The sequence below is a fragment of the Ruditapes philippinarum genome, unplaced genomic scaffold, assembly GCF_026571515.1.
Source record: "Ruditapes philippinarum isolate M1 unplaced genomic scaffold, ASM2657151v2 ctg5169_1_1_1_1, whole genome shotgun sequence".
In the NCBI taxonomy this organism is placed as follows: Eukaryota; Metazoa; Mollusca; class Bivalvia; order Venerida; family Veneridae; genus Ruditapes; species Ruditapes philippinarum.
This window is the reverse complement of record NW_026866764.1, coordinates 215849-279300: the sequence shown is the minus strand read 5'-3', so window position 1 is coordinate 279300 and position 63452 is coordinate 215849. Positions and strand designations below refer to the sequence as shown.

The 63452-nt window shown below is 33.1% G+C and overlaps 3 protein-coding genes, 2 long non-coding RNA genes and 2 pseudogenes across 5 annotated transcripts; 1 reads left to right on the top strand and 6 right to left on the bottom strand.

Moving 5' to 3' along the window:
- Positions 1 to 9626: 9626 nt before the first annotated feature.
- Positions 9627 to 17403, bottom strand: LOC132733595 (alpha-tocopherol transfer protein-like). Its single transcript, XM_060720255.1, has 5 exons — positions 17058 to 17403; positions 11819 to 11968; positions 10957 to 11116; positions 10430 to 10491; positions 9627 to 9853 (listed from the first exon to the last, which is right to left on the bottom strand). Exons 1-5 carry the CDS (start codon positions 17071 to 17073, stop codon positions 9627 to 9629), a joined length of 615 nt encoding a protein of 204 aa, XP_060576238.1. The 5' UTR covers positions 17074 to 17403.
- Positions 17404 to 21074: 3671 nt separating this feature from the next.
- On the bottom strand, positions 21075 to 22232 carry LOC132733594 (actin, clone 302-like). Its single transcript, XM_060720254.1, has one exon. It carries the CDS (start codon positions 22230 to 22232, stop codon positions 21075 to 21077), a length of 1158 nt encoding a protein of 385 aa, XP_060576237.1.
- Positions 22233 to 29628: 7396 nt separating this feature from the next.
- LOC132733597 (actin, cytoplasmic-like) lies at positions 29629 to 33185 on the bottom strand. Its single transcript, XM_060720258.1, has 2 exons — positions 33103 to 33185; positions 29629 to 31755 (listed from the first exon to the last, which is right to left on the bottom strand). The coding sequence occupies exon 2, from the start codon at positions 31749 to 31751 to the stop codon at positions 30591 to 30593; it is 1161 nt and encodes a 386-aa protein (XP_060576241.1). The 5' UTR covers positions 31752 to 31755; positions 33103 to 33185; the 3' UTR covers positions 29629 to 30590.
- A 1418-nt stretch (positions 33186 to 34603) lies between these two features.
- LOC132733598 (actin, cytoplasmic-like) lies at positions 34604 to 40663 on the bottom strand (annotated as a pseudogene).
- Positions 37416 to 39563, top strand: LOC132733606 (uncharacterized). Its single transcript, XR_009626185.1, has 3 exons — positions 37416 to 37668; positions 38697 to 38799; positions 39060 to 39563. It is a non-coding gene; the product is annotated as an uncharacterized LOC132733606 (long non-coding RNA).
- Positions 40664 to 42100: 1437 nt separating the features above from the next.
- On the bottom strand, positions 42101 to 44626 carry LOC132733600 (actin, cytoplasmic-like; annotated as a pseudogene).
- Positions 44627 to 55231: 10605 nt separating this feature from the next.
- On the bottom strand, positions 55232 to 61641 carry LOC132733607 (uncharacterized). The gene is made up of 3 exons (XR_009626186.1): positions 59829 to 61641; positions 56919 to 56994; positions 55232 to 56693 (listed from the first exon to the last, which is right to left on the bottom strand). It is a non-coding gene; the product is annotated as an uncharacterized LOC132733607 (long non-coding RNA).
- Between the last annotated feature and the right edge of the window lie 1811 nt (positions 61642 to 63452).

Here is a 63452-nt window from a genome sequence, read left to right as displayed (position 1 = left end):
GGTTTTATATTGTTGTATTTCATCAATTTCGTTTTCATTGGATTTTCTTATTTTAATATATAATGTACGCGATAAAATTAATAAGTTCTTCATCAAGATATATTTCAGTTGTACCAGCGTGTACACCTACACCGGAAGTGGGTATAACACGTCACAATCTCGGTCTCGTCTGTCTCGCGAGAATGACAGAACGCCAAAATGGCGGCGCCCATGAACTTATTTCTCAAGTAAAAAATAGTGTCTTAAAACACGAATTTCTCTCTTATAGGGTTAATGTCAATAGGAAAACTGTCATGGTTCCTCTTTTTAAATGATGAATATTTATATTAGACAGACATCAGTCCATCCATTCCTATTCCTTTAATATTGTAACATATTAATACGCATATATTACTTAAATCATTGATCTATCTCCAAAAACAAATGCAGCCGGTTGTTTAAAAAAGGTTATTTCTTAAAGGAACTCCAATGAGGTCCAAAACCCTTAAACTACAAAATTTGAATTTCTTACATGGATCAGTTGGGTGTGAGCGAGTGATCTGAAATTTTGCAGACAAGTTATTTGTCTAGAACTACATCAAATGGAACATTAATCTCAAAACATTATAATTACCAGTCCCATCATGTCAAAAATCTTCAGTGGAGTCCCTTTAAAGTTAAAATTACATTTTTCATGCAAAGAAAACTTAATTAAGCTAACCGTTTACCTGCCGGACGAGAGACCGTCTACATTGTGCCAAGATATTGTAAATCAATTTAAATGTTTATTTCAATTGCAAAAATACTTTGCATTTTATTTAGAAAGAAAGGTAGCTTTTCACATAGGTTCATTGGAAATTCAAATATCAATAACAGCTACATATATTTAGAAGGGTTATATGTCGCCGCTTCCTTAAAGGCACATTATGCCTCAGAAATCCATATAAAATTCTTTGAAAATATTAAACATGTGTTACATAATGTTTTAATACTGGATTAAGAGCTTACTACATGTAAAAATGTGTTGTAAAGTTAGAAAAATGTAAATAAAGTAGTATTTTGACTTCCAAACAAAATATTAATTTATAGTAATCGTAGCAATTGCCAGCAAAGCAAAAGAAGCAAAGATAGTTTATCTATCTGGCAAATGAGTAATTTTTGGAAACTGTAACAGGATACCAAGTAAAAAAGTTTTTAAAAGCATTTCTGATGTACAATGGGCCTTTAACTTATAAATGGCGGATTGGGCCGAAACGTTACAATTATTAAATAATAGTTAACTGGAAAGTCAGGCGAAGGCGTTGAAACTATAGCTTGGATTTGACAAACAATTTTTATTTTTCAACGAAGAATAACGCAATCTGTCCATATATGACTACTTGAGATGAGAAAAAAATTACTGCTTTGACGACAAATTTTCTCATTAAACTGTTTATTACACCATAAAACAAAATGGCAATAACAACATAAAACATACATGTATAACATGTATACATATATAATTCATAGAAATAAATCTCTATTTAAAATGACATATAGATCTGGGAATTCTTTTCAGTATAAATTTTAGAACAAAAAAATAGAATACATGGTAAATGTTAAATACACAAACATGTACTCAATTAAATAATATCTGGGACAGGACACTCATAAGCTTTCCTAGCTTTCTGACCAATCCCAAATGTATTGTGTAAATATTGTTCATCATCATGTAAAATATATCGAATAAAATATGTTTTAATCAAATAATATATCCAATAAAAGCACGTTTTTGTCATGAATGTTATGTTTCTTGTTTGTTTGTTTGTTTGTTTGTTTCATTTTACGCCTTTTTCAACAGTATTTCAGTCATAAAGGCGGGAAGTCCTGGAAAGTTACACCAGTACTAGACTACCTTCCTCCGCGCTAAACTACCAAAGCATCTCCCGGGGATCGAACCCACGCCAGAGAGGTAACTGGATTAGAAGTCATCGACTCTAACCCCTCAGTAACGGATACATCCAGTACATATAAACAAGAGGGCCATGATGGCCCTGAGGTCGCTCACCTGTATATAGCCCCCCCCCACCCCCCCAACGATGCAGGGCCAATTTTAACCCAAGGGCTTTTATTTGCACAAACTAGGTAGACACCCATAAGAAGATGTTTCATGCTAAACATCTATAAGCTCTAGCTCACTGGGCTTTTTAAAAGAAGTTTTTTTAAGTTTTCACTATACACATATAGTTAAAAACAATGACAACCCTGGGGCCGGGCCAGTTTTTTTAAGTTTTTACTATATGCATATAGGGAAAATCAATGACCCCCTGGGGCGGGGCCAATTTTTACCCCAGGGCTTTCATTTGAACAAACTTGGTAGACACTCACTAGAAGATGTTTCATGCCAAATATCTAAGCTCTGGTTTTTTTTAAAGAAGATTTTTAAAGTTTCTTTCTTTCGGTTGCCATGGCAACCAGAGTTCTGCATGGAATTAAATTCTTTGAATAATTTTAAAGGTGACCACCAAAGGAACATTCCTGTGAAGTTGGGATGAAATTGGCTTAGTGGTTTATGAGGAGATGTCATTTAAAGTAAAAGTTTACGGATGGACGACGGACGGACGACGGACGGACGGACGCCGGACGAAAAGCGATCGAAAAAGCTCACCCTGTCACTTTGTGACAGGTGAGCTAAAAATGCACGACTCCGAAGCAAATATTTAATAATAGCATTTTTTTTTTTTGAAGCATTAAGCATTAGTAATAACAAAATGTATTTGTAAATCTGCATATTTTAAAATTGTAAAATTGTAAATGAGACACATTAACTTGAAAATATCAATGTAAAAACAATAAGCTCAAATGTGTAATGTAATCTGTAATGGACTTGTCTAGCCCGCATTTCTGGAACTGTCCATTACAGATTTTGGGGATATCAAGATGAAAGTTCAAGTTAGTTCGTAGAGCCTGCATGGTTTAAAAATAAAACACAATTGTGAAATGACATTTTGTGTTAATTTGAATCGTCCATGAACCGGCTCAATCAAACCGAGCCTGCAACATTTTCAATTTTGTCTTGTTGGGCTTTCATTAGGTATTCATTATTTCTCTCTATTGACAGTTTCATTTCAAAGTAGACAAAATGAGTCAAACTTCAGTTCTTAAGAAGTGTCAATATTTGATTAATTATATTTATCACACACCCAAGCCGATTTTGCGACTCCATAAATATGGTATTGCACGGCCATGCATATATTTTGACGTGACGTCATTAGCGTTATACAAACATAGTGTAAAGACGCGCTATATGTTATCGTTATACTATAGGCGCGTCAATGAAAAATGACTCTTATTGGCGACGCCGGTGAGCGGCGTCGTCTATTATGGAACGCTTTTTATTTTTGCCTATGGAAGGAGCTGTTATTATTAGCAGTTAATTTCATGTTGTGTTAATTAGTTTTATTTTGATTCGTAAAATTCAAGTAAACAAATGTGTTATTATATTTGTATTTAATAACTTTTTATAAAAAGCATGTGCATTGTGATATTATTTTCACGAAATTTCAGGTTAAGTTTAACAGCTTTTCCCTTAGTTTTAATGACAATACTAAAACCCGGATTTCGAATATCGTTGTGGTCTAGATTGAGGCCGTATCGGTTCATTCATTCATTTATACATTTTCAAAAATTTTCTACAAGAAGAAAGTTCACCTGCAATTGAGTATAAGGATAGGTAATGGAACTGTTGTAAACGATTATCCTATTGATTTTATCCTTATTACATTTATGCTGTTGCGCAGAATGGTTGTTTTTACAAAGTGTACCAGTATCCGGATGTTGAAAGCTATCCGATTTTCTGCAATTACTGCTGACACATGGCCATCTATTTTTTTATGAATACATTACCATTAATTTGCATGGCTTGATAAAACTGAACCTGCAGCATTTCATAATTTTGCTGTTTAGGGTGTTCTTTTGGGTTTCAGGTTTTCTTTATTTTAAGGGAAGTAACTCATGTTTACTAAATTATTTGTTCTTTTCTGTCTATCTTAGGTATTTACTTATAATATATTTTTTGTTGTATATAATTCACCAAGTTGTACAGGTCATCAAAAGCATGTTAATGTTAGGATTCATATTTATTTAATATAAACTGGGAATTATTAATGTTATGTGCATACATGTATATCTTAGACAGTAGTATATTGATATGTTGAGACTTATATTTTCTGCATTTAAAGAGATACAGTTATGTCATTATTATTAAAGGGATGAGACTTTCATTTAAAGTTTATAAATGAATAAAACATGTATTGATTGAAAATGTCCTTAAACTTGGACTAAGCAATGTAATTAATAAAGTCTCAAAAATCATATTCTGAATAGTTTATCTATTTTTTTTTCTAACATGTGCATAGTTTTTGAAAAAAACAGCTTCGGTCTTATCTATTTGTAATGAAGAGACACCGGTCTCAACCTCCAGGTCTCCTGAGTCAACCCGACAACAGACTGTACATAGAGTAGATTGTTACTTGCCCTTGAATAAATTTGTGCACTAAATTATAGTGGGTGATTTGTGCCACATGAAAACCAACATAGTATAAAAAGTAACTGGGCGCCAGATGAAAACATGAAAATACAATCTACCAAAAGTGGTTTGTTTGTTGCATTTTCATGTTTTTGCCCGGTGCCCTTGATGCAAAAAATACAAATCAGCCTTCGTAAAATTTCTTATGTTGGTCACAGGTTTTGAGTTCTGGTCAAGCTCAAAGTTTTTCTCATCCTGTGACTGCATATAAGCATGAGTTCAATTTCCTATGCTCTGTAACATAAGAAATTCACGAACACAAATCGATATAGTGGGGAAATATGTTGTGGTTTAGAACTGTTTCATTATTAAAGAGAAAATGTGTAGCAGGCCGGATAGCTCAGTTGGTCTTCTGAAAGTCATGGGTTTGAGTCATGGTCAGGCAGTTTAGTCAGGGTTTAGAAGTGGTTTTTTCAACTGACTCATGTTTGATTCATTTAACAGATTGCATTATTTGAAATGGACAAAGGCAGTACTGCATTATACTTTTAGATCTACAAAAGGGCATTTGATACAGTTGAACACACACACTATACTGCACATCTGGGATGAAGAAAGTTGTTTTTCTTCTTCTTCATGAAACTTCAAGCATCTGCCATATATAATGACATTCTTACATGGTTTAAGTCTTATCTCTGATAGTAGCTGGTTGATGTGGCTGGTTACTCATTCTACTACTGCTCTGGGAGTACCTATCTGTCCCCCTGATGTTCATTTTAGGGTCCTCTTTTATGTCTAATATATGTCAATTACATGTCTTCAACCCTAAGCAATAAGCTTTTATTATAATCATCACAGGCACGAGTATCAGACCTTGGAAGAAAAAATATGGCCAGATTGATAAAAAAACCTGTGTTCATCTTAAAAGTGTCAACAACCAAAATAAAATGTAAATAATGACCCCCTTTAAAAATATACTTCAAGTTGATAGTATATTTTTAAGGGGATCATTATTTACATTTTTTGTTTTGGTTTTTATAAACACAGTTTTTTTATCAAATCTGGTCATCGCTGGTCATATTTTTTCTTCCCAGGTCCGAAACTCGTGCCAGTGATTATATGCTGATGACTCAGGAATCCTTGTGTCTCAAAATATAAATCTGAAGAAATTCTTTCTTATAGCATAAGTCTTATAAGATTGCTTAATTGACTATAAATTGTCTTTGCATCTTGGCAAGACAGAGTCTATTCTTCTTTGGTTTAAGTTTCAACTTAAACTGGCCCTAGCCTCCAGGTCACATGTAATGGTACTGCTATAAAGTACACATCTTTTGTTAAGTATTTAGGTGCAAATCTGGATCAAATTCTTTTGGCGTCGCCCTTTGATGCTTTGCATCAATGATTTTCTTGTTTTACTTTAAAAGGTCTTTATTTTGGGTATGTGATAAATAGAATATTAAATTCGTGTAAGTTCATTACTGAATTTATTGCACTCGTTGAATAATATAATGTCAAGCTCGCCAGAGGCTCGCATAATATAATTTTATTCAACTCGTGCAATAAATTCAGTATTGAACTTACACTCATACAATATCCTCTATATATATTCCGAATTAGATTTCCTTAAAATGTACACGATTTCATATTTAGTTAATTCCCAAAGAAAAGTGACACGCATTTTCTTTGTATGACATTCAAATATAATTAATCTCTTTTTATACTGAAATATGAAAATACTTACCACTTTATTTCGAAATAAACCCAAAATTCTCAATACATAATTATAATTCAAAAATGATAAGCAAATAATTTAAGACACGAAAATTCAGTCCACATTTAGTTTTCTGAAGGAAGCCTCGGGAGGTTTCTCCGCGGATTTTCTTTTTTCAATGTCTACGAAATATTTACCACTAGACAGTTCCAACATGTATTTCCTGAACTCTTCCTTCTTGAATTCCTGAATATTTTGTTCTGTAAATGAAAAGCAATTATTTGAACTTTGTTTTCTTAGGCTGAAGAATACATTTTTGTTTTCAAGAGCTGTAAATGAGTGCACGTTAAATGTTTGGAATTTATTTTGAAATTGAAAGCATAGATATGATTGGAAGGATATCATTAGTATGAGGCTAATATACGTGTGTATTGTGGAGTACAATACTGATTTTTAACAATTACATAGCTACAAAACCTATATTAGGCGAGGCGCACAATATAGAAAATATGGGGTTTTTTGAACTCGGAAAATGAAAACAAGGCTTGATTGAGTACAATATGCATTTGAAAAGCATTTTCGGTAGGTGGAACTGAAAATCATGCTAAAATCCAAATATGATTCACATTGGAACATCATGTGGTGCAAATGCTTGATGTTTATTGGTTGTGAAACGCACTGTGATATCTAGATTCAAAATGATTGTTGTTATATTTTCCTCAAGCAGACGACTCCTTAAGTTCCTAAGAATAAACTGAATTTTCTTGCATGTCAGGCAGGATAATCTATTGTTAACACGGGTGCTAGAAAAACCTTTCTCGGCATAGCCTCGTTTCTACCGTTAACTGATACCCTCTGGCTAGATATTCCGGTCTGTACCCGCGCCGGTGTAAGATTCTTAATAGCATATACAATTTTATATGTTAGTATGAAAATATTGAGAAACATTTTACCAATGATTTCTTTGACAGTTCCGGCCGAAGGACCTTCATAATCGTCGGGTAAATATTCCGTCGGGAACACTTCCATACCAAGTTCCTCGTATATCTTTACCAAACTTTTACCTTGTGAGTGCATCTTGAACAGCAAAAATAAGTGATCTACGAGTATTTTAACACTTTTGTCTTTTTTTGAGGAAAAACATGAGTTCAATATAAGATGAAAAAATAACATATTTGAAGGATTTGACCCTGGCAAGTTATATTTATTCAATAAACGATATGAAATTCAAAGAAAGCAGGGAAATTGTTCACATAAAATTAAAACAGAAATCTTAAAAAACGCTTGACAACATATGATTGGTCCGGTTCAAGTGACGTACTAGTAAAATGCAACGCACAATCCCCCTGTTTGCTTCTTTCTTTTATTATAATTATCATTATTATTATAAATATTTTAACACCATCATAACACATATTTAGTAAAGATCTCGGCGGTTGCTCAACATAACCGACTTTCGTGGATAACTAACCAATAATTACCAATTTCTCTGCATAACCGGCTTTCGTGGATAACTAACTAGTAATTACCAATTTCTCTGCATAACCGGCTTTCGTGGATAGCTAACCAGTAATTTCCAATTTTTCTGCATAACCGGCTTTCGTAGATAACTAACCAGTAATTACCAATTTCTCTGCATAACCGGCTTTCGTGGATAACTAACCAGTAATTACCAATTTCTCTGCATAACCGGCTTTCGTGGATAACTAACCAGTAATTACCAATTTCTCTGCATAACCGGCTTTCGTGGATAACTAACCAGTAATAACCATTCTCTGCATAACCGGCTTTCGTGGATAACTAACCAGTAATTACCAATTTCTCTGCATAACCGCTTTCGTTGATAACTAACCAGTAATTTACCAATTTCTCTGCATAACCGGCTTTCGTAGATAACTAACCTGTTATTACCAATTTCTCTGCATAACCGGCTTTCGTGGATAACTAACCAGTAATTACCAATTTCTCTGCATAACCGGCTTCCGTTGATAACTAACCAATAATTACCAATTTCTCTGCATAACCAGCTTTCGTAGATAACTAACCAGTAATTACCAATTTCTCTGCATAACAGCCTTTCGTAGATAACTAACCTGTAATTACTATTCTCTGCATAACCGGCTTTTGTGGATAACTTACAAGTAATTACTAATTTCTCTGCATAACTGGCTTTCGTGAATAATTAACCAGTAGCTACCAATTTCTCTGCATAACCGGCTTTCGTGGATAACTAACAAGTAATTACTGATTTCTCCGCAAGTGACCAACTACTTATACCACATGATTTCTGAATAAGCGGTATGACATAAATGACAGTAGGACTCCGAGATCAACTATCACCAGAGATCGAACCAGAGAGCCCTTAAAAATCCGATGCTTTCCTATTGAGCTAAGCGGGACAATTAATTGAACCTTTTTTTTGGGTTAAATTTTTTAACAGAAATTTACTCTTCGCTTTCCCTGTCTTTAAATTTTGACTCATAAGGGTGTAATGAGGGTTTGCATCAAAGAGCCGCCTTGTAAGTAAAACCCCTTTAAACCGCGGAAAGACCTCTCAAAAAAAAAACAAAATAACCCCTCAGTTTTCATCTTGACACTGATTTAAAATTGAAAATTGTTGTTTTTTTTTTTTTTCTTTTACCCTTTTTTCCGTTTCGTTTTGGGGGGAAATTTCTAACCCGTTCCTGGGAGTTACACATACTAACCCCTCCCCCGCGCTAAACACCAAAGCATTCCGGGGATCGAACCACCCCGAGGGGAAACGGATTAGAAGTCATCGACTCAAACCCCCAATTAAAAAAATAAATTGAAAAAAGGGTTTAATGCAAAGTTTTTTAAAAAGATTTTTAAAAGTTTTATGTTATTAATTATTTTTTAAAAAATCAAAACCCTAGCAAAAACAGAAAATAAAATTTTTGTTGGGGGAACTTTTTATTCGTTTATTTACATTTTTAGTGTTAAAAAACGGTCTTGCAAAACCTTTTTTTTGGGGAATAAACCAAATAAAAAATGGAACCCAAATATAATTACTTTAAAAAAAATATATTAAAATTTTTTTAAAAATATAGTTTTATCCCCTTTAAGATAACATGGCCGTGTTGAAAAATATCTGCTTTAAAATCTTTTGAAATTAAATAAAAAAGGAAACCCCATTTTTTTTGAAGGCGTAGATTTTTGCGAAAGAGTTGAAAAACACTACTATTTAACATTTGACAATATACAATGACACTTGCAATGGCCGAATGACAAGTTTTCTAGCTGTTTATTGGTTAGTAATGGGACAAATTTATGCGGATTAGAATATGGGGATTTTATTCATGCGACAGAAGACTCTACCAAAAAAGGCAGTAGCCAAACCCTAAATGGAATCAACCTACATAGGGCAACCAGTGTGTTGACAGTCAAACATTTCTAAGCGATCAACAAAAGCTAAGGAAAACCAACATTTACCTGTAAATAAGCCAACAGTTTCTTTTCCAGCTCTGCATTCCAATACTTTATAAAATCCAGGGAGGCCCCGGTGTAGTCGGAGACGAACACTACCCCGTTAACTTGCGCCTTTTCGTCTAGTGTTAACCAATCACAGACTAGACAGAATGTTTTGTAGATCAAATCTTGACCTTCTTTCGATTTCATATAGGTCATATCAAAACCGTCTGGAATATAAACAAGTGATTGGTTAAGTAAATAAGTGAATGAATTTGAGTAAATGAGGCGGTTCGACATGAGAGGGGTTTCGACATAATGAGGTGGTTCGACGTAATAAGGTGGTTCGACATAATGAGGCGGTTCGGTATAACCAGGTGTACGACCCTATATAAAAGTAATTTTCAGTATACAGTCGCCACCAGCAGGCTACGGGTTAATCAACTTAAGATGCTTCAAAAACTGTTTCAAAATTAGAAAAAAACATATGCTTAAAGATGCTGCACTAAGGTTAGACAGCCTTAATATATACGATTTGAAATTCTTGCGTAGATCAAATGAAGCGCTTAAATCACTGGTATCCAAAGCGAACACACAATGTCATTTCTGCAATCAAAAAATGAATCAGATGATGAAAAAATATGCTCAAAATTAAATTAAAAATCGATTTTTGCACTATTTTAAGCCAAATTTGAGGAAAAAGCATTTCATGATCAGAGAGCGAGCATACTGGACCACCAGCCAGGAAGTTTAAGTATTTAGCTATTACATAGTAATGTAATGAAGATTCACACAAATTTACTTACCCATGCCTGAAAATATAACCTTACGTCCCTGTTTGTCGTAGCCCTTTGGAATGTACACCATCCTGCACGTGAAATAAACAACTGTCATGATTTCTTGTGTGTAGAATAGAGCAGAGCAGAACAGAATAGAAAAGAACCGAATAGATTAGAATGAAATAAAATAGAATATAATTTTTTTTTATTTCCGATCAAGGGTCATGTTAAATGACATACTAGTATATGCGTGTTAAATTAATAAGTTTCATTTCTAAAATCTAAATCGGTTCCATACACAATAAAGGGGTTTTGTTATTTCTAAAGTCGATACAGGTTGTTATTCAATACTAAAGTTCCAGTTAAAAGACCACCACCATAACAACAATAACAATAATAACAACAACAAAAACACAAAAGAAAAACAACAAACAAACAAAAAACAGTCATATACTTCTACATATACATGTAATAAAAAACAAATCTTGAAAGTATTTATGTGAAACTCATAACTCACTAAGAAACGAGTAAAATTTCAAAAAATTAAAGTTTACCCTAAACGCAAAATTTTGTGTATATTTTCGTCTGCTGGGTCGACATTTTTGAACCACTCGGGAACATTAGTCCTGTTCGTCCAGAAGTTTTCCAGAGTTTCTCTGGCCCCAAGTTGACTGTACTTTCTTACCCGAATAAATCGTAAAAGGAATTCGAAGTCTGTAAAAGATTGCGCTGTCTTATTTTTGATTTTTGATATTCTTGTAACATTATTAGGTTTATATACATGTACAAATGATAATGCTCTTTTATCATATATGCATGTCACTCTTACAATCTGACTAAAGTTCAGATGTTGTATTTAACCTAAAGTGAAGCGTAATTTACGGGGTTGCACTGTAAGCATAGAGCTAATTTCTTTTTTAAAACTTTGCTTTTAATCGGTGGTTTTTTTAGAAAATTATCAAAAAGTGATTATAAAAGGGAAATTTACTTTTAAAACATGAAAAACCCCTTGGGAAATTAATTTCCACTTTTTGATTTAAAAGACCCTTCCGGTTTTAAAATTAAATAGCTTCGGGAGGCTGTTTAAGAAGACTTAATAGTGATTTAATGCATTTCTCCATGGTGAAATTATTGAAATAGTTAGTTAAAAACAACATTGAACTGTTTTCCCAAATAAAAATAAAAGCTGAAGGTCGCTTTAAAATCAAATATAATCTCGCGAAATCTAGAACTTTTCCATGCTTGCTCTTATTTTGTAAGAACACACCAGTGACAGTGTGTCAAAATATCATGTAATAAATACCGCTACAAAGTCGTTGAAACATGTCATAAATCTTAATAAAGGGGAAAATAAAACATTCAAGAGTTTAGACTGTCGCATTTGAAAACGTATGAATAAATTTTGACTCTCATTACCTGTCTTAGTTTTCAGCCAATCTTGTTCCAGTGCCCACTTTCTTAACGCCTGTACAGCGCCCTCTCTGTCTTTGTCATTCAGTTCATGAAGCTCTTCTTTTGCTTTCTTCTTTTCTTCCTCGTTAAGTTTACTGACAAAATCAGCATCTCCTAGAAACACATTGAAATATATAAATTTCATTTGAGTAATAATCTAATCCTGTAAACGAGGAATTTCATTCGTTTTTATGTCCTTTTTACCCTTTAATTTGATTGGCTGGTTTAACAAAGCCTAACAGCAGTTTAAATTGTATTACATGTTACAGCATATCCGTATTTCTACCAGCAGTATAGCATTATTCAAGCTTTACAACCCGTAGTTGTCCAGCAATATTACCAGATGTATACCAGTATAACAACCAGCAGTATATTGCATACCAGTATCATAACCAGCAGTATATAAGTATTACAAACAGCAGTACATCAGTACTAATCCCAGCATATCTTATAACTATAAGCAGTTCACAAGTTATAAACAGTACTACAATATTACCAATTGTATAACAATATTATTACAAGTGATATAACTATGTAATTAAAAGTGGTACAACTTTATTATTGCAAGCGGTATATCTTTTTTATTGCAATAGGTATAACTATATTATTACAAGTGGTATAACTGTGTTATTAGCAAGTGATATAACAGTATAATTACAAGTGGTATAGATAAAGTATGAATAAATGAATGCAAGTGATATTACAGTGTTATTACAAGTGGTATAACAATGTTAATACAAGTGGTATAACAATGTTAATACAAGTGGTATAATAATGTTATTACAAGTGGTATAACAATGTTATTACAAGTTGTATAACAGTGTTATTACAAGTGGTATAACAATGTTAATACAAGTGGTATAACAATGTTATTACAGGTGGTATAACAATGTTATTACAAGTGGTATAACAATGTTATTACAAGTGGTATAACAATGTTATTACAAGTGGTATCACTATATTATTACAAATGGTATCACTATATTATTACAAGTGGTATCACTATATTATTACAAGTGGTATAAATAGATGAATACAAGTGATATAACAGTGTTATTGAAAGTCGTATAACAGTGTCATAACTGTATTAATATTACAAGTAGTATAACTGTATCATTACATGTGATATAACAGTGTAAAATTTTTGCAAGTGGTATAACTGTATTATTACAAATGATTTAACTACATTATTGCATATGTTACTATAATTAGTAATAAAAATTCGTTTCTTTTTTCTGAATATGACATGCGAAAATCCCGTATTTGAGCAAGTGTGCCATCTATTGGCGCACTTGCCAAGTGTGCCAAAATCCCATATTGAGGCTATTTCCGGTTATTGGCGTCCGCGCTGAAGCGCGGCGCCTTTTATGTAATGAAATCAGATTTTGTGAAAGGGCGACAGCAACTTCTCGAGCCTTTTATAGTTGTTCATAATAAAAGCCGATCATTCCGATCGGTATGAGGGTGCTTGATTATTAACTAGTCGCGATATGTACAATTAATAGCGAACTGGAGAATTTCGCAATGCAAACATTTTCAAATTAAATAACCTTTTCCGTCAATAAATCGCGCTTTTCGGGATATTTTTATTTATCATTTTGTAGTACACAGTGGGTTATTATGGTATTTTATTCCGAAAGCTGTAAATAGAATGATGAGTTGATGACCTAAATATTCCGAAAATCTATTTATAGAGGGATGTACTCCTGTAGGTAATTCCCGGTCTCTCCTGGTCTATTTTGACGACCGGCGAATAGTACCACACGTTTATTGTCCGGTATCTCCCGGTTGTGGAGTAGATGTTTGATATCGTTACAGAACAGAAAAATGTACATTTTTATGGCATTAATATGACACTATCAACTTTGAAACATTTTATTTAATTTGTTATTCGTGTTTAGTAAAGATGCCGAGGAATTATTCAAAGCTACAAATCAGATTTTATGAATTATTCAATTGATTGATAATTTAAAATATGATAAAGAAAAATACAAATGTGCATGTATATGGTTTAAGAATAAACAATATTATATATTGAAAGATTAACAATATTTTACTGACTTTTTCCAGTTAAGTTTTGACCTATAATCGTCGGTCATTATGACAATTGAATTCTTAAGATTTATTTTACAATTTTAATAAAAAAGAGTAGTAAACGTAAAAACTCAGTATTAAAATAGTGCATCAAACACTAAAAAGAAAAGAAAACAATATTCATAAAATCTGTATTTTTTATTAAAAAAAGATACATGTATTACAATTAGTGTATAATAAACATTTATGCTCAACATGATCAACATGGTAATATAACAAGTGTCATATTGTTACTAAGTGTGAACAGATACCTTAAGAGGGGGTCTTCGCTAATAGCGATAACATAATAAGGGACAATTACACAAGTGTGGTGTTGATCATGCGTTACTCATATGGATTATAAGTGATTGTATACATGTATATCCGTTGCTATTAATAACCACGATCATAAAGAAATAACAAGTAATACTTTAATTTCTAGCATGCCAATCAAAGTTATAGATAATGAACAATGTCTTTCGTTCTTTCATTCAAAAGTGATATACCAATGAACCATTGAACAGTTTAACTGTTTTAAGAATATCTTGTCATCATATATCTACTAGTTCATCTACACCTGCTGCATTTCTTGCTTGGACGCCCTTTGATGCTTTGCATCAATGCTTTTCTTGTCACCACCTGTTATAGAGTAACGGCAGAACGTCCGCGCGTTATACACGTTACGTAATTGACAACCGCATCGCAAAAAATGGCCGTCGAAAGGACGTTGAAATCGTTAGCGAATCGCTTGATGGATTTAGATAATATAATCGGACAACACGGACATCCAATTAATAAATATATTAGAACAATTACGTTATTATTTGAATTTATTCCAGTCTGAAAAATTGCTGCGAAACATGCATTAAACAGGTCATTACATGGGGGAAGTGTGCCATTAGTCCATATTGGCACACTTGGTTCAAATTTGCCCTCGGGCAAATAAATCACTAAGTGTGCCAATATGGACTAAAGGCACACTTGCCTCTACTTATTGCAAGTGGTATAACAGTATTATTACAATGGGTATAACTGTATTATTGCAATTCATATTTAACAGTGTTATTACAAGTGGTATAACAGTGTTATTACAAGTGGTATAACAGTGTTATTACAAGTGGTATAACTGTATTATTGCTATATTTCTGTTATTGTTTAAGTATTAGAACAAAAAATGAAAAATATTAAGCTATTCTTTTTAAACATTTTTAATAAAACACCTCAATATATCCCGTAGATGTATCTTACCGTTTGTCCCACTTTCTTATCCAATCAAATGCTCAAATTTATTTGAAATATATTGCATACACTATACCGGGACTGGTGTATGTGAAAAATAAGTAGACATATTTTAATGGGTATTGACGTGGTATCTGGCAAATATGACGTTATGGATATGGGCGGAGTTTAAAATTAGACAATATATGTGGCATGCGAATAAAGTAAACAAATAAGAAAGCGATTTCATACGGTTATTTATAAATCCAAGCTTTTACATGTATAAAAATTATTGAAACAGTACATTCCCTATACCGTCATGGTTATAATTCAAACATTAGAAAACAGTATAATAGACATGGAGTGAGAGAAATCTCAAAGTTCGAAACTAACACATAATTATCTTAAAATAATCATACAGAATATCCATGTTTCATAATTCCATGACAAACTTTTTTCCACATTTTGTTAAAAAAAACTCCACTTTTTTAACAGTTGACTTCGACCCCTATACCCTCGTATAGTCATCTCGCGCATGCGTCGATCCATTATTCTGCAAAGTTCAGAAAAAAGGATCTTCAGTTTTAACAAAGTTCACGTGCATGGATTTTTCATTTCGAAGATACCGTTGTAGCATTGCAGCAATGTTTAGTAAAGTTGTTGGAGGATAGAATTCTCCATTTTTCCTTTCAATTTCACAGATGAATTGTTGCGACCAAAAAATCCATTGCTGCACATGCACATGAACGGAACTGCTCTATTTGAACGGGAATAGGATAACCAGGCTCTTGCTGAGTCTCCGGTTGTAGGTTGCGGTTTTCCAGACGTGCACTGCCCAGTTGTTGTTTTTCGTTGTATTATAGGGCACTGTATTTCTGTTTCTTCTTAATGTCATCAGAATGATGACAAAAGCTTTTCAAATCGGCCTGCAAAATGCAAATATCAAAGAAATCACTGAAATTTGATTTTCAAAGTTTTTTTTAATAATTGCAACAGCATTTAAGGCAGATTAACCATGTTATGTTTGAATAATTTACCGTCATCTATTTTGAGATTCGGTACTGGTTGGGCGTACAAAAGCTGCGCGCCTAGTCATGTTACAATTTGTATTTTCATTCAGATAACGATGAAGTTAGATATTGCGAGAATTCGAGAATATTTTTTTATAAAATATTTACCTGAGCTTTTGCCTCTTGTTGCTTGTGTCTGCATATAAAACCTGCGTAGCAATATCAAGCACCGTGACCACATGAAATGGTTCAAAAATATGATTCTTGCTATATATATTATGTCAAACACAACCTGATCGCAGAATTGTTACATGATGAAAATACATAAAAAAACCCAAAGCTTTGATTGACAGGTCAAAACACTCAGACCATGTGTTGGCCTGTCAATCTATAGGGCGGGACTCGTATTACATTACAGCTGTACCGACACTTCGTACCTGACTTATTCCACGAAAGTGGGTCAAACGGTAAGCCAGTTATAGTTCATATTTTAAAAAATATAGAACTTATTGCTGCGCTCCGCTACGCTACGCTTGCAATAAATTCCATATTTTTTTAAAATCTGAACTATAACTATTACATAATTTTACATGTTACACGAAACAGGTAAAATTGTGAAGTTTTTTTTTCTTCCTGTATTTACCACTGAATGTTAAGGTCAACTTGTAGCTCACGGCTTTTAATGTACATGCAGATCATACGCAGTCGCCAGAAAGAACTTTTAAGGATTATTATTTTTATACGAATGTTTCTAAATGTTGTATGTGCATTAGCAAGCATTTTTGGTGATACAGTGTTATAACCATTTTATTACGTTTCAACAATATTCCTACAAGTCTTATAGTCGTATTTCACCTGTGTACAACATATATTTATTAATCAATATCTATAAATAAACTCACCTTTCTCAACGGCCATTTTGCACGCTTATAAATATCTCTAAATCCAATATTTTACACGTTGTATGGTCAAAAAGTAGTAAAATGGCTCCCAGATTTCAGTTTTATATTAATCTGAATTATATAGCTGACGCAAACTATGACAATATGTTCAGTCACATGTTAATAAAGAAAATGTAGACTACAAAAAACCTATAGTTTCCGACTGTTCTGCCGGGTATATTTTACTACTTTATTTGAAATGCTTGGATGCGGACAAATAATGATTTCATCTAGTCGATTTTTCGTGCGGTTATAAAATGGCACACACTGTCGCTCAATATTATAGGAACATTTCAGTGACCTTAAAGCTTATCAGTTTTGAACATGTATAATATTGATAAAGCTATAATTTAAACCAAACAAACAAAATGTATTTCAAGTGCTACTTCCCGTTTTGTTGTTGTTGTTGTTGTTTTTAAGTATAACCCATTATCGCTCAAGGCCAAAAACGTTAAACATTATATTATAGCTTTTATATTGCATTGAACAAAGAAACGACGCAAAATAAATAATTTAAAGATATACTATGCTCAAATTTCATATCAGGAAATATTGGTGATTGCTACACAGTCTCTTTGTAAATATAAAATATAAAGATGTTCTGACTTCACAGAAAGTAGATGTGTTATATTTAAAACTCTACACACAATATAAATATATAGTGTCGTTAAAAAACTGGCAGTTTTTTTAAGAAAAAAAAACAACTTTACTTGCCTTATAATAGGGAACGTGGCTTCCAATACATAGTAAATTCATCTGTTTATTCAAATTAGACATATTCAGTAAGGATTTCATAGGTTTTAGCAAATTTCTTTGTTTAAAGTACATTACTCAAATATGAGCATAGTATATCTTTAAATATTATAGTCTGTACTTAATATCAGTAACGTATACATGTATATTATAACACATTCCCTGTCAATATTTATAATTTCACAAGATTTAAAGACCCATTATGCTCTTTTCTAAACAAGTTTTTTTCTTTATCAGCATCAGATAACGAAAGATTATTTTTGCTCAACATGATTAGAACCGTGTAATTTACAACTAGCAGTATTTCAGAAGTTTTTTTTCCCATCTGTTTATATTTAATTTAAGAGATTATGTAAATATAAAAAGGGTCAATCGCTTCTTTTTGGTCATTTCCGTCAAACTCTGGATAAGAATAATAGCCGGATGTTCCAATTGGTGTGGTTTTTGTTCGGGATGTCGGCAGTAAAGCCATAAAGAGAGTACAGTTCAGCCGCCCGGCAACTTATATACTTGTGGCAATGCCATAATAAATATATAATTCGCCGTCGGGGCATGAAATCTTACAGGGGCAAAAAATCTCATCAGTGGGGCTAAAAAAGGGGAAAAATACTAAACAGCGTCACTTACAACTATTTTATTTTACATGAGGTAGAAAAATAAAATAATAAGTATTAAAGTAATGAAACATAATACAGTTACATGTATATTGCATAGTAAATAATATCAGATAAAATGATATATGAAAACATATTTTAAACCATTAAGAATATTTTTAAACAGAATTTGGCAAAGTAAATATGATAGTAAAAAGGCATAGAAAATTTGGTAGTAAAAAGCTTTAGTTGAACCTTATCTTTCACCTGAGATTGTTTCCTACATTTGAAACCTCTTGGTCCAGATTTTTGTATTCTTCAGCCAACAAACTACATGTAGCTTACAAGCTCTGATCTTTATCATAGAAACACATTTACGAAAAAGTAACAAGATAAGCTAACTGAGATAAGCATGCGGACATGCACCTAAAAATAGAGGTGGGAAATAGAAACTTTTATCGAGGATTCGTTGAGCAACAATTGAAATTAAAATATATGGAAACATTTGCTAAATCCTCAATACACATATATATTGTGTTTGTATTTCTAGGAACACTTCATGGTGCATTAATACCAAACTATTCTACACAATTCTAATAATAATATCAAACTTGTATATATGTTTTTATCATGCAACTGCTATGGTAACTGCCTGATAACACTTGCCTGATAATTATTTTTGATATCAGGTCAGTAACCTGATATCAAAACTAAGCCCCGCCCATTTTCACGGACTTTTTTCAATTGCTTATATTCTCATATTACCAGCATGTGAATTCTACAATGTATTCTAATACCCTTACAAGTCTTGAATCAAGATGCGATATCTATTTATTTATTATTTCGATTTCAATTACGAATAAATTAGATAGCGCATCAACTAGATGAAGTGACGTCATAGTTTATATTGCAAATGACATCATAGATGTTCACGTCATACTATACATGTAATCATAACAAACAGGCTGACGATTTTCTTTGAGAACTTGTAAAAGTTTACTTTATTTCGCCGGATTATTATTTAACAAGTGAACAAATTGTTTCTTTTAAAAAATAAGACGCATGTTTGTGTAGCTTGTGTTTGATTGCCGTTTGACTTTTGTTTGATTGAAATTATTGTGAACTTTTGAAATTGACAATTCAAGACAAACCTGCAGTAAAAAAGTCTATGTGATTCTTAGGGATTTTTTTCGATCGATGTTTAAAGGTAAGACTTTTATCGTGTTTCATTCTGTTGTATCTTTTATCACAGGAAATAATCTCGAGTCGAAAGAAAGTATGGCCGCCATTTACAAATTTAAAGTTTGAGGGGCGGAGGAATTTGTTTTCAAGAATTATTTCTTTGAACAGAAATGCCCATTTCTACGAAATTCGCTTTTTAAAAGTAGATTATTTTGTAGTTATGACAGTTTTATGTGTTACATGATAAATAGAAAAACATGCTACTGTCTTTTGATATCAATTTTATCAGGCTCGGCTGATATGGGCAGAAAGGGCTCGGCAAGCCTCGCCCTTTCTAGCCCATATCAGCCTCGCCTGATAAAATTGATATCAAAAGACAGTAGCATGTTATTCTCTATAAAGCAGCATGCCTCCAGATTCCTGTTAGTTTTCGTGAAAATTTTGAAAATGTATAAAAAAGAAAAATAATGTGAAGTGAACAAAAAATGATTTAACGGTACATATTGCAAACAGCGTTTACAATATGCCTACATGTATTTTGCCAAAGTATACAAAAAAGCCCTTACTGCGTTATTAACCCAGGCGAAATATGGTGAAAAATACTGCAAATTCGATCATAAATGGCACATTAATTAGAATTATTACTTTTATCTTGAATCTTTTTACATTTCTTTAAACCTCACTACATTTTTATTAAGTTTGATTTTCTTGAATTATTTTATCTCACCCGGAGGCATGCAGCTTTAACTGTTAGGAATAATTTCATACTTGAAGTAAAAACAGTGCTAATATTAAAGCCATGCGCCTCTAGATTAGAATATAATTAATGCCTTGAAGAAAAAAATATTTAATTCATCCAAACATGTTGTCAAGTGTACAATAATATGGTTTAAGTTAAAGTAACGCACTTACTTTTCACAGAAATCAACTTTTAAATGTTTATATATGTAGAATTGGCCATTACTCCGTAGAAACATGGTAAAAAAGTTAGTTATTTCTAAAATGCAATCGTATAACTCCGTATAACTCCTTACATTGAGAAATATGTAATATTATCATATACGAAAATTACTTCGGCTTTCTCCGCTTGTCACCGATGAATCAACTAATCTCTATTTGTATTTTGTTATAGAACCGACTGATTGAACTTTTCAAGTAACATATAAGTGCAAATGTACTTAATTATGCATTTTCTCCCATAGAAATTGCTAGGATATTACTAGCGAAGGCATTCACCTGTTTCAAATTAAGATTTTATTCATTTGCACTTGACTGAAAATTTCATGTTGGAAACACTCCAATCTGTTGCTTGCCAAAAATAGTGATGAGTAATATATTGTTATATTAAAATTATAGCACGTAAATATCTATTGCTTTTAAAAAAATAATTAAGTATTGCATATTTGAGATACATTGTATATTGACTCCGAATTAGTCGACTAGCGATGAATCAGAAACACTTGGAATGCACAATTCCAGGGCCGTTTTCTTCATATTCCTTTTTCGACACAGCTTTGGTCCCGAAATATGAGAGAGCGGCTAGGATTGAGCCTCCGATCCAAACACTGAACGTCCTTTCGGGAGGGGCAATAACTCTTACTCTTTTATCTTTTGAAATCAGGTCGACCATTTCCTTCTGCATTCTTTCTTTCACACCTGGAAACATCGTGCATCCACCGCATAAGATCATGTTACACATTAAATCTGGTCTTGCATCCACATCACACTTCATTAGGCTTGAATGAAAAAACTTATGAAGTCCAGGAAAATCTTTTTTAAATAAGTGCGGTTGAAAAAGAGCCTCTGGACAATGGAATCTTTCGCTTCCAACTGTTATCTTACTTCCATCTGGCAGTTTATATGTTCGTTCAATGGCGTCGGACTCGGAATTAGAACGCTCCATCTCTTTTTCAAAGTCTATTGCCGTGTAGCATAACTTTTCTTTAATCTCGCGAACTGTCTCTTTTTCAGAATTCGACGTAAAACTGGTACCACTTTTAGAATTCAACATCTCCAGCATATAGTCTGTCAAATCTTTCCCGCCGAAATTTAACTTATCGATTGCGTTTTTAAATGTATAACTCTCATAAATTGCGAGAACATGCGAGACTTCGTGGCCCACATCGAGTATTATAGAAGACACACGCCCTAAAGCGTAAATGCCAAGAACTCCCCCTAAAGAAACAGAAAACATTGGCGTTTTGAAAGTTTCAAACATAACTTCGCACATCTTCTCGCGATGGGTTTTTGGGTTTAAAGGAACGTCAGACAGTAACACGGGATGGTTTTCTGATTCAACATGTAGTTCTTCTTGAAAAACGTGCTGCCAGATTTTCTCCATATCATCCCAGTTGGTAATAATGCCTCTCTCGATGGGACAAGTTATTGACAGAACATCTCTTTTCTTTTGTATTTGTTCTCCAACAAATGTATCCCTTACATCAACTGCTGCTATTGAGTCACTCTCCGTGTCGTTTGGTCTGCCAATCTGAGATGGAAATATGTACTTTGGATAATCATCTCCCGCAAAGCCTGCCTTGCAGCGAAACGAACCATTGTCAATGACAACAGGTGGCGTCCCTTCATCTACGTGGTGGTCGGCACTCATTACACTACAATATTAAAACAAACATGTAAATTCACCATAGAAATATACATCTAACACGTGCAAACGAAACAAATATTAAAAGCACGAGCTCTCGGGTAGAAAAACGCACTTGCAAATGCATAGAATGTATAATGTTCGCAAATGGGAATAATTCAGTGAAAATCCCTGTTCGAGTTATGGGTTTTGGTCAGTAACCTATACACTTGTTCACAATCCATGCTTGAGTTGAAGGTTCCATGATGACCGCCAAATGAATACATCTGCGGATGTTTCAAAATTCAAAATTGTACCAGTTTATAGTAAATGTTGAATTCTGCTTAAGCCGGTGCTAGGGGGCGTGGGCGGTAGTTTGCACTTAACAGTACCGTCCATGAACAGGCTGAATCAAACCGAGCCTGCAACATTTTCAGTTATGCCGTGTTGGGCTTTCTTTTTCTCTATTTTACCGATCCCAAATAGATATGTAAATATTCTGGAATGTGCGATAAGAAATTACACACAAAACATATACGAAGTGCTCTCGCGAACGCCATTTCCGACACGACGGTAGGCTATTATACAAGTATATGATAAAATAACAACACTTGAATAGCCCAGATCATGTGTTAAGTTATTTAATTAGTTATATTTATTATCTGAATGTAACTTTCCGGTCAAGTTCCGTACGTTAGACTTTGGTACAGTATTAGTATAGTATTACAGCGAGACACGCCAATGGTTAACATAATAACTAATAATTCAGATATAAATAATACATAATATAATATTTAACGTTCATCCAAAACACACATCTTAATTCATTCTTCATAAAAGATAAATAAATAAAAATATCGTTTTAAACAAATTTAAAGCGTTACAGTTAGAAATTCTGCTACACTGCCATTAAAAAAAGAAAGCATTAATTAATTAGGTAATCACTAATCAAATCAATCTCATTTATAAATTCGACTCTATGTATATAATCTTTTTGTTTATAACATTATAAAAATCCAAACAACCTTTCATGGTTAAGCCTTAATTACCAGCGTGTCAATAATTAACTCCTGTTTATATAAATAGCATTAATTAAATTATCACCTAATTATCAGTTAACACGAAACAGAATCATAGAATGCATGTAGATACTTACAGATTATCCTCTACTTTATCACTGCGTGTATCCGATGTTTGCGTTTAAAACATTCTCCGCATATACTTAAAACCAAGCACATTTTTTTACAAGTTATGTATAATTATATGTACTTTATAAGTAAACTCTACTTTACACACTAGATCTACATGTCAGATATTTATACGCTGTAAAGATGAATTAGATATATATAGAGTAACCAACAGTATATGTACACCACTGGTTCCCGATTTCGAGCACTCAGCTTTAGAGCATGCAGCTTAATCGACAAAGGCAGTCACGTGACCCATTCAAGGTAACCACTGCCCAGCGTGTTTGTTTCATTTACGCCTTTTCAGTCATATAGGCGGGTAGTTTCCTAACCATCGTTCCTGGAGAGTTACACCAGTACTCGACTACATTCCTCCGCGCTAAACTACCAAAGCATCTCCCGGGGATCGAACCCACGCCAGAGATGTGTCATCGACCCCTCGACCACGGAGGCGGTTTATGTCACTACAAATACCAAAATAATTAGCAAAAATATTGTGTGGTATTGTTGCGTGCCTGGATGTAAATCATCAGGATACACAGAAAATGTTTCCATGCATGGATTCCCTACAGAACAAAAAAAAATGTTAGTTTATGTTGTATTTATCCTTAAAATGTAACCTTACAATGTTTAGTCTCATAAGTCTGATTTTATTGACCTGTCATGAATACAGTATTACAGTCATTTAAATACTCCCACTCCAGAAGAACTATATATAACTAAGGTTTTCGAAAGGTCACACCATCCACAATAGCAGCCGGTTGATTACGTGATAACCAAATAGATATACAAGAGCTATTGTTACTCTTTCTTTGTATCATAGTTTGGAGACCTTTCTGTTGAAAATGTGTCAGGGTTAAATCGTATACATATACATGCACAGTGCGTTAACTGGAATGCGGGTATTAGTTACCCGCACTCCAGAGCATGCCCATTGATTGGCTCATTTTTGCTGGGGTTTACATATTGTGACGGCAGAGAAAGGGAAAGCGACCGAACTGTCATATTCAGATGTTCGTTCATTGGTTCATTTTTGCCGGGGTTTCATATTGTGACAACAGGGAACGTGCTTTTATGTTTGACTATGATACAAAAGAGAAAGAACACCAAAACACTCGGCAATCTGATTTATACTCGGGGGCTACGCCCCCTCGTACAAATCAGATAGCCTCGTGTTTCGGTGCTCTTTCTATTACTTATTGTTGCTTTGTATTTAAATGAAATGACCGGGTGCTTGCAAAATGTCTACACGGATACCACGATTGAGAAACAACAATGACTAAAACACGATACTGTACTACGATGGTGAAAACGAGATGGATACTACAATTATATAAGTAATAGAAAGAGCATCGAAACACGAGGCTATCTGATTTGTACGAGGGGCGAGTGTTTTGATGTTCTTTCTCTTTTGTATCATAGTCAAACATAAAAAAACACGCTCCCTACCGATGAACGAACATCTGAATATGATATTTCTGTCTCTTTCCCTTCCTCTGCCGTCACAATATGTTAACCCCAGCAAAAAATGAGCTAATCAATGGGCATGCTCTGGAATGCGGGTAACTGATTCCTGCACTCCAGTAAACGCACTGTGCATGAATATGTATACAATTTAACCCTGACACATTTTCAACAGAAAGATACAATTTTATCGTTAAAATGCGTCGATCGCCTTAACGGGACCACAGGGACCCAGCACAGTTTTGGGATAGTGTAAAAAATGTAATTCTAGAAAAAAATATACATGTACAATGTATACTGCATATATTATATACAGTACATATTTTTTTCTAGAATTACTTTTTTACACTATCACAACACTGTGCTGGGTCCCTGTGAACGGGACACTGTAATTGTGTGCAATGTTAATATAATGAGTATGCAGTTGACAGGTAAATAAAATCCAACCATAGTACATTTTTGAACAGGGATAACACCTTTGATCTGATATTATCCCCCACCGCTACCCCATCCTTCCCTTCAGTCCCAGTTACAACCCGAAAAATATTATTTAAAGTCAATTTCCACATTAATAAACAATAATATGACACTATTACAAATGTTCATTATACTTCTATAGTATTAGTTATACTAATAATATAAAGGTATTATAAAAATTGTGTAATTTGTACTAATACTGTAGGGGAACATGAAAATCGTGTAATAGTGTCATATTTTTGTAGTTATGAATAGTAAATGAGAAAATTGACTTGAAATGATATTTTTGGGGTTGTAACTGGGACTGGGGGAGGGGGTTAGCGATAGGGGATGGTATCAGATCAAAGCGTCTTATCCCTGTGCATTTTTGTATGAAAGAATAATTTCTTGGAGGTAAAACAATTTCTTCTGCTGGAAATATAATACACAAAATGATATTTCATTTCTCAAATCTCAATAAAAGAGATTTAAAAGTACATGTAGTGTATTTTATATATTAATAAATATTTGTTTGACTCAAAATTATTTTTTATGCAAGAAGAAAATGTGAAAACTAAATACATGTAACAACAATTTAATATGATTCAACTAGCATAATTATTTAGCATATCACTGTATCTCATTTTAGATTTGGAAGGAAAGAATCAGCCGATCCATATCATTACTTACAAATAAAGACATTGTTGTCACAAGCAGTAGTAAAATTTGTTCAGTGCACTTCTTAGAAACAGATTTTACCGACTACAGTCAGAAAGGAGGAGACTAACAACATCCGCAATACCATCAATTTTTACCTGGAAATCACTGTCAATGCGGGAAATACCTGACAAGATATATGATGAAGATAGTGACGGTGATAGCGAGACTGACACGGCATCAGAGGGAGAATATAGGGTACATGCAGAGGCTCAGGTTGATTTTAACAGGGTACATGCAGAGATTCAAGTTGATATGAACAAGGTAAATGCAGAGACTCAAATTGATATCAACAGTTGCAGTCATTCAATAGTTACTATTCTTAATTCCAACCCAAGTCTTAATTTGATAAACTTTTATACTGTGTTTTCTAATTATACATTTTTTCATCGGTTCTGGAATTTATTGTATCTGATAAGGATAGAAAAAACATAGTATATTGGGACAAGCGCAGAACAGCATCTTACACTTGTGTTGCTGAATATGTTGCCTCTAATGAGGGCAGTAACAGCGAGGACACAGATGATGAAAATTCAAAGCCAATCAGAACACATAGAAGATGAATTTTTAATGTTAATGAAATTAAAACTTGGATTATTCAACAAAGATTTGGCATTCAGATTTACCATCTCGCTTTCAACTGTGAGCAAAATTTTCAGAACTTGGATCAATTTGATTTTCCTTATACTTGGTTCTATGAAAATATTTCCACATAGGGACATAATTTTGAAAAATATGACAAACGAATTCAAAAAGCAATATCCGCAAGTTATGTTGATAATCGACTGTACAGAACTTAAGATAGAAATGCCATCTTCCCTACACAAAGTCCCAAACTTACTTTGATTATAAGTCTGCCAATGCATTCAAAGGTCTACTAGGTGTTGATTGCCGTGGAAGAATAATGTTTGTGTCACACTTGTACACTGGCAGTATTTCTGACAAAGAAATATGTCAACGCAGTGGACTGTTTGACCTCTTGAAAACGAAGAAAGAAAATGGAGAGTTAGTTGAAGGTGATGCAATAATGGCTGATAAAGGTTTTACTGTAGCACATGAACTTCAAGAACTGGGCTTAAACCTGAAAAGCCCACCAATTCTAGGGAAACGAAAGAGATTACAGACAGCAGAAGTGCAGGATACACAAGTAATTGCTCACCATCGTGGTCATGTAGAGCGAGCTATTAGTAAAGTACGAAATTTTCACATATTTGACAGAAAATCGAGTATTAAATCTGCAGGACTCATCATCCAAATATGGACTGACTGTTGCCTTTTGTCAAATTTTCAAGATTCGATCATTTTAACTGAATCGATTATTTGATGCTGTTGCCGAATGATATAAATATATACTACTTTGTCTCAATCCTTTCAAAATAGCACTGCTGAATTTTGAGTCTTTGACATATATGTAAACCAGGCAATTTTGTCAAAATAAATTCTCAACAAATTAAGATTCCTTTATTTGTAAAGACAACACAGTCACTACAGTTTAAACCAGATATTACCATCTGACCAGTTAAAGCACTGCAGTGTGTTCTTTTCAGATAAAGTTGGTCGCCGATAAAGTTGGTCGTTTCTATTTTCCAAAAAGAAATCATTATTTTCTGAAGCATCACCTACAGTGAAATATGAAAAAAAAGTTAACAAGGAAGAGCGGCATTCAATGGACGCATGTTTCAACACAGGACCACTGGCAAGGATCCCAGCAGGACACGAAACAGGACACTGAATGCCGAACAATCCCTTGAAAGTGAAAATATAACAACAAGCCATTTTAAGGTCGCCACACGCCACAAACATGGTTGTGAGCATAAAATATGAAAAACAAGTTTCTGTTCTTCTTTGGACATAAACTAATTCTGATAGACTTTAGTGGTCATAAGTGTCACTAACATTTCCATCAGTGGATGCCCCTAAATAAGCACTAACAGGATTTGTTTTGTACATTGTTATTCTATGTTTTGCATATTCTGTAATCTTTTTCTGTACGAAATCTGCTGTGGTCATAGTATTATTTTTACAATAGCTTTAGCTCTTAGATTTGGTTCGCGATTGCTGATCATGGTCATGCAACTACATAGTTACGTAAAGAAGCAGACGCTTGTTTTGGTTGAGTCTATTATGTTTTGTTAAGGGGGTGAGTTGTCATACACAAATTTACAATTTATATGCATTTATTTTTTTCCAATGATTGTTATTATCTTAAATGCTTCTGGGATTTTTGTTTTATCAATGCATTTGTAAATAAGATCGTTATATGTCTATTAACGGATTAATTTTAATGAACACGAAATTAGTGCACACCTTTATGTGTATTGATAACGTGATGGTTTAAGCCAATGAAAACACATCAATTTTATTACAATCAGGCAAAGAGTAAATGTAAAAAAAAAAAAAAAAAAAAAAAAAAAAAAAGATAAGTTTTATTTCAAGTCGGCAAGTTTTCAACATTACAACATAAGCTCTAGGAGCTTTTATAACCGACTGATGTAGCAAACAAACTTTGAATTGCAAGTATTTGTTCATATCTTTTCGGCAGGATAAATTGTCCGAGGAGGGCCATGCATTTTCGTATGATGCAGCCGTAATATGGCATCAAGTGATTATCCCCAAGCACCACCGCGACTTAGCGCGGGAATTATAAATATAGCTAACCTCGGCGCGTCGCATAGGATGGAAAATACCTTTCTCATTTTATTGTAATAATTATTTACAAACTGTGTCTTTCGGAGGTTTTTTTATCAATATATAACCAATAATGATGTTAATATGAATAAATAATCATATCTCAAACCTGTGACTATGACTTACAATGAAATTCTACCTTAAGTGTATTAAAAAGGTTTTCAATTTCCTGTAATTTTATTCTGTGATTATGCTTCAAAGCAGTCATTTGACCGTGAATTTTCTTTTCATATTTTGATTTCCTTGAAATCATTTTTCTCATCTGAAGGCATGCAACTTTAATATGATGATACATTAATTACATTCCATGAAAATGTTTAAAGATAATTATAAAATATCTCATGACATGTTTGTTCATTTTACATTACACCTTTAATGCAGCAAACATAAAAAGTCTTCACAAAAAGTAGTATGCAATCGTACCTATATTACATACGAATGTATGCAATATTTTTCTTGTTATATATGCTTTTCTGGTAATATCTTCCTTAACCCGTTCATGTGATATAGCAGTGGTTGTTGACCGATCTTTATTACATTTATTTTCTAAATGTATGACTTAATTGGTGGACTTTTGTATTCATTATATCACAAAATTAAGCGGCAGACACTTACTTTACTATTTTCTTTGATCTTCAGCAGCGGAAGGTGCTTACTTAACATTTTTCTCTGCTCTTCAGCGGCGGAAAGTCTTACTGTACTAATTTCTCTGTTTTTCAGCGGAGGAAAGCTCTTGCTTTACACATTTTTTCCGCTCTTCAGTGGTGGATTAACCTTAAACTTTACTATTTTATTCCTGCTCTTCAGCGGCGGAAAGTCCATACTCTCTGCTTTTCAGTGGCTGCTTTTCAGTGGCGGAAAAACCTTCTTTCATAAATTTATGGTCATGACACAAGAATGATTTCGGAATATAATTATTTCATACTTTTATTTAATTAACTATTTATTAATTAATAAATTATATGTACAAATTATATTGAATACATGTATACTGGTCGATGTACATTTTAGTGCAAGCAGGCACAAACCCCGTTTGTCTTAGCTCAGACAGTATATAGGGTTAATTAAGTATATATGAACCTCGGACCCCTTGAAACACTAAGAGCCGTCCGAACACAACATGAACACAAAGCATCCTCGGAAACTCGTGATTGTGTTAAAGTTACATTATCTTATATACGTATTGTCAAGTTGAGTAAAATTCAAATTTTATTTCAAAATATTGACTTATAATGATGATTGGCCGGCAGTTGGTAGAGAAAAAAACAGATATATATAAATAGACTGCCCGGCTCTTGTTATAAATTAAACGAAATTATGTTAATTAAATTTCAACCTGTTGAGAATGAAAATTCTCTAGAAGGTGAATGGCAAAATAATTAAACAATGTCATATTGCAAATCACCGTATATATACGGCCCAATATTAAAACAGCATTTTAATTGTGACAGGAAGAAGTATGATTTGGTGGAAACCGTAAAATATGTGCGCTGATGCAGTGTTGTCGATCGTCTATTTGAACAAAAAAAATGGTTAAAATGAGCATAACTAAAAAATAAAGCTTTCCGAATTAAGCCACTTGTCTAACCAATATAAGCAATTTTAGTATTCTAAGTTTCATGTTGATAACTTAAAAAATGTTGGAATAATGGGATACAATAAAGTTTTTGCCCGACGACGACGCAGTGATCATAAAAGCTCGACGTTTTGTTTAACATGGACAGGCTTAAAAAGACCAGATTAAAATAGTTGGAAAACATAGTCTACAAAGTGTATAGAACACATTCAATATAACTTAAGTTTACAAACAAGTTAAGTGAATAAGGAACAGCTAATAGACATTTACAATAAACAACAAGCTATTTATATATACTCATACACATTTTAAATGTACAACTCCGGGGCCATTTTCCTCATAATCCATTTTTGAAATGGCGAGATTTTGGAACGTAGATAAAGAAGCTAGAATTGAGCCTCCAATCCAGACACTTAGCTTTCTTTCAGGCGGTGCTATAACCTGCACCCTCATCGTTTTTGGAATCAAATGCGTCAATTCCTTTAACATTCTTTCCCTCAGCCCCGTGAACATCGTACATCCGCCTGTTAATATCACGTTGCACATTAAATCCGCCCTGGTGTCAATATCACATTTCATAAGGCTAGAATATAAGAACTGATGTAATCCTGGGAAATCTTTGCCGAGTAAATGTGGTTGAAAAAGAGGCTCTGTACACCGGAACCTTTCGTTCCCAACTGTAATCCTACGCCCATCAGGTAGTTCATATATTTTCTCGACACTAGAAGAGTAGTTGTACTCAGTGCAATTATTTTTCTCCTCAAAATCTAGTTCTGTGTAGCCTATTGATTCCTTTATCTTACGAACTATTTCTTTGTCGCTTTTGCAGGTGAAAGTATGACCTCGTTCGCCATTTAACATTTGTAAAAAGTAGTCCGTCAAATCATTACCACCGAAATTCATGCGATCAATCGCGTGTTCAAATTTATATCCTTCATATATTGCAAGCACGTGGGAGACCTCGTGACCCACATCAAGTAATATAGCCGAACCACGCCCTGAGGCGTACACCCCGAGAATACCCGCTAACGAAACAGAAAATAGTGGCGTGTTGAACGTTTCAAACATTATTTCGCACATTTTTTCTCTGTTGATTTTAGGATTTAACGGGACATCTGTAAGTAACACAGGATGGTGCTCAGGTGACACGCGCAGTTCTTTATCAAATATATATTGCCATATTTTCTCCATGTCATCCCAGTCGGTTATGATACCCTTTTTGATTGGTTGATTAATTGCAAGCACATCTCTTTTATTTTGTATTTCGTCTCCAATGAACGCGTCTTTTCCATCCATGCCTACCATCCAGTTTTCGTACATGTACCGCGGTCTGCCAATAAGAGGCGGAATTATGGATCTTGGAGCATCGTCTCCTGCAAACCCCGCTTTACAGAGGTGTGAACCGTTGTCAATGACGACCGCGGGAATGTCATCATCTTGCGAGTAATTGAAACTCATGGCACTGCAAAGATAATATAATGGAACTTAAATACACATTGCTTTTAGCACAGGCGTTCGGCACATTTGTCTTGCCAATAATTGTCACATTTTTATAAAATAATCACCCCTTGATGATGATCATCCAGAACAAAATTACTATCCAAAACTACTGTACATAAAGTAAACGGGTGCTGGATAGTAATTTTGTTTTTGATGATAAAGGGGAAATTATTTTACGATAACTTGACCAATATATAATTGCAAGACAAATTTGCCGAAAGCCTGTGTCGAAAGGTATTGAATCTACCACTTGATATTTTCTTTAATAACATTATTTATACAAAAATAAACGCACCTAAACTACGGTATGCGAACAAAATTGTCAACTTAAATTGATGTCCCGTTCGTGATCAGTGATGTAGGTCTTTATATAAACTAATGAACTACTATAGTACGTAGTTCACAGAGGGGACATTGATGTTCATAAATAGTTTTGATGCATTGTTGATTATAGATTTGTTGAATAATAATAATAGTTTACCTTAAATGGTCATCCTCTAAGTATCAAGAAAATAAATAACTATGACATGTTTACGACTTATTTTGAACTCATGTTTAATATTCATCATTGTGACATATATATTATCAATGTGTTTTTCAAAAAAATGGAAATGAACAAAATGTAAAATATCAGAATAATGAAGGATAAACGTGAAATAGGTTACGTATACATGTTTATCACACACCCGTGCAGCTTTTACGACTCCGTAAAAATGGTATTGCACGGCCGTGCATATATTATGACGTGACGATATTTTCGTTATAATTTATAATCATAGCGTTAAGACGCGTTACATGTTAGCGTTATACTATAGGCGCGTCAGAGGCTCGCATAATATAGACTCTAATTTTATTCAACTCGTTCAATAAATTTAGTATCAAACTTAATTACGAGGCTCGCATAAACTCGTTCAATAAATTTAGTCATTTAATATCCTCTAGGTATACCTGGGTCAGAGGTTATAGAAAAATTCTCATAGCTCAAACTCATATCTCAGGCATTTGATTGGTCAGAAATTTCCAAAAAATGTAAACTGACTAATGAATATCATGAGATTTGAGACATAACTCAGAAAAATGTTTTATAACCCTGAGGCCAGTATACAGTACAATGTATATACCAATCTCCTACGTACAGGTTACTGGACGTAGCGTAACCGGTGCGCGGAGTTTGTGTATATACATGCATAAGATTATAATTATATAATAAGGACTGGTCGAAATCGTCTCAATCAGAAAAAAGCATATATTATCTATCATTTATAATCTAATTAATAAATTGTTCCAATATTAAGAAAAAATATTTTACCTTTGTCAATTTGAAATCATTTTTTGCATTCCAAAACATCGAATCATACTGACAATACTCGTAATATAAACATCTAAAAATAGACAAACATAAACAGCACTGGTTCCCGGATTCGTGTACCGTACCGTACCGTATGCAAACATTAAAGGTCTCAACCCGGTACGGAATTAGACCGAACCCATTGTAGTCTAGAAAGTAGTTCTTTAAAATTTTGAAATGGCCCAGTTTAAGTCATCTCTAGTTAGATTGGTCATAATTAAAGTGTATTTATTGCATGTGTGTAGTTTTTGTGTGTTATATTATGACTTTAAAAGTTATAGTGTATTCTCCAGGAACTCATTTGTTGGTGGAAGGATTAAAGATGTACTACGTACCAACCAGCTGTCAGGAGTTTTTAAAGAGGTGAATTTAAACAGTGTTACAACAGAATGAAGATTTCTGAAAAAAGTAGATGGCTAACCTATTATATTTTGGGCCTCATTGGACTTAGATAGTGTTAATGTTTAAAGTTGAAGACAGTATATAATTCATCAAGAACAGTGGAATCCAGAATTAAGCCTCACATTTGACTGATTTACTATAGAACAAATAGTACGAAAATTCACCGGTCCGAGTCCTAAAAAAAATCTGTTGGTGTCAACCCAGTGAATTTTCGTATTCTTTGTTCTATAGTAAATCAGTCACATTTGAGGCTTAATTCTGGATTCCACTGTTCTTGATGAATTATATACTGTCTTCAACTATGGACGCATGTTGCAACACAGAACCACTGGCAAGAAGACCAGCATGACACCAAACAGGACACTTAATGCCGAACAATCCCTTGAGAACAGCATTGATTTAGTACGGGGAGCCATTTTACGGCCGCCACATGGAACAAACAACACGGTTGTGAGCATAAAAAATGAAAAACCAGTTTCTGTTTTTATGGACGAAAGACCTTAGTGGTCATTAATGTCACTAACATTTCCATCAGGGGATGTTCCTAAATAAGCACAGACAGGATTTGTTTTGTACACTGTTATTTCATGTTTTGCATATTTTGTAATCTTTTTTGTATACATGTATATGCTTTTCTGGCAAGATCTTCTTTAACCCGTTCATGTGATAAAGCAGTGGCTGTTGACAGATCTTTTGTTGAAAATATATTTTTTTTTAAATGTATGACTTAATTGGTGGACTTTTTTGTATTCATTATATCACCAAATTAAGCGGCAGACACTTACTTAACAATTTTCTCTGCTCTTCAGTGGCGGGAAGTCTTTACTGTACTATTTTTCTCTGTTTTTCAGCGGAGGAAAGCTCTTGCTTTACACATTTTTTCCGCTCTTCAGTGGTGGATTAATCTTACTGTACTATTTTTTTTCCTGCTCTTCAGCGGCGGAAAGTCCATACTCTCTGCTTTTCAGTGGCGGAAAACCTTCTTTCATAAATTTATGGTCATGACACAAGAATGATTTTGGAAGATATTTCATACTTTTATTTAATTAATTATTAATTTATTATATATGTACAAATTATATAGAATACATGTATACTGGTCGATGTACATTTACTGCTATCCGGCACAAACCCCGTTTGTCTTAGCTCAGACAGTATATAGGGTTAATTAAGTATATGAACCTCGGACCTCTTTAGACACTAAGAGCCATCCGAACACAACATGAACACAAAGCATCCTCGGAAACTCGTGATTGTCCGCTGATATATAACTGTTAAGACATTATGCTTATACACGTATTGTCAAGTTCAGTTGAATTCAAATTTAATTTTAATCATTTATTTATAATGATGATTGGCCAGCATTTGGTAGTGAAAATGTTTAGGAAAAAATACAAATCTGTTTAAAATATAAAAAAGACTGCCAGGCTCTTGTAATAAATTTAACGAAATTATGTTAAATTTCAACCTGTTGAGAATGAAAATTCTCTAGAAGGTGAATGGCAAAATAATTAAACAATGTAATATTGCAAATCACCATATATATATACGGCCCAATATTAAAACAGCATTTTTATTTGTGACAGAAAGAAGAATGATTTGGTGGACACCGTAAAATATGAGCACCGCGTGCAGCGTTCACGATCGTCTATTTGAATAATTACTTTTGACAAAAAAATGGTTAAAATGAGCATAACTAAAAAATAAAGCTTTCAGAATAAAGGCACTTGTCTAACCAAGAAACGCAATTTTAGTATTCTAAGTTTCATGTTGAAACTAAAAAAATGTTTGAATAATAGGATACAATAAAGTTTTTGCACGACGACGACGACGCAGTGATCATAAAAGCTCGACATTTTGTTTAATAGACAGGCTCAAAAAGACCAGATTAAAATAGTTGGATAACATGGTCTACAAAGTATATAGAACACATTCAATAACTTAAATTTACAAACAAGTAAAGTGAATAAGGAACAGGTAATAGACAATTACAATTAACAACAAGCTTCTTATACTCATACACATTTTAAATGCACAACTCCGGGGCCATTTTCCTCATAATCCATTTTTGAAATGGCGAGATTTTGGAACCTAGATAAAGAAGCTAGAATTGAACCTCCAATCCAGACACTAAACTTTCTTTCTGGCGGTGCTATAACCTTCACCCTCATCGTTTTTGGAATCAAATGCGTCAATTCCTTCAACATTCTTTCCCTCAGCCCCGTGAACATCGTACATCCGCCTGTTAATATCACGTTACACATTAAATCCCTCCTGGTGTCAATATCACATTTCATAACGCTAGAATATAAAAACTGATGTAATCCTGGGAAATCTTTGCCGAGTAAATGTGGTTGAAAAAGAGGCTCTGCACACCTGAACCTTTCGTTCCCGACTGTAATCCTACGCCCATCGGGTAGCTCATATAATTTCTCCACACTAGAAGAGTAGTTATACTCAGTACTATTATTTTTTTCCTCAAAATCTAGTTCTGTGTAGCCCATTGATTCTTTTATCTTACGAACTATCTCTTTGTCGCTATTGTAGGTGAAAGAATGACCTCGTTCGCCATTTAGCATTTGTAAAAAGTAGTCCGTCAAATCATTACCACCGAAATTTATGCGATCAATCGCATGTTCAAATGTATATCCTTCATATATTGCAAGCACGTGGGAGACCTCGTGACCTACATCAAGCGTGATAGCCGAACCTCGCCCTGAGGCGTACACCCCGAGAATACCCGCTAATGAAACAGAAAATAGTGGCGTGTTAAACGTTTCAAACATTATTTCGCACATTTTTTTCTCTGTTGATTTTAGGATTTAATGGGACATCTGTAAGTAACACAGGATGGTGCTCAGGTGACACGTGCAGTTCTTTATCAAATATATATTGCCATATTTTCTCCATGTCATCCCAGTCGGTTATGATACCCTTTTTGATTGGTTGATTAATTGCAAGCACATCTCTTTTATTTTGTATTTCGTCTCCAATGAACGCGTCTTTTCCATCCATGCCTACCATCCAGTTTTCGTACATGTACCGCGGTCTGCCAATAAGAGGCGGAATTATGGATCTTGGAGCATCGTCTCCAGCAAACCCCGCTTTACAGAGGTGTGAACCGTTGTCAATGACAACCGCGGGAATGTCATCATCTTGCGAGTAATTGAAACTCATGACACTGCAAAGATAATACAATTAAATTTAAATCACAATAACTTTGTAAATTGCTTTTAGCATAGGCTTCGGCACATTTGTCTTGCCAATAATTGTCACATTTTCATAAAAAACTCCCCTTGATAATTATCATCCAGAACAAAATTACTATCCAAAACTACTGTACATAAAGTAAACGGGTGCTGGATAGTAATTTTGTTTTTGATGATAAAGGGGAAATTATTTTACGATAACTTGACCAATATATAATTGCAAGACAAATTTGCCGAAAACCTGTGTCGAAAGGTATTGAATCTACCGCTTGATATTTTCTTTAATAACATTATTTATACAAAAATAAACGCACCTAAACTACGGCCCAGCAAACACCCGACGTTGACACAACGTTGGATCAACGTTGAATTTTGGTCGCGACGTCGGTGACCTTCATACAACGTTAAACCGACGTTGAATCTCCGACGTCTAACAGACGTTTCATTTTGACGTCGACTCGACGTCGGGTTTTGGTCGGTAATCTGACAATAGGTGAATTTAATTTATGAAACCAATATATATATAAATGAAAGCATAAACAGCTAGAATTTTAAATTTAAGTTTAGAAAGGGAAAATTATATATTTATTTATCCATCAAAACAATAACAGTATCACGTGGGTGGCTACGTACGATATTTGATAGGTAAAGGGATAGTCGCAGATCAGTATGAAATATATTTGCTCTATTTTCGTTTAAACAATATCTTATCTCCTCGAATTAGTCTAAGAAGTGTTTATATCATTTACAATGAAATTGTTATCATTTTTGAGGGCTTTATTTTATAGTGGTAAATAATTTAGTAAATTCGAATTGGCGACATAGGCCTATATCGGATTTGAAATTCAGTTGTATTGGCGGACAAAAAAACAACGAGCTGACAGACAAAGTTGAATATTCCAAACAAAATGAAAAGGTAGGCAAACATTATATATTGTTTTTCAATGCTTATTTACCGCATGTTTGCATGGATTCGATGGCTATTTGATCATTGTAATGTTTGACTGGTAAAACCTAATGTCACGTGATTTCACGAGATAAAAATTTTTGTTTCCTCGTAAGAGCACTATATTATTTACTATAGAACAGTCTGTATCATCGGATCATTTTCCCCGCACTATATCGCCAAGCCAAATAAATGCACAAACAATGGTAGGAAATATCCTAGCAATTGAAATCAATAAAAAGTTAAATGCAGTACGTTAGACTCTTATAATTTATTCAAATGCTGGTAAATAAAATTCCCTCTTATTTCTTATCAACATGAATTTCCCTTACATAAGGGGCCAGTCATTTACACATGTATCAGCTGCACAGTTTGATTTTGATATCTGTGTAGTTGTTAAACTACTCGTTGTTAATTGAAGTACTTTACCAATACTGTAAGCATACCATGTGTTTCTTATATAATGATAATGATTCATGGCATTTGATACATGTAAATGATACGACTTTGGTAAGATATATCTGAAAGCACATTGTTTCTGACTAGCTCTCTTTTTATTAATGTAATCAAACAACATATTATAAATCAGAAAACACATTATCATAGTTATAAATCAATAAAAGTAATAGTTTGTTAATTAGCCTGCTTATCAACAAGTTATATGTTCGTATCATAAAACGTTTGTACACTAAGCCAGTCTGTCCTATATACACCTAGCAGATCGGATCATGCTGGGCAGAGATGATATCTATAAAAATGACAGTAACATGTGAATTTCTTTGATGTTGTTTGAAAATTTGTATAAATTACATTGAATATAAAAAATAACAATATCAATTTTTTGCGGGAGTAGAATTAATTTGGTATTTGTTATGTAAGTTTTTCATGCCCTTATGAGTTAACTAAGATTAATAGTATTTGGATTTTGCCTATTGTATTAGACAAACATCCTTCCACCACATGGTTAAATTCTAAAATGATTATATTTCGTCTTTCAGATTGTGGAAATTATGATAATTCAACATCTGGCAAAAGTTCAGGAGGAAGATGAAAGTATTAAGAGGAAAAGAAAAACGAAAACTTACCAAGATTTTGTGACAGGTATATTTCAAAATATTATAGAAAATACAGTGATCTTATTACCCTTGATTTTATATAATGAAATTCACGAAGCCATATTTTTATCAAAATCAATAGATATATAGGTACACTTAACTACATATGGTTTGAACTAGATAGAAAATAATAAATATCTTTTTTAAGTAGTTGGAGAGTTTATCAGAATTTCGTTTAATTATAATATGTAAAAGTGATTTATTTCTTGCACTTGTAATTGATTATTTTATTTTTTTTATTTTCAGAAAGTGTGATGAGATTTAGGTTGGAGACGGTAATGATACGCTTACAGTATGCCCCAGATCGACACAGTGGAGGAGGACGAAAGAAGATACATAAACATTGCTATTTATAATAATAACAAAATATTCAGAATATTGTTCCATTTAACATTCAGATCTAGATTCAGTTATAAAATACAAAGACAAATATACAATCAGTGAACTGGATAGATGATTGGAAAATCCCAAAATCAGGGTGATCAGTTCATGATCAGTGGTGAAATAAAAAAAAAACACATGCATGGATGTTTACTATACAAAATGTCAGTGGTAATATTCAAGAAGGATTTTGTGTATCTAATTTCTAAAACATGCTTATTTAATACATAAAGCGTTATTAAAGTACTTACTTTCAAGTTTAATAGTTTCAAAAAATATTATGTAAATCTTGCATTTGTTATCGTACCACATTTCTTGTTTGGAACTTGTGATTCCGAGTATGCAAATAAATTGCTAAAATTATAAGAATGCTTATTTGTTTACCCTATTATTAAAAAAATCGTATTCCAAAAGTTTTGAATGAGGTTAAAGTCTAAATCATGGTCAGAAAATTTGGTCAGATAAGGTTGGATTATGGTCAGATAATGGTCAGAAAAGGTTGGATTATGGTCAGAAAAGGTCGGATTATGTCCAAATAATGGTCAGGAAAGGTTGGATTATGGTCAGATAATGGTCAGAAAAAGTTGGATTATGGTCAGAAAAGGTTGGATAAAGGTCATTATATGACGTTGTATAGACGTCGGTTTTCTGACGTCTAAAAAACTTTCAAATCCAACCTTCTGCCAACGTTTACCCAACGTCAGGGTCTAACGTCAGTTACAACGTTGGTAAACGTCTTTTGTTTGCTGGGGGTATGCGAACAAAATTGTCACCCTATCGTGATCAGTGATGTAGGGTTTTATATAAACTAATGAACTACTATAGTACGTAGTTCACAGATTTTTTTCAACTCGTTCAATAAATTTTTAGTATCAAACTTAATTACGAGGCTCGCATAAACTCGTTCAATAAATTTAGTCATTTAATATCCTCTAGGTATACCTGGGTCAGAGATTATAGAAAATATTCTCATAGCTCAAAACTCATATCTCAGGCATTTGATTGGTCAGAAATTTCCAAAAAAATGTAAACTGACTAATGAATATCATGAGATTTTGAAGACATAACTCAGAAAAATGTTTAATAACCCTGAGGCCAGTATACAGTACAATATATATACCAATCTCCTACGTACAGGTTACTGGACGTAGCGTAACCGGTGCGCGGAGTTTGTGTATATTACATGCATAAGATTATAATTATAATAATTATATAATAAGGACTGGTCGAAATCGTCTCAATCAGAAAAAAAGCATATATTATCTATCATTTATAATCTAATTAATAAATTGTTCCAATATTAAGAAAAAATATTTTACCTTTGTCACTTTGAAATCATTTTTTGCATTCCAAAACATCGAATCATACTGACGATACTCGTAATATAAACATCTAAAAATAGACAAACATAAACAGCACTGGTTCCCGGATTCTTTCTACATTACCTGTGTACCGTACCGTACCGTATGCAAACATTAAAGGTCTCAACCATTGTGTACACCGGTCTTACTGACGATATTTGAGACCGGTGCGTATAAAATGGGTCTCAACCCGGTACGGAATTAGACCGAACCCATTGTAGTCTAGAAAGTAGTTCTTTAAAATTTTGAAATGGCCCAGTTTAAGTCATCTCTAGTTAGATTGGTCATAATTAAAGTGTATTTATTGCATGTGAGTAGTTTTTGTGTGTTATATGATGACTTTAAAAGTTATTGTTTGTGTATTCTCCAGGAACTCATTTGTTGGTGGAAGGATTAAAGATGTACTACCCACCAGCTGTCAGGAGTTTTTAAAGAGGTGAATTTAAACAGTGTTACAACAGAATGAAGATTTCTGAAAAAAGTAGATGGCTAACCTATTATATTTTGGGCCTCATTGGACTTAGATAGTGTTAATGTTTAAAGTTGAAGACAGTATATAATTCATCAAGAACAGTGGAATCCAGAATTAAGCCTCAAATTTGACTGATTTACTATAGAACAAATAGTACGAAAATTCACCGGTCCGAGTCCTAAAAAAAATCTGTTGGTGTCGGCCCAGTGAATTTTCGTATTCTTTGTTCTATAGTAAATCAGTTACATTTGAGGCTTAATTCTGGATTCCACTATTCTTGATGAATTATATACTGTCTTCAACTATGGACGCATGTTGCAACACAGAACCACTGGCAAGAAGACCAGCATGACACCAAACAGGACACTTAATGCCGAACAATCCCTTGAGAACAGCATTGATTTAATACGGGGAGCCATTTTACGGCCGCCACATGGAACAAACAACACGGTTGTGAGCATAAAAAATGAAAAACCAGTTTCTGTTTTTATGGACGAAAGACCTTAGTGGTCATTAATGTCACTAACATTTCCATCAGGGGATGTTCCTAAATAAGCACAGACAGGATTTGTTTTGTACACTGTTATTTCATGTTTTGCATATTTTGTAATCTTTTTTTGTATACATGTATATGCTTTTCTGGCAAGATCTTCTTTAACCCGTTCATGTGATAAAGCAGTGGCTGTTGACAGATCTTTTGTTGAAAATATATTTTTTTTTAAATGTATGACTTAATTGGTGGACTTTTTTGTATTCATTACATGTATATCACCAAATTAAGCGGCAGACACTTACTTTACTATTTTCTCTGATCTTCAGCGGCGGAAGGTCCTTACTTAACAATTTTCTCTGCTCTTCAGTGGCGGGAAGTCTTTACTGTACTATTTTCTCTGTTTTTCAGCGGAGGAAAGCTCTTGCTTTACACATTTTTTCCGCTCTTCAGTGGTGGATTAATCTTACTGTACTATTTTTTTCCTGCTCTTCAGCGGCGGAAAGTCCATACTCTCTGCTTTTCAGTGGCGGAAAACCTTCTTTCATAAATTTATGGTCATGACACAAGAATGATTTTGGAAGATATTTCATACTTTTATTTAATTAATTATTAATTTATTATATGTACAAATTATATAGAATACATGTATACTGGTCGATGTACATTTACTGCTATCCGGCACAAACCCCGTTTGTCTTAGCTCAGACAGTATATAGGGTTAATTAAGTATATGAACCTCGGACCTCTTTAGACACTAAGAGCCATCCAAACACAACATGAACACAAAGCATCCTCGGAAACTCGTGATTGTCCGCTGATATATAACTGTTAAGACATTATGCTTATACACGTATTGTCAAGTTCAGTTGAATTCAAATTTAATTTTAATCATTTATTTATAATGATGATTTGCCAGCATTTGGTAGTGAAAATGTTTAGGAAAAAATACAAATCTGTTTAAAATATAAAAAAGACTGCCAGGCTCTAGTTATAAATTAAACGAAATTATACATGTATTAAATTTCAACCTGTTGAGATTGAAAATTCTCTAGAAGGTGAATGGCAAAATAAATAAAAAAAACAATGTAATATTGCAAATCACCGTATATTAACGGCCCAATATTAAAACTGCATTTTTAATTGTGACAGAAAGAAGAATGATTTGGTGGAAACCGTAAAATATGAGCACCGCGTGCGGTGTTTACGATCGTCTATTTGAATAATTACTTTTGACCAAGAAAGAAATGGTTAAAATGAGCATAACTAAAAAATAAAGCTTTCAGAATTAAGGCACTTGTCTAACCAAGAAACGCAATTTTAGTATTCTAAGTTTCATGTTGATGTTTGAATAATGGGATACAATAATTTTTTTTTTTGCACGACGACGATGACGCAGTGATCATAAAAGCTCGACGTTTTGTTTAATACAGACAGGCTTAAAAAGACCAGATAACATGGTGAACATGGTAAATGAGGAACAGCTAACATACTTGAACTAATAGACATGTACAATTATTAACAACAAGCTATTTATATATACTCATACACATTTTAAATGTACAACTCCGGGGCCATTTTCCTCATAATCCATTTTTGAAATTGCGAGATTTTGGAACATAGATAAAGAAGCTAGAACTGAACCTCCAATCCAAACACTACACTTTCTTTCTGGCGGTGCTATAACCTTCACCCTCGTCGTTTTTGGAATCAAATTCGTCAATTCCTTTTCCATTCTTTCCCTCAGCCCTGTGAACATCGTACATCCGCCTGTTAATATCACGTTACACATTAAGTCCCTCCTGGTGTCAATATCACATTTCATAAGGCTAGAATATAAGAACTGATGTAATCCTGGGAAATCTTTGCCGAGTAAATGTGGTTGAAAAAGAGGCTCTGTACACCGGAACCTTTCGTTCCCAACTGTAATCCTACGCCCATCAGGAAGCTCATATAATTTCTCCACACTAGAAGAGTAGTTATACTCAGTACAATTATTTTTTTCCTCAAAATCTAGTTCTGTGTAGCCCATTGATTCTTTTATCTTACGAACTATCTCTTTGTCGCTATTGCAGGTGAAAGAATGACCTCGTTCGCCATTTAACATTTGTAAAAAGTAGTCCGTCAAATCATTACCACCGAAATTCATGCGATCAATCGCGTGTTCAAATGTATATCCTTCATATATTGCAAGCACGTGGGAGACCTCGTGACCTACATCAAGTGTGATAGCCGAACCACGCCCTGAGGCGTACACCCCGAGAATACCCGCTAATGAAACAGAAAATAGTGGCGTGTTGAACGTTTCAAACATTATTTCGCACATTTTTTCTCTGTTGATTTTAGGATTTAATGGGACATCTGTAAGCAACACAGGATGGTGCTCAGGTGACACGTGTAGTTCTTTATCAAATATATATTGCCATATTTTTCCATGTCATCCCAGTCGGTTATGATACCCTTTTTGATTGGTTGATTAATTGCAAGCACATCTCTTTTATTTTGTATTTCGTCTCCAATGAACGCGTCTTTTTCATCCATGCCTACCATCCAGTTTTCGTACATGTACCGCGGTCTGCCAATAAGAGGCGGAATTATGGATCTTGGAGCATCGTCTCCTGCAAACCCCGCCTTACAGAGGTGTGAACCGTTGTCAATGACAACCGCGGGAATGTCATCATCTTGCGAGTAATTGAAACTCATGACACTGCAAAGATAATATAATGGAACTATAAGTGACAGTAACTTTGTAAATTGCTTTTAGCACAGGCGTTTTGGCACATTGTCTTGCCAATAATTGTCACATTTTCATAAAATAATTGATGATGATCGATCATCCAGAACAAATTACTATCCAGTAACCGTTTACAGTAACAGTACATACAGTAAACGGTTACTGGATAGTAATTTTGTTTTAATAGCTTGACCAATATATGATGGCAAGACAAATTTCACGAAAGCCTGTGTAGATAGGTATCGAATATTTTCTTTAATAACATTATTTATACAAAAATAAACGCACCTAATTTACGGTATGCGAACAAAATCGTCAACTTAAATTGATGTCCCTGTCGTGATCAGTGATGTAGGTCTTTATATACTATAGTAGTTCAGAGAGGGGGCATTGATGTTTATAAATAGTTTTGATGCATTGTTGATTATAGTTTTGTTGAATAATAATAGTTTACCTTAAATGGTCATCCTCTAAGTATCAAGAAAACAATCAAATTCTATATATAACTATGACAAGTTAACGCTCATGTTTAATATTTATCATTGTGACATTTACATGTTATATTAACAATGTGTTTTTCAAAATGGAAAATGAAAAAATATAAAATATCAGAATAATGCAGGATAAACGTGAAATAGGTTACGTATACATGTGTATACCTATATACAGTAGAATGTATATTTATATAAGACTAGATCGATATAATTAGGACTGATCGAACTCGTCTCAATCAGAAAAAAGCATATTTTATCTATCATTTATAATCTAATTAATAAATTGTTCCAATATTAAGAAAAAATATTTTACCTACCTTTGTCACTTTGAAATCATTTTTTGCATTCCAAAACATCGAATCATTAATATAAACATCTAAAAATAGACAAACATAAACAGCCCTGGTTCCCGGATTCTTTCTACATTACCTGGGTACCGTACCGAAACCGTATGAAAAACTTTTTTTCGCATTTAAAAAAATCTGTTTTGTTATACACATTAAAAAAAGATAAAGGATCAGGATTCTAAACTGTATGTATTGTTAAACGTGGCATTTTAACAAATTTCGGTAAAAATTCAAATCCTTAAATTATATCTTATGTTCAAGTCATATTTACTGCCTTTTTGCAAGAAATGTCTGTCTTATTCTTATTTGTTCTTGTTTATTCTTTATCTTATTTGTTTTGGGATAAATAGAGTATACAGAAAATTTGAAATGAAAATAATTGAGGTTTTACACTTAAATGGTATCCTAAAATAATTAATGCAAAAATAACGTGTTTAACAGATGCCTTACTCTTCACAGTATATAAACGATTTGAACCCCAACCGGATCTTGTGAGAAGATTTTAGTGTCAGCCATATTCTGCCACTTCACTTGTTTACGATATTGGTATTTATATTGATACTGATGGACGTTAGGTTAGTAAATCTATATTAATATTATAAGCAGGCCTCGACACTAACTTTTTTAGCAGGTGGTACGCCGGACCACTAGATTTGAAAGTTAGGTGGTCCTTCCAGAAGTCAGGTGGTCAGTAATCTTTATTATGTCATTTTACTGCAAATGTAGAAAAAAATGTTTAAACTTTATGACAAAGATGTATTATTAACCTTTAAAGAACACAGATATTTTAAGATATAAATTTTTCATCTAATCAGAAAAGGGAGAGCAAGTCAGTAGGTATTTTATCGTAGAGTTATTTGTTTCAGTCAAAAAAACACAACAGAGCTCTTATTTATGTTAACTTTTATATTAAAGTGATTTCTCCCTCAACTCAGGTTAGGGAAAAGTGAAGCCATTTGTGTCTGTTATGTTCTTACTGTTATTCAAATATTCATTGCTGATACGTGGTGCGTCTTATAATCATAATAATAACATAGCATCTTTTATAGATTAACATTTTTAATGGAACTAATAAATTATCTTATCCTTGTTTTTGAAAACAAGGAAATATCTAAATTATTAAAATAATGACAACGTACGTTATTATTTACTATAATTTATCTTATTTTTCTCACAGATTTATAATACAGAATTTTACATCCCTGTTCCTTGCTGGTTGATATTCATTTATGACATTGGGTATTTTTAACCTTTTAAAATAATTTTAACTCGAGAAGAAACAGATCTCTTATCTTTAAACAGTTAAAATAAAGATAAATAGCATAGAATTACTAGATGTATTTTTCCAGTACCTTTAGTTTACTGCCGTTATTCAAGTATCTGAAATTTAAGTTTATCCTATATTATATAATTACCATCATCGGGTACTCACGGTTGATTAACATGTAACATAACATAAATGTTAATGGTTCTGCCGTGGTTATCAGACGATGCATAATTACTAGCACCATTTGAATGGATTTTGTACCTAAATTTATATCACAAATTCTTAACTCTTTTAACTTGCATAAACAAAATTTTAGCGACTTAAAATGAAAGTTATTGATGACTTAGAACTTCTTGAACTAATCAGAGATTAATGAACCATACAGATTTTAAACAAAATTATATAACATGTTTTTGACCAAATCGCCATTCTCCCCAATGAGCCTTGCATCAACCAGAAAATTCAAGTGGTCCGACGGACCAGTGGGTTTTAAAATTAGGTGGTCCTTGCCAAAATCAAGTGGTCTCGGACCAACGGACCACCGCTAATGTCGAGGCCTGATAAGAGAGAAACTTTATTAAACGTCTAAGTTATGCAAAACATGAACGTTAGCACGAAGGCTATAAAATAATCGAAACTCACGAACAGCTTTCAGGTGTTCAACACTGAACACGAACAAAAATCCGTCTTATTCCAATGTTGATTTAGTTAAACATTGAATTGTGATATCGAACTACTAAAGTAATCAATAACAAACGATAATTTAGTCATATGCATAACATATTGCTGTATCTTGAACATAAATTTAAGAGTTTTACCAAGGAGGTCATTTCCATAAACTGAACGTTACTTGCTGGTGATTGTGAACCCTACTTGTGAGTTTACGAATTTTATCTGTACCCTGACTTGTGAGTATTTTTAAAGATTTATTGGAGAAAAAGTTTACGTTCATTGCGATTTTGTATCAATTATTGCCAGAAAATATAAATGATTGTAATAGAATTTTAGTATATAAGGTGGGATCTAAGGTATTTACCGAGAATTGGTTTAACTGATAATATTGTTAATCATTTGTTTAATAAAATATATAATGCTATGTATATTTTTATTTCGGATCACCATGGAAGAATACACCTGCATATACTGTTGAGTAAAGACTACGAATTTCAATGCCATCATTAGCCACATAATTATTCGCCATCCAGACTGCAACTTGAAAATAAGAATAAATAATGATCAGAATAAAATTTCCTACTTAAAAAATTTCAGCGTCACAACCAATAACGTAAACGAAAAAAAAAGAAGTTTATAACACCAATAGCTGAAACACTGACAATTAAAATTTCAAAATTTCCCGAATATTCTCCGTTTAAAAAGATGCCAAAATTGTCGACGTCTATGAAAGATATACAAGAATAAAAGTCGTACATGTCAGAAAAAGAAAGTCAATGAATTTCTGAGAATATAAAACAGTGTATGAAATCAACGGTAGGTGTAAAGTTTCAACATGTTGAAATAAGTAATCTGCAAAAAAATCTTGTAATGATATTTCGGGGTTTATTGATACGTGACGTTATATAACGGTCACGTCAAAACTAACAACAATGCCGTTGAACTAAATATATGGAGGATATTGAATGAGTGTAAGTTCAATACTGAATTTATTGCACGAGTTGAATAAAATTATATTATGCGAGCCTCTGGCGAGCATAATATTATTTTATTCAACGAGTGCTATAAATTCAGTAATGAACTTACACGAATTTAATATTCTATTTATCACATACCCAAAATAAAGATCGTTTAAAGTGAAATAAGAGTCATTTTTCATTGACGCGCTAACATTTAGCGCGTCTTTACACTATGTTTGTATAACGCTAATGACGTCACGTCAAAATATATGCACGGCCGTGCAATACCATATTTACGGAGTCGCAAAATCGGCACGGGTGTGTGATAAAAAAAAAATATAGTACATATGTAATATTTTAGCTTTATATCTTTCCAAAGAAAAATGAATGGTAAGTGAAGATGAGGTTTGTGAGTTAATTATTCCTATCAAGAAATAATTGACTTTCTGATTCGTATAACCAACCACTTCATGCCAGTATTTTCGTAGACAGTGAAAACATGACAAAGCTCCATTCATATGCAGTTTTAGTAATTACTTACATAGAACTAAAACATGTACCATGCTCTTGTGGCACAAAACTTCATATTTTGCACATTAAAATTTGGAACATACGACAAATACACAATAAAAATCATCAAAAGTGACTCGCAAGTAATGGTTCAGTGAAAACACAAGTAGGGTACAGATCATTAAAATTGTTTTAGCAAGACGGGTACAGTTATCAGAAATGTCGCCTCTATTATTTACTATGTTTTATCAATATTCAAAGATATTTTCACAAGTGTCTGTCCGGTAACATGAGGTTAAGACAATAAAGTTAAGATTCAGATATGAGTTATAGTGAAATAAAACAATTTTAGGCATACATTTGCGTGTGTAATCGGCGTGTGTTGACATAAACAAAACATGAGGCGAAGAGCTCAGCGTTTTATGCGCATATATTTTACGAAGAAGGTTATGGATGTATATTTAAGCAAAGATAAATTATTTCTTAATATGATTCAAATGTTAACATACCGTAACATATTAAATTCCAGCCAATTTTTGATAGTTTAATGTGTCATCCCGTCTGATTGTACGTTTAGATGCTGAGATCTTCTCACAAGATCCGGTTGGGGTTCAAATCGTTTATATACTGTGCTCTTGGATAAATCTTTTATTTAATACAAAATAACTGCAGCGTATTTCTTTTCATTAATTAAAGCATTAGTAGCCTTTTTATAGTCTTTGATTTTTTAGCCGTGAAGAGGTATTGCATAATTTCAAACAACGGAGTTTCTTTTCCTTACTCTGACAATAACAATTAACTCGAAAGTCCTCTGATTAAAGGTAAAAAATGTACATGTATGCTATATAGTTTGCAGACGTACCTTTCATAATGTTAATCATTGAATTAAATTGCAATGCAACCCACAGAGGATTCTGTCATTTTTACTTTCCCACTATATATATAATATATAAAGATTTTAAAAAATAATGACAGATTTCCCTGTAATGCAACCTGGAATGTGCATTTATTAAAGGCCCATTATGTCTCGCAAATGCTTTTATTTTCTTTCTCATAAAATATATTTTTGGTGTGAAAGTTACTAATTGGCTCAATTACCTGAAAAGTCCTTCACTTCTAGTGCCTTTTGCCATTTAGTGATTGTCAAAATACTACTTTGTTTACATTTTGCTACTTTTTTATATTCTTACACTCAGAGCTCCCTTCAGGTGATCAACAACCAACATGCTCTAAAATAATTAATTAAAAGTAATAAAACGCATTATCACATACCAGTGCCTATTTTACGACTCCGATCTTTTAAGTGGGTAATGATAAGAAACATATATTCAAATGCTAAGATATAAAGAAGTTGATAAAGAACATTTTTTTGATGAAAATTGTAAGTTCAAGGGGGGTAAATCTAATAAATTTGGTACTAGATTTGTGAACCTTGACATGCATAATCTCTGTATGGTCATGATGCCATCTTTTCATATTTTAAGTTTCATAAAAATGTTTTCAGTACTTTTGAGTAATCACAAATTTTGTTATATTTGCCATATTTTAAGTCTATTTGTTGCCATAGCAACCAAATTTTTCAACATAGGAAGAAAAGAACATCTTCATAATTTCCAGACTGCCATTTACCCATATTTCAAGCATCATTAAAGTATTTTCATTATTTTTTGCATCACCACGGGATCCAGTTTGGTGGACAGACAGACATGCAGAAGGACAGAGGGTATACCAAAGTCACCTCTGGTTAAATCGATAAGGGAATAAAAACTATATTTATGTTTCAAATAAACTTAAAATTACAATGCAAAAATGATGAATTTTTAAAAATGTGTTAAAAACACCTAACATTTCAAACTTTTTACACTCAACCCATTTTCCCAATCCATCAAAATGTTTCATTTTTGTATAGGCCCCATTTTGCTTATGTTACTGCTGCCCTGTGGTAGAACATAATTTGACACAGAGGGTGATCTAATGTCAAGAATGTAATAAAATAATGAATATTTAATTAATCTTTTATAAAAACTGCTCAAGTTGATGTTCTTTACCAATCATAAACAATGTCTGAATTGGTTCTTCAACACTTCAATCAACATGCTCCTCTACCTGTCCCCCACAAGGCACTGCCCAGCACACAACTCTGTATCAATCAGTTGCCATATGTATACAGTTTTTAATGTCACAGTATTAATTCACATGGAGATCCTCTATCAAATATTTAACAACTTGTTCAGCAAGCATCAGTCCTGTAAAATATAATATTTGATTTATAATTCATAGTGAAAACCATCTTTGGAAGAAACAGTTTTTTTTTTATAGAGTTTGAGTCTTTGTCACTAAAGTTATTTTGCTACTTATAGCATAACACATCAATCAGCTAATCATAAAACAGAGAAGAAAAAGAATATGTTCTTTTTTTTTTCAAAGGACATATGAATCATACCATAAATGTATTATCAATATTCATATTTATTCAAAAGAAATTATTGTAAGAATTTTCTTTATCAATATTCTTAGTTTAAGAAAGACTAAGAAACAGGACAGCATTTCTTAACACACAAAAAAAATGTACAATATAAATATATGTTGAAGGAACTCCAAAAGCCTAAGATAAGCTATGAATTACATTTCTTACATAGATGGGCTTAGGCCCTTAAAACAGAAAGATATGCAAAAAATAATTATCAAATAATTCCAAAATATATTGAAAATTGTATTTTATGTGATATTCATATCCTAATTTCAGTGAAAAGTGTTGTAATGCTTTTCAGTTTTGGGTAATTTGTTGAAATTGGGAAGAAAAAAGTGAGCAAATAATCTGAAATTTTGCACAAAAGTTAATGGAATAAACATACATCAAATGAAACATCTATCTTGAAAAATTATTTCCTGTCCCATCATGTCAAAAACTCTTAGTGGAGTCCCTTTAAGAATGCTTGATCAATAATTAAAATCAAATCTAAGATGGTAAAATATCTAAGGGTTATTTTTTTTCCGCATTACCATCTGAATAAACACAAGGATGCATTTAAAATCCATTCATTGACGATAACTTAGGATAAAACACTTTTTTAAGAGCATTTTTAGAGTGGGAGAGACTTTAAAATGACACAAAGTTTGTGTAGTTCAACTTGTGTCATGCTTTCATACATGCTTTCTATATTCCATGAGCAGGGAGTTCCCCAGAATCATTTGAAGGTTCAATGCTGTTACCAGGCTGTTATTAATTAAAACAAAAAAATTATCTTTTCACTGTATAAATAATTATTGGTATCATTTCTTCATCAGCTAGTAGTTTTTTATTTGAAATTCCTTAAGGTAGTCTTACTGTAAATTTCTTTACCACCAAAAAAATTCTACCATTGGCCAATACTGTAGCAAATCGGTTATTTTCTGTTATAAGAGTGAAAAATGAACAAAACATGATAAGGTAAGCAGACGCTGTTTGTTCAAATAATAGGACATCAAAATCACACAAAAAAATCTATTATCTATCAAATTCAAGTGTGTTTCTTTATTAACTCTCACATTGTTTCCATACTCAGTGCCCAAAATGCTCTATGTAGGAATTTCAAATTTTAATGAATTTTTGGCGATTTGAAGGTCTTAGTGTAATGCTTTCCTGCCAAAAACATTATAACATAGGCCAATATTGTAGCAAATCTGGTATGTTTTTTTTTTAATTTTGGGCACAAGAGAGATGTGATGTGAGAAACATTTTTAAAAGCCGTTACAGGATAGGAAATATAAGCCACAATCTGCAGTCCCATTTCCAAGTTCCTTAAAATAGAATATACTATAAATAATTATTAATATTTTACTTTTAGGCTCTTAAACAGACCCCTGCTTAAAATTTTAATTAAATCTTTTAAAATGTTTTTTGCAAACCTAAACCTCTGTAAAATACCGAGAATTTCTGCTCTTAAAGGAAGGATGTTCTATCCTTAAAGCAGCTTACCTCCAGATGTATGCCAATTTCCATGAAAATGTATTTCAAAGTAAAATATTATTAAGTGGACAAAGAGTGCAGACACTCACAATTCATGTAAATTACCAACAAAAAAAAACGGTCAAAATATGCAAAAATAGCTCATAATGCTGCAATGTAAGCAAAACAAAAGAAATATGGTGATAATTACAATGAAATCACTCCTTAATTGCACACATGTAAATTATTACATGAACCTCGATGCTTTTCCTTTCCTAAAAATTGCACTACAACCTTGATTGTCCTGAAATAATTTGACTCATTTGGAGGCATGTAGCTTTAAATACTAATTCAAGAGTAAGAAAAATGCTGATATAATTTTCAGTATCATTTATAAGAATATAATGTGTCATAATTGATTCCAATTCCAAGATGTTCATGAAAAAGATAACATGTACACAAAGATTATTTTTACACTACAAATTTAAGCCCGTTGATATTAAATTCACTCACACAAAAGATGGTTTAAATATGATGGCATTATGTCAAAATTGACAAATATAATCTAGCTGTCCTTGAAATGAATATAGATCCATCTTTACTGGTAACATTTTCATTTGTAATTAAAGGGACTCCAACTTGAAGGGACCAAATTTTTTTTCCAAAATTTTTGTATAACTAGATGTGTCATTCCATTTCCAGAAATAGTTAATTTACTTGTGGAAAATGGTCCAAAAAATGAAAACTCAGTTGCAACGCTTTTCACTCAAATCAGCCAAAAATCGCATAAAAAGTTGATTATCAATTTAATACTGTGTGTATTTATATAATTATCATCTATTGTTTGGTTTCAAATTTAAGAGTACAAGTTGATGTAAGAAAGAATTTCATAATTTATTATTTAAGGCTATTGGACCTCAGTGGAGTTCCTTTAAGGTTAATCATCATTTATATATGGTCGATAGTGAACAAAGTATATTGCTTATTTGAACCATTTAAAGTAAAACCTGGAACTTCACTGGGTGCCAAATTTGTATTATCTTTCTGGATTTAACTCCGACTTTAAGGTAGTCATACTGTAATGCTTACTTGCCCAAATTCTTTTACATTGGCAAATACCATAATAAATCGGTCATTTCAGAGATGAGATTTTTCACAGTCTTTGGTATTCAATAATTTTATACCATTAATAACAAGAATTAAGTACATACCGGTAGTGATAAAGGACGAGTGATTGTTTATAATCTATTGCAAAAGAGTTTGAGAAAATAAAGTTCCGTATTGACAAACATAGAATTGTTTTGGTGGGAAAGCATTACCTTAAGACGACAATAACATGTCTTGGTCACATCTTGGAGGTTGATCACCATTAGGAGTTTTCTTTGATAACTAACCAGTTTCTCAACAAATAACCCAACTACTAATCTCAAATGATTTCAGAATCAGCAATAAGAGACAATTAAATGACCAGTTGGCACAGTATCTGAGATCAACAGACTTACTCCGGAATAAAAGAATATTTTGGGTATTTCCAAGCTAATGAGGGGGTACATTTGCCGAGTTCCAAATAACATTGTCATGGTGAAATTATGCCTTGTCAGAGGATGGAACCAGTGTGGATTATGAAAATAATGCTCTCCCTAATGAGCTAGGCAAGCAGACAGACTTGGTGTCAACAGAATAAATATGGTCATGAACATTTGTGGGTCGAATCTATTTATACGCATTTTCAAATGAAACGATTTTGGTGTGTATGTTGATACTGTTTTACACATCAAAACTTGTTATAAAAAAACATGTTCTATATTGTTGGCAAAATGATTTGTTTTTAATTTTGCTTACATAATAAACTTGTCTTTCTTAAGAGAATCGAATAAATTCACAGCTTTTCCTTGCTAACATATTACATTCACTTCAATAACAATGGTCATCACAAATACAAGACTATTTTCTCCCCCTCTGCTTTTACCATGGCTTGGGACATGCTAGTAGTTAAAACTGCACACATCTGTGTATCTTTTAATTTTTTAATTCAGGATTATTTTTTTAAATTATACTTTTTTCAATTCGAGTCAAAATTTGCTTTCTTATGGCAAATAAATAGAATTGATTTACTAATTTTACTCTAATATTAATTAAATATTACACACTGTTGATAAATAAAAACTAAGTCATTAAAGAAAACATCGTCTTAATTCTGACTTTGTAAGTTTTCTAAAGAACATTAAATCTAAATATTTTACTAAATCATTTAGACATATAATAAAATATTACACATTGAAACAATATGAATCTGTGAGTGTGCTGTTTTAAAACTAGGCAGCATTGGGAGAAGTGTTGAGATTGTCAAAACCTTTGAAGCTCTGAAATGTTGAATGGATTTAAGTCAGTCACTGTACATTGTAGGGTTGGTCACAGTTAGTCGTAGGATTCAGTATCTATTCTAGAAATTCAAAGGTACGGGTGAATTTCCCCACTCATTAAAAAAAAGGTTGTTCAAAAACAAGGGGTGCCAGTAAAAGAGTAATTGTGTAAAAAAATTCAATGTTGTTTTTATCAAGCCAGAGCTTATCTTTTTATTTTCTTAAAAAATAAAAAAGTAGCTAGATTGGGTTTTTATTCGTAAAAACAGATCAGGGACGGCTCATCTAGAATATGTCTGCAGCTATTTTTATCATATTACACATTATTATTAATATTGAGTAATGAGTAAGGGTTAGTGTTATGTGTTAGGGTTAGAGTTAGGATTATTTAACATAAATTTTGCTGCAAACAGATTCTAAAAGTGCTGTCACAAACTTTATAGAAAAAGGAGTTGTCAACGAAAAATATTTTATTTAACAAACTCCTCCCAATGATTACCTCCCTTGGCAGATTGTAATCACTATACTAACAAGGGAAGATCACTGTGAAGAAGATTGTTTATTTAGTTCACAATTACCTCCCTTTGGCTTCCCCGTGTTCATGTAAACAAAACAAGTTTTCTAGACCTTTATGCTTTTAGAGAAAACTGATGAATTTAGATGCAGGATTTCACACACGGTTTTCCAAAATGTGCGCAATTTTTGAAAAAATAGTGTGAATTTCGCATTAACAAGTCCTAGAAGAGACACTGAGGTTTAAGTCACAAGTACACACATCTCCCACCATTCAACTGCCGCCAAAGAGCTTCAATAAATGCCAAATGTCTCTGTCTGACCAATAACCGGAAAAAGTTTTGGTCTAAGGTTGCATGGGCCTAAGTAGTAAAAGTAAATTAGTCAAAAAGCTTCCCCCATCAATAACTATAGGGAAAGCCATGACTGGTTCGTAAAGTCTTGTTAATTGGTCAATGTCATGGTCAATGTCATTATAAAAGCTAGTAAGAACAAATATTTTGATGGAGAGGTTTGTCACAACTGGTATATGTCAATGACCAATGGTCAGTACCTTCATAATCTTGTCTGGTCAATAAGTGGGGAAATCTTTGTATAGAAAAGAAAGTTTTGTAAAGATCTAGATAAAGTTAGATGAGAATAAAGTAGAAAATCTGTCATACATGCACTTTCCCTTCATAGCAGAACTATGATGGGATGGTGCAAACAAACAACAATCACCTGAAATTGACTTTCTACAGAAAGTTGATCTGTCTAGAAAGTCAATTGCTTTCTTATCTTTTTTCATCTACATTTTCTCGATTTTCTTTTATAATTCATTCGCTTTTCACATATGATAAATTATTTTTGCTTTCACATTTCATTTCATTCAACTCTCCTCTAGTTCTTTTCATTTCCTTGACTCGTATTATTCAATTGTTTCCATTCAAATTTCCATGTATTCTCTCTCTCTTTCCATTTATTTTCATTCATTTTTCACTTTCAAATTTCCACTTTTCAAAAATGTCTATTACTGACCTCTTGCAGTTCCTTCATATCTTTCCTATTTCAAACACTGCTTCCATTTTTCACTGCACTGACTTTTCATGTCCTATTCATATTCCCAAAACTTCACACTGTTTTCATTCTCATTTCTTTCCAGGCAATTCACTATATCTTTTTCTATTCATTTCACTAACCACAACATATTATTCATAATGAGATTTATTAATGTCCCTCCCGCCACAATAAATACAATATTTCACCTATTCAATATTTTACCTCTGTTCTGCTGTACTTGCCTCGTCTTTCACAATGCTGAGCAACAAAAAAACATTGCAATTCTTACCGCCTTGTCTCTCGTCTTGATAACATGATGGAAAATATCATCTAGTACTCACCATTTAACAACTATTTTTTAAAAAGAGAAATGCTAGTTATTATACATTCCTTACAACTAATATATTCAAATAAATTATTTTAACTGATAAATAATTTCCTTTTAATGATATTTTGCTAAATTCTTTACTTTTTAAAGTTTAAAGACATAACTATGAAAGGTTGGTGGTTCTCTGTCGACATGAAACAACTTTTAATAAATGTTAATACATTTGTAAATCATTGAAACTTTCTTACTATATAATGGAATAATTGTCCCGTCAGATCAACACACACACACACTACACCATTTTCCGATGAACCATCAGATCTCCTACAAGAAAAATACAGAAGAAATTGTAAATATCAGTATGATTTAATACAAGTACATGAATGATGACCAACTAGAGTATCAACAATAAGTATAAATGGCATTAATTAGACAAATTATCAAAATAGCCATCCGGTTAGCTCAATAGGCAAAGTGTTGGACTATGAATCAGGCCCTGGGGTTATAAAACTTTTTTTCTGAGTTCTGTCTCAAATCTCAGGATTCTCATTGGTCAGTGTACATTCTGTGGGAGTTTCTGACCACATTCTGTGGGAGTTTCTGACCAATCAGAAACCTGAGATCCGAGTTTGAGCTTAAAGGATTTCTATGTTACCTTGGACCCTGGTGACCTGACTTCGATTCCCTGACAATGCAGGTCACTTTCAATGTGATTGATCATGAAATTCTTCCTATGGTCATTCACGCTGCACCGCTGCCTTGGCATGAACAGAAAGTTATCAGTTCCTTGTGAAAAATCAGGCAATCAGTACAGGTAAACATGCATGACAGCAATGCAGTGGCCGAATTGAGCTCTGGTAAATTAATGTGGCTTATTGCCCTGATCTGGAGTGTAAAACTACCAACCACCAATTTTATCAAAATAACAAGACCAGCAATTTGCTCCCCTTTAAAACGAAAGAAGAAAAGGGGGCAGAATTACTTGTCCTTGATAGCAGGTTTATAGCAAATGTGTGATGCTTTTGTTTTTAAATATAAAGAAACTATTTTAAATTTAAAGGGAGACAATTTAGCAAAACTAGTCAGAGTTATCTGTCAAAAAAAAATGCATATTAAATTGATAGCAAATGGCAGTAGCATGTTATTCTCTATAAATCATATGCATTCTACTTTGCCATGTGTGTAACTGTGACAAATAGAAGCTGTCATCGATAGAGACGATATCAAAGTACTGTTAATATTTTTGTAGATCAATAATCGATACATTTGAAAAAATCAATAATTTTGATTAATTGGAAAGGAAATGGAAATAACTAGAGGAGAATCAACTGTCTACAAATTATGAAAATTTACCCAAAACATATCAAAAAGGAAGTGGCCATTATTCCAACGCTAAGGCGTTCTTACATAATGAATATTATTTCTTAAGTTACCTCTAATAAATTATATCATTCTGTGTATGCATATTCAGTTTGATGAGGCCTAAAATAAAATATTGTTCCCTTCCAACAACATACCCACCAAAATTACAGCAACCCAAAAAATTTAATTGCCTAGCAAATTCTTTTTTTTTACTAAACATGAAAACAGAGGGGTGCCAACAAGTGTGTCACATCTTTATTTCAGTCTCCTGTTTTTATAGTTGTAAAGATAAAATTTGGATATATGTTGAATAAATATGGTTCTAACCTTTTAACAGATGTTGAACATTCACAATTTGTTTTATATATAACTTATACCATATAACATTGGAAGGAAAAAATATTTTGGTTAAAAAATAGTTATTGACCAACCTTACCAAAACTGGCGTGGGTCATGGAGGGGATACAAAGCTAATTTTAAGGCTTGCTGATGGATACATGAATAAATAGCTTGGTATTTAAATCTTTTGGAACCTATACAGAAATTTCTCTTCATCCAAGTTATAAATAAATGAAGTAAAGAAATATCATTCTGGCTTTGCACAAGGATTTCTTTTACAGTCCAACCAAAGTATTTCGACAACCCCTTATTCAATACCCGTTATTATCCAAGTAGATCGGCAGTACTGTTTTTATCTCTATATTATTAGTTATAAAGAATGTTGAAAGGTTATATGGCCCTATATAAATGGTTGTTTGGAAATATAAGGCCGCTAAGAGGGTTATATTGCAAACAACCATTTATATTTGGCCATATGACCTGTCAGGAATATTTATAAGGAATTTATTATACTGCAAACTTCTTTTTTAGAGAAAAAAGTGTGATTTCTTTATCAATTGACAGCAGGCATTTATATAAACATCACGATTATACAGCAAAAATGGACATTACAAACGTGCAGTATTATATAAATCAATATAAATACAAACGTATTATTCCAAATGCATTAACTGAATACCTCTTATTCTTTTAAGTAAAATTTTGGTCTGATTTTACAATTATGAAAGAAATTCACATCTATTTTTCGAAGCCAGACAAACTGACACTGATCCAGCACTGACCTTCCCAACTTGTGAAAAATTTCTTACACCCGCGTGCATGTATTTAGACAATCGTGATGATTACTCTTGTTTTTTATTTATTTCTTTTATTACCGAAAATCACCTGCAAGCCAGTTATTTCTCATTTAATTATTGGATGGTTAAAAGCATTCAATTTACTAATTTTTTATTAAAAATGAAAGTTAACAATTAAAATAGAGAAATAAATAAACAAGCAAATACTACCATATTTTTGTATATGAATACTGAAAAATTTCTTTTTTTATTTCAAATCAGTGCATTGTGTGCAGTAACAAAAGATATTTTCATAGTGAATATGTATCTTATTTATGGTTAAAACTTATATATTATACACTGTGTTATTACTGTAAATGCTTGAAGATGACAGTCATAATTTTCATGTAACTACATGTTCTACATAATGGAGAATAAAATGCAAATATTCATGCCTTCAATATGCCAATAAAACTTTATTTTGTACACATCTTCTGTTGTTCTTTTTTTTCCTGACTGACTAATAATATGAATTTTTGTTGTCATCACTATATTGGTATTTTGATTATTCAAATTTAACCCATCAATTATTTTCAATCCAAAGCAATTCGAAATATCAAGGATGGACTGTATTTTATTATAAACACTGTGTCCCGACTTGTAATATATAATGAGACGTACCTGTGACATCCTTGAGTAGTTTTTTTAATCGATACACTGTTTCCATCTCTCTCCACACTGGAGCAACTCCAAATCTGACAAATCTTCACCAATGTCACACAACCATCCACATTCCAACATAAATCCATCAACACAACTTCCGACATCAATCTAGCCAACATGTTGCAAGGGTTTTCTGAAATATCTCTGGGGTTAACAGAACAACATTGCATTCTCAAAAAGTAACAGTATAACCTATACAATATTTCCATTAAGCAGATACAATTCTACATTTTATTTTGGTGACTGTCCAGCTTTAAAGGTAGAGGAAAATGTGCCTTAATGGCATTGTTTCGGACAAAGACAGACACCTTTTAAGAGTAGAACCACCAACTTTCCAATACATAGCTAGTTAAACAACTAGAAATGGAAATGCATTTATTGAGACTTACTTGTGACTTCAAAAGCAAATTTTACCTGACCATACAAAGTGTTCATCTCACTCCACACTGAAACAACTTCCAATCTTACAAATCTGCCAGCCCAGACATGTAGAAAGCTATTCCATACCATATCCTTCTTGCGAGTATAAAGTCGCTGGACCTCTCGAAGAATTGATAGTCTCGATAAACTTCCACCATGCATGTCAAGTTCTTCATTACTCTGTCACATGTGTGCTTTTACCATCCATTTTCTGACATCTATCCATCATCACATTTGATGCCACTCAAGCCATTCAGACTCCATGGTCTATAGGTTTACTGAAAAGTCACTGGGTTAACAAAACAACATTCCAATCTCAAAATGTTAACATTGACCATATTTTAAACAAACTCTTTTAACTAAACCAAAAGAGATAGTTAAGTTGGTTCTCAAGTCATATGGCGACTGGCCACCTTTATTGGTAGGAAATTATGCCCCAAATCTACATTGTTTCAGGCAAGGGCTGGTACCAAACAGAGTATAGCAACCAACATTCCAGTCTACCTAGTTATAGACTTTTAAGCTACAAAAGCATTTCCAATCTACTGAATGTGTAACTGATTTATTACTAAGCTATTGAAAAATTGAACCTCCATACATGTTGCACTCCAGTTGTCCTGTGACTTACACAAACTCAAAATAGATAATTTACCAATGCTCCATCATGTCACTTTCCAGCACAATCACACTTCACCAATGTCATAAAAATCACTTCACCAATGTCACACAACCATCAACATTCTGACATAAATCCATCATCACAACTTCCAACATCAATCTAGAAATCCAGCCAACATGTTGCAAGGGTTTTCTGAAATGTCACTGGGGTTAACAGAACAACATTGCAATCTCAAAAAGTAACCTAAGCAATTTTTCTATTAAACAGATACAATTCTACATTCTATTTTGGTGACTTTCCAGCTTTAAAGGTAGAGGAAAATGTGCCTTAATGGCATTATCTCGGACAAAGACAGACACCTTTTAAGAGTAGAACCACCTTTTCAATACATAGCTTGTTAGAAAACAAGAAATGGAAATGGCGTTATTGAGACCTACTCGGGACAAAAACAGACACCTTTTAAGAGTAGAACCACCAACTTTCCAGTACATAGCTAGTTAGAAAACAAGAAATGGAAATGCCATTATTGAGACTTACTTGTGACTTCAACAGCAAATTTTACCTGACCATACAAAGTGTTCATCTCTCTCCCACACTGAAACAACTTCCAATCTTACAAATCTGCCAGCCCAGAGGTGTAGAAAGCTATTCCATACCATATCCTTCTTGCGAGTATAAAGTCGCTGGACCTCTCGAAGAATTGATAGTCTCGATCAACTTCCACCATGCATGTCAAGTTCTTCACATTACTCTTTCACATGTGTGCTTTTACCATCCATTTTCTGAATCATCTATCCAAATTTTCATCACATTTAATGGTTTAAAGTTATGTGGCAGATGAAAAATATACCATAAAAGTGGCATGGAGTAGCAAACGGACATTACGAAAAGAACCACTGATGCTCCAGTCTAGCTAGCTATAGACAATCAACTGTAATTCTCAACTAAATAAAAATAATCTTTTTAAACTCGGGTCTTTTCTTTATGAAAATCCATTTAAATCAAGTAAAATATAGTAAAATACTCAATAATACCTGAAATTGTTCACCAATTTACACAACACAAATTACCAAATTGTGTACAAAAAAGTTACTATGATAATATCCTTAAAATAAAGTAATGTTTTGTAAAATACCCAATTGCTCCATCATGCCTCATTCCAACATATACACAGCCATCATCATATTTGGTGCAACTCCATGGACTGAAAGATCACACCCATCATCATATTTGGTGCAACTCCATGGACAGAAAGATCATATTCATCATCATATTTGGTGCAACTCCATGGTCTGAAAGATCACATCCATCATCATATTTGGTGCAACTCCATGGTCTGAAAGATCACATCCATCATCATATTTGGTGCAACTCCATGGACTAAAAGATCACAGGGGTAACAAAACATTTCAATCTCGTAATTTTAACATCTACAATATCTTTTGGGGGAGGGGGACACAGGTGCCCTTCCGTGCATTATTTCAGGCAAGAACGGGCACCTGAGTAGAACCAACAACGTTCCGTAAGCTAGCTGGATAGCTTCCTCACATGAAAGAATCCAAAGTCCCTGTCGGGATTCGAACCCACAGCGGTGAGGGGCAAGTGGTTTGAAGTCAACAACTTTAACCACTTGGCCACAGACGCCCCTAACATCTACAATATCTCTACAAATTACTTTCCTACTAAACAGGTAACTATTTGTTATTTAATGGTTTTAAGTTATGTGGCAGATGAAAATAAGTACCATTAAAGTGCAAAGAGGAGCAATTTGACATTATGAATTGACATTCTCAACTGATTAAAATAATTATCTTAAACTCAGTTCTTTTCTTAATGAAAAATCCATTGAAATCAAATAAAATATAGTAAAATACTCAATAATACCTGTAATTTTTTTACAAATTTACACACAACACGAAATACCAAATTGTTTACAAAAAAGAGTTATTATGACAAAATCCTTAAAATCAAGTAACATATTAAAATTACCAATTGCTCCATCATGCCACATTCCAACACATAGACTTTGCCAATGTTACACAGCCATCCACATCTTCGTCTATCCACCACAATCAGGACCCTCCAACCTCTTCTATTCAAAGGGGTCTCCAGACACAAAATATTGGAATATATTATTATAATTCTATTATACAATTAGAAGAACCTGGCAACTTCCAAGTACTGTAGATCTACAAGTACAAAAAATATAGGTATTAAAACACAAACATATTAATTGATCAGTTTCATAATATGTACAAGACTTCTAAACTAAACTCTTAACTGTAATAAACATAGCATTAAAAGGAGTGGCTTATACATCAAACAACAGGTCTAAAGGGAGTGGGGATTGGGTGAATGAATGAATACACATTATAGCTATTTCATAGTGGGTAGACAAATATTCATATCAAATACACTAGCATCAAATCAAATACAATGCAGCACTATGGTTATGATTATAATAATGAAGAGAAATGACAAAAGTATAAATCAAAATTCGGCACAAGCTAACATCACGATTATATCTAAAAACCCGCGCGATC

Coding starts and splice junctions, on each gene's coding strand:
- LOC132733597 (XM_060720258.1), bottom strand. CDS start 31,751: ATGAGTTTCAATTACTCGCAAGATGATGACATTCCCGCGGTCGTCATT.
- LOC132733594 (XM_060720254.1), bottom strand. CDS start 22,232: ATGAGTGCCGACCACCACGTAGATGAAGGGACGCCACCTGTTGTCATT.
- LOC132733595 (XM_060720255.1), bottom strand. Junction 11,117..11,818: donor TTGGCTGAAAACTAAGACAG/GTAATGAGAGTC, acceptor AATCTTTTACAG/ACTTCGAATTCCTTTTACGA. Junction 10,492..10,956: donor CACAAAATTTTGCGTTTAGG/GTAAACTTTAAT, acceptor TTTCACGTGCAG/GATGGTGTACATTCCAAAGG.